Here is a 71589-nt window from a genome sequence, read left to right on the forward strand (position 1 = left end):
TTAGTTGCACAAGATCTGGTATTGTATCCTAGCATATAAAACGATGCACTTGGGGTTCCCCACGTCTAACCCCGCAGCAGACAACCACCCATGAACTCAGCTCGAGACCCACTGCCTGCTCCTCCCCCTTGGCTCAGGCCCCTGGAGGTCACGTGAGCCACCGCGTAGCCCCCTAACACTGAAAGAAGATTCCACCTGGTCCTCCGTCCTACACGTAATCTACCAGGAGAGTGAACTGGAGACTGACACCTGGGAGGGCACCGAAAATCCCCCAGTGCTTTGGGCGCTTTCCTTGTTCAACGCCAGTTGGTGGGTCCTTACGGTTCTCCGGCATCATTCCTCACAAGGTCTCGTTGACAGTCTCATCCTCCTGTATGTCCCCGGCACTTAACGCTGGGAAAGGCCGTGGTAAACCCCCAGCTGTGGGGAAGCAGCCTTTTGTCCAGAGCAGTTACCTTTTAGCGCTGGTGTCTGAGCTGCAGGTGGCACGTGGAGGATTTGAGACTGAAGGACAGACAGGAAACCACCCAGAGAAGAGGCTTCTGTTTGGCCCAATCGGGTCCTGCGGGGGCCCCGGTGGGAGGGTGGACTGTCCCCTCTCGGCGCCCACCAGGTCTGCGAATCTCTGTCCACCCTGTGGGGAGCCAGCTGGGCCTTTCCTCTGGCAGAGGCGTCTCACAGCGGCAGGGGGACTTGGGGACATGCACACTCAGAGGAGCACAGACAGGGGAACTCTCAGGCCTGTCATCCTTCGCACAGGCATGAGACCACCAGGCGCGGGACTGTGACCCTGTTTGACAGTGCCATGTGCTTAAGGAGGGAGTTCTGTACTTTCACAGCTGCAGCAACGGAGAACTGAACAGTCTCTGCAGCCGGTCAGTCCGCAGACACTGCGGGAGATGAATCCCACCCGGGCTCGTCTGGACCAGCTTGGGACACACAGGAGGACAGAGACAGGTAACGAAGGCAATGGGCCTGGACAAACCAGGGCCAGGCCACTGGCGGGGGCCAGCGGGGGTGGAAGTTAGTAACAGGCTCACAGCGCAGTGTTGTACATGCAGGGTTAAAGTTGACGCACAACTGCAGTTCTCCAGAATTATGTTTAACTTAATTGCTCAATAACCTGCCGATATTCTATACCTTAGTATGAATTCAATTCTGTTCACCCCGCTATAGCGTTGCTTTGCAAAGTCACCAGTTCAAAGAAGTTCCTTCCCGTATGTCGGGAGTGAGAGCAGCTGAGTCCTAAGGGCGCAGGGTCGGGAACCAGGTGTCCAGGGGACAACTTCTGAGCCTCTTGGGAGAGATGAGCCCAGAGAATGGTTCTAGGTATGAGAGCACTTTATTACAAGGTGACACTTTGGCGCTGTCGTCCCACGGTATTCTCTGGAAATTTGCTAAACCACGTGGAGCGGGAGGGTGTTCTCTTGCCTAGATTCTGTCAGTCTCAACAGCTGCCTCCCCCGTGTCACTTTCAGATTTCTTCTGGGCTTTGCACAGAGGGTGGAGGGGAAAGGGCCGGTCCTGACCTGCAAAGAGTGGAGACAGGAGAGGTGAGCCGGGAGGGGTGAGTGGTGAGGAGGGAGAAGGGAGCCTGGGAGCGAGAGTGCTGCACTAGCTGGTGACAGGCAGAGGGTGGGAAGTGCGAGGCTGCCACCTTTCTCCTTCCACAGTGTTAGAACCGGTTCCCCGTTCCGCCCCAGGAACAGAATGGCAGAGTCCAAGGCTGCAAAAGGCAAAGGAGTTTATTGGCTGGCTCGAGCCAGGGTCCAAGTCCCAGAGCACCAACGCAGTGGTCTCTTTACGAACTAGGACCCCGCTCAATGGGACATATGCCCTTTTATACTTTTGCTATAGCTTGTTACAAAAGATTGTCCAATATTGATTGCCCAAACCCACACACACACCCCCTGCACAAGCCGTCTACGTGCGATTAGGAACGTTGTCCTGGCTGTTAGGCTGTTTACGTGCTGATCATGCCTCGGCCCCTTTATCAGTAAGTTGTTTGTAGTCACCCCCCCCCAGGGCCTGGGCCTTGTTTACCAAGCATTTGAATAAGCAAGCACCGCTTCTAGTCACCCCCCCAGGGCCTGGGCCTTGTTTATCAAGCATTTGAGTAAGCAAGCACCGCTCACAGAAGTGGAATTTGGCCGTTAGCTATAAGCAAATTATTTTACTTTTCAACACACTTAGTTCAATGAAATAGCATAACACACTTGAAATAGCACAACACACTTGTAGGGGCTGCAAATTATTTCTGCTCTTCAACAGAGACCCACGTTCCAGCTTCTGTGTCTACTGTCGTGGGTGCTCCAGCGTGGAGACGGGTCTGAGGCCAAGCATCTCACAGCACCGCTCTTCCTCCCTGGAGGTGGGGTTCACTCCGAGGGCTGTTTTGCATTGATGTCGTGTTGTGGGGGGAGTACAGTCTCCCATCTCTCTCCCTCTCCTCAATCCTCCCTGTTCCCTGAGACATAAAAAAAATAGAAATTAGGACAATTAATAACCCTACAGGGGCCTCTGAGTGTTCAAGGGAAGGGAAGTGGCACGTCTCTCGCTTTTAGTCAAAAGCTACAAAGGATTAAATTTAGCAAGGAAGGCAAGTCCGAAGCCGAGACAGGTGACAGCATGCTCCGAGGTCAGCTGTTGAGCCTAAGAATACTGAGTCATAGAAATGCCCCCTGTATTTCTGGAGACAAGATTTGATTTCAGAAGTCACATAAGGCTTTGCCTTAAAGAAAAAAGAAATGTGTTAGTTCAAAAGCTGCCTCATCTCAGGACGGCGTCTCCTTGGTCAGTAAAAGCTGCACTTCAAAGAGACAGCTGTAAACTGGGCCTATGGTTCTCACCTGTTTTGAAAGACAAGGCAGGCCTCTTCCTAGAGCCATGGGTTGCCAGAGCTGGCAAGGACCCCCGGAGATGAGAGCTGATCAGAGAGATATGCTAATGCCCAAGCCGGGCCCAGAAGGAGCCATGCGGTTAAAGTAATTAACACAAAGCACAGCTCATGTTGACTTCTGAAATCATCTCTGTCTCCAAGAACACAATCACTGGAGCCAAGATGTCTCTGGTTTTTGCTAAAGTAACAGCCTTATCAGAAAACTTAGAAGTTTGCCCCAAGAAGATTTTACAACTCATTGTTCCCCTAGATAGAGTTAGTCAAAGGATCTGTAGTAGCCTTTTAGAAGACTTTGACCCGAAAGCAAACTGCCTGTTAGTATGTGAATCCCATTGCCCTGGGCAACAGGAGCTTGTATCTACCCTATATAACACCTGTGTGGATTTTCAGTTTTGGATATATTTTTGGCAGGAGGAAATATTCGCAACCGGATACCCTCCTTTATCTATTTTCATAAACCTTTACTTTATAAACTATATCTTTGGCTCTGTGTATTATTACTATTATTTCTGTTTCCTACTATTTTTTCATCCTTTGCGATGACCCCTGCCTGAGAGACCTGATCGGAAGAGAAAACCTCCTTGCTGGGAGCGCAGCTAACTCCCTGCAAACTGGCGTGGTCAACTTAGAGACCTGATCCGAAGAAAGAGATAAAATCTCTTTGCGGGGAGCGGGAGCGTAGCTAACTCCCCGCAGTCAGCCAAGCTGTGACTGCCAAGGAAAGTTCCTGAGGGAAATGAAAACTGCTGCTCCAGCGATCACACAAGTGATGAGACAGTGAAATAGTCTCGCTGACACGGAGAAAGTGTTAGCGGTGGGGACAGAAGATCCAACCGGCCACAGCGTTCCCTTAGGCCAAAGCCTAATCCAGAGCGAGGCCCTAACTCTCTTCAGTTCTGTGAAGGCTGAGAGAGGAGAGGAAGCTGCAGAAGGGAAGTCAGAAGCCAGCAGAGGTTGGTTCCCGAGGTTGAAGGAGAGAAGCCGTCTCCATAACATTAGTAAAACTCACGGGGAAGCAGCCGGTGCTGGTGTAGAAGCTGCGGCAAGTTGTCCAGACGATCTCGCCAAGGTAACTGCCGGCCACGCTCAACGCAGATTTTTAATGTGAATGAAACAGCCTCCTGTCGGGAGCAGGTGCCATCCAGGACTTTCACAGCTGGACGGGAGCAGTCAATGTCCGGCTTCAAAGCCTCACAGGTCAGGTGACTCTTCTGTCAGGGCCAATGCCGCTGGCGACTTTAAGCTGAAGCCGGTGCTATTTACCATTGTGAAAGCCGCAGGGCCCTTAAGACTTAGGCTGACTCGGCTCTGCCTGTGCTCTGTCGGCGAAACAGCAGTGACAGCACATCTGTTTACAGCGTGTTTTAGTGAATATTGTAAGCCCAATGTTGAGATTTACTGCTCAGAAAAAGAGATTCCTTTCAAAATGTCACTGTTCATTGACAATGCAGCCAGTCAGCCGAGAGCCCTCATGGAGATGTACCAGGAAATTGATGTTGTTTTCATGCCAACACAACGTCCGCCCTGCAGCCGGTGGATCAAGGAGTAATTTCGACTTTCAAGTCTTATTATTTAAGAAATATATTCTGTAAGGCCACAGCTGTCATAGGTAGTGATTCCTGTGGTGGATCTGAGCAAAGTTAATTGAAAACCTTCTGGAAAGGATTCACTATTCTAGATGCCATTCATGAGAGAAGATCAAAATACCAACATTAAAAGGAGGTTGGAAAAAGGTGATTCCAACTCTCATGGATGAGTTTGAGGGATTTAAGACTTCAGAGGAGAAAATAACTGCAGATGTGGCAAAAATAGCAGGAGCACTAGGATTAGCAGTGGAGCCTGAAGATGGGACTGCGTTGCTGCGATCTCATGGCCAAACTTGAACGGATGAGGAGCTGCTTCTTACGGGTGAGCAAAGAAAGTGTTTCTTCAGATGGAATCTACTCCTGGTGAAGATGCTGTGAGCACTGTTGAAATGACAACAAAGGATTTAGAATATTACAGAAACTTAGTTGATAAAGCAGCAGGAGAGTTTGAGAGAACTGACTCTAACTTTGAAAGAAGTTCTACTGTTACCCACAGTGTCATATGCTACAGAGAATTTTTTTTTGTGAAAGAAAGAGTTAATGTGGCAAACTTCCTTCCTTTATTGATTAATTGATTGACAGGGTTTTGCCCTGTCACCCAGGCTGGAGAACAGTGGGGTGATCATAGCTCATTGCAGCCTCGAACTCCTGGGCTCAAGCGATCCTCCCAAGTAGCTGAGACTACAGGTGTGCCCCGCCATGCACAGATAATTTTTTTTTTTTATTTTCAGAAGAAGCAAGATCTCACTGTTTTGCTCAGCTGCTCTCAAGCTCCTGGCCTCAAGTGATCCTCCTGCCTTGGCCTACCACAGTGCTAGGTAGGACTGCAGGCATGAGCCACCACACCTGGCCTCATTGTTGTCCTGTTTTAAGAAACTACCACAGCCGTCCGCCCTTCAGGAACCACCACACTGATCAGTCAGCAGCCATCACCGTCAAGACAAGACTCCGCACCAGCAAAAAGATTGCAACTCACTGAAGGCTCAGATGATCACTACCATTTTTTAGCAATTAAGTGGTTTTTAATTAAGGGATTTACGTTTTGTTTTTAGACAGTGCTATTGCACACTTAATAGACTGCAGTCTGGTATAGATACAACTTTTACATACACCGGGAATCAAAAAATTGGTGTGATTTGCTTTATTGCGATGTTTGCTTTCTTGGACGGTGTGGACCAAACCCGCACTATCTCTGAGGTGCCTGTGTGGGGATGTGCTGGAAGGTAGGACTGGCTTCCTGTTTAAACGCAGCTTCCAAAGCTTTTATTTTTATCTTCACACCTTGCTTTACATGTGTCAGAGATCAACTGGACCTGCTGGAGTGACAGCAGGTGTGCTGTTGACCCTGCAGTGAAATGCCTTCCACCTGCTTTCAGGCCCAGAAGATGTGGACTGTCAGGGCCGAGTTCCTGCTGTGAGATGAGCCCTGGGGGGGCTTGAGAGACCCAGCCCTGCCCTAGTTGCCACCACCCAGGCTTTTCACCTCTCTGCCAAAGGGAAGGCAGTCGTTGGAAATGAAGGAGCCTTTCCCAGCACTGTCCTCATGTGGCTTTGAGTTACTGTCTAGTTTTCTTTCATTTTAACTTAAAGAACTTCTGTTAGCATTTCCTATAGGGCCAGTAATGAGCTCCTTCAGTTTTTGTTTATCTGGGAATGTCTTAATTTCTTGCATATTTTTGAAAGACAGTTTTTGGAATATAAAACTCTCAGTTGACAAATTATTTTTCTTTCAGTACTTTAAACTACTTTCCCATTGCTTTATTCTTTTTAAAAATCTTCTTACTGCTTTCTGACATCAAATGTTTCTGATGATTAATCTGCTGATAATCGTATGGGGCGTCTCTTGTGTGTTATGAGTCCCTTCTCTCTTGCTACTTTCAAGATTCTTTTTTTTTTTTTTTTTTGTCTTTTGACAATTTGAGTATAATGTGTATTGGTATGGGTCTCAGACTTTATTCTACTTAGAGTTCAAGTTTCTTAAATTTGTGAATTCATGTGTAGAAGCAAATGTGGGCCATTTTCAACCATTATTTCTTTCAATCATCTGTTTTGCTTTTCTCTCTCCTCCTTCTGGGAATTCCATAACGTGTGTTTTTCTGCTTGATGGTGCCCCACAGGTCTGTTAGGCTCTGCTAACTTTTCTTCCTTCTTTTTTCTTTCTACTCCTCAGATGAGATAATTTCATTTGTTCTTTTTTCAAGTTCACTCATCTTTCTTTTGCTTGCTGAAATCAAATTGCTGTTGAACACCTATAGTGAATTTTTCATTTCAGTTGTTGTACTTTCAGCTCCAAAATTTCTGTTTAGTACTTTCAAAAATTCTGATCTCTTTGTTAATATTGTCATTTTGTTCATATATCATTTTCCTGATCTCCTTTAGTGGTTTTGCTTATGTTTTCCTTTAGTTATTTGAGCACGTTTTAAACTTTTTTGTGTAGTAAGTCTGATGTCTGGGCTTCCTCAGGAATGGTTTCTGTTTAATATTTTTTTACTTGAATGAGCCATGTTTTCCTCTTTGTTTGTATACATTGTGGGGTGTGTGTGTGTGTGTGTGAGAGAGAGAGAGAGAGAGAGAGAGAGAGAGAGAGAGAATTGGGCATCTTACTGTTATAATGTGGTAACTCTGACATTCAGAATCTTTACCTTCTCCAGGGGTTGCTGATTTTTGTAAAAATTGTTGAAGCATGTAGCAGCAGTCCATTTGTTTGAGACTTTTCCAAACTTTTTTTATAAGACTATTCCTTGTCATGTGTAATTGCTGAAGTCTTTGTTCCTTTACTTTGTGTTCAGCTAATGTTTGGACAGAGATTTCCTTGAAGGCCAACGGGTCTCCTGGTCTTTGCAGACTGTCTTTGTGCACTCCTTCAAAATCAGTGAAGCTTGCTCAGAGCCCAGGGATCAGCATGAGGTGAAAGTCTAGGTCCTCTCAGAACTTTGTGAGCACACGTTGTCCCTGAGCATGTAAATTCCCCTGCAGACACAGCTGCTTTTGAATATCCCAATTTCTCAGAGTCTCACTCCAGCTTCCAGTCTGGGCCTCAGGTGGTCTATTGTATGTCCCCACTCATAATCTTTCACCCCAGGCATCGGTGAGTCTGCAGTCATCTTGCAGCTTTCATGAACATTGTCCCCCTGTGTTCCCACCTGTGTGTGTTCTGTGCTATGTGACACAGACTAGTGAGTCAGTCCTTCAGGTATCTCCCAGACAGTATAGAAGGGATGTGCATAATAATTTGCAAGTAATATCTGCTCTGATTCTTTCAGCACCAGGGAAGGAACTGGAAACGAGGCTGGTTGCTGCTGCTTCAAGACTGATACAGCCACCACACTGGGAAGAAGGTGGGACCAGGGTAAGTAAAAACACAACAGAAATTTTCACTTTGAAGATGGCATTTTCTTGATCGGGCATTCACTTGGTTGCTGTAAACCTTTGACTGTTTTCCAGTACTCAGACAAAATTGGTTCAAAAAATTTCTTTTTATTTTTTAATGTTCTGTGGGAAAAGGAAAGCTTAGAGCTTCCTAGTCTGCCATTTTTCTGATGTCTGTCCTTCAGCAAACTCTGTAATCCTGTGTTAGCATGTCCCCGTACCTATTTTGGCTGAAAGCCTCCTCAGACCATTGTGGCATGCGGCAGAGTAAACACAAACCCCCTGGGTGGGCTGCTGTGTGCACGGCAGTGACCCGCGTGGACACGCCAGTGTGGCCGCCACCCAGACGCCATTTTGGTGTTTCTGTGGAGAAGCTGAAGGACGGCAATTGTAAACGGGCCCAGAATCCTTCTGGAGAAAGCCTGCTGTGCAGCCGTACTCCTCCTTTCCTTGAAACTTTACCCAAAACCATTTTGAATTTTCCACAGCTAGTTTACCAGTCTGGTGGATTACTATTTTTTACCCGTTTGTGTGTGTGTGCTTGTGCACACATGTAGGCTAGGGAGGGGGACGGGGGGTGAATAACTCTTCTTCTTTGCCTAAAATGGCAGAGAAATGCCCACCTCGCCCCCACCCCAACCCACCCCTTTCTACCTCCCACACTAAGAATCTCAAGACCTGACCTCATTATTCCTCCTGAGGAGCTCACGGTTTGGTGGGCTCCTTCCAGAACCCTCACAGCCTCCCGCGGAGCAGGTCTTCCCACCCAGCCTCGCTCTCCTGCCGGCCTTGGCTCCCGTGTTCCCTTCCTGGGATCCACCGTCCAGTCAGCAGCAGGGCTGCAGAGACGACAGAGCTTGGTGTCTTTCCGGGTCAACGAAGCTTCCACTGTGACCAGGGACAGTGCCCAGGGCCCTCCTTTTCAAACACGAAATGTAGAGAATCCCGAGAGAGATGCAGCGAAGGAGGGAAAGTCGTCCAGATGGGCTCTGCCCTTCCAGTCATCTGTCCCTTCGGCGCCTGTACACAATGTGGGACCTGTTGACAATGAGCGTCAGATGTAAGAGCTGACGGAAGAACACCCAGACAGGGAGGGGGTGAAAGGAGGAGACTCTTGACAGGGACCTCCTCTTGCCCCCCAGCCTGGCCTTGTGAGACAGGGAGCCCAAGGGCTGTCGGGGTCACATTTAGTGTTGCAGCCTGAAAACCAAAGGAGACACAGAGGTGTGCGAACCATTAGCACCAGGACGAAGACAGCTGAGCCAGGCACAGAGGGCAGCTCTGCGTTGGGGCCACCACCTTCCGGCTGAAGCTGAGGCCCGGCCACCAGGGCGGCTGCTTGCCCGACCCGTCTGTGCCTTCCAGCCCCAGCCCCACAGGGATCCGGGAAGGGAAGGAACCTCCCCAAGGTGTCCAGGACTGGACACTGGACGGTCGGATGGAGGAGGGGAGGAAGGGATGGAGAGAGGAAGGGGAGAGAGAAGGGAGGGAGGGACGGAGGGGCTGGGGCAGGGACAGAGGAAGGGAGAAAAAGAGGTTGTCTCAGCCCCGGCAGGAAGGCCACGCTCACCTTAGGATGAGTGGGGCTAAGGGTGGAGGTGACCATCTAGTGTTGGTTGGCCTCAGCAGGTGAGGGGGTGGCAGGGTTCCCTCCTTTTCCTTCTCTCCGTCCCTCCCTTCTGTCCCTCCCTTCTGTCCCTCCCTTTGATGCTTGGGGCTGAGCACAGGAAGAGAGCGGAGCTCTTGGAAACAGGAAACCTGGAAGATAAACCCCAAAGCTTCCTTTGTCTCCCCTTAATCTGCTTTAGGCTCCCGCTGGCTCCTCCTAATCCAGTGAGTCCTTGCATGAAAGGCGCTTTGGGGTGTTAAACTGCTATTTACCGGCAAGTGGCAGGTGGCAGGTGGGGCAAAGGGCAGGAGGAGCCCCTCTGTGGGAACAAGAGCTAGGAAGCCTTCCTTCCCCCCTGCCCCGTGGCGAGGGCCCCTGACGCCCTGTCGTTAGTGTCTCGGCCGGTGCTTTCCAGACTGCTGGCCATAAACCGCTGGGGGACTGGGAAATCAGTTTAGTGGATTTCAGCCAGCATTGCTGAGCTGTGGGGGTTGGTGCCCCGTGGGAGGGTAGAATAGAAAGTAACAGGAGGCTTTGCAGGTAGCGAAAGGAAGTATTGCTTCCTGAAACTGGCTTTAGATGAGAGAGAGAGAGAACACTTAGCTGCAATAGAAAATGCACTTTTACTGCGGGCCATGAGCAGAGAAGTTTGAAAGTCTCTCTGATGTATCAGATGCTTCCAGAAGAAGAGTCCCCATGGTGTCTGGATCATGAGAAATGATAACTCACAGGGGACTTGGGGACAGGAGTTCTTGGCCGTGTGACAGAGAAGGCAGCGGAGAGGTGGGAGGTGGGAGGGCAGCCTGTAGGACTCAGTGTCCCAGCATCTGCTGCTGCTGTGCCTGCAGCCGGGACCCTCCCCCCAGGGACAGGGACAGGGACAGGGGGAGGAGCAGATGAGGGAACCGAAGGCCCCTGTGACGAGGTCCGGAGGGAGAAGGGCAACAGAAAGGCGGTGCTGGGGGGAACTTTAGTCCCCGCTAGCGTTGACCCTCAGAAGGGAGTTTCGCAGCAGCTCAGCCCAAATGAGCTTTGTAGAGGATGACCTTTCTATTTCGAGTTTTAAAGATTCCGTCTTACTGTTTTGCCTTCCATCTTTTATGTGTACCTTAGGCAAAGAGTAATACAGTGAGCGTTTAGGATTCATATTAACGCCTTCATTTGATTGTTAAAGCTTTTTCCCCACATTTTTTTGGGTTCCGCTTAAACAGTACCACTAGCAAACCCAAGTGGATCAGAAAGTGGGGTGCTTGTGGGAAAAACAAACAGAACGCTGAGGCCCAGACTGAGCTGCGGCGGCGCTGCGGGAGGGGGCTGCTCGGTCCCCGCGCTCAGAGCTAAAGGGACCTCCCAGCGCTTCGCGGGCCGGGCGGGCAGCTCCCAGCGTTGCTGCTGCCTCTGGGGTTACGGGTCATTGTCCAAGGTCCACACTGTCCCTCACACCATGCACGACCCTCGGCATCTCGTGGGGAAAGAGGGCTTTAGCTCCAAGATGGACTTTGGAGTTTAAAAGTAAGAGCAGCGCGAGGTCCCCCAGGGCCACCGCGGAGGCTGCGCAGAACCGGCTCTTTCTGTGCAAGTGAGCAGCGTCCGGGCCGCCCCCGCTTCAGGTGACAGCGACCTCTTCCTCTGCGGCTGGCCGGGGTGGAGGGGGATTACTTGGGACTAGCGTAGCGACATCAAAGGAGAAATGTTTACAGATGTTTGTCTTACGGGGAAGCGAAACCATTCTTTTCGGATGGGGGAGGCGGCGCCCGCTGAGACTGCTGGGTTTTGGCCGCGGCCAGGAGACAGCCAGTCGCTGAGCAGTTACCTGCCTGTCACCACTCACAGCGGTCGGAAGTTATTACAAACCTCCATGCGGTTTGTTTCCCCAGGGTCCCAGGGGACCAGCCGGGGAAGGCAAGGCAGGACTGCGGCAGCGAGCTGTCACCCGCGGCCCGCCCAGCAGGGGTTTGTAGCAGTTGCTTCCCGGTCAGGTGCGGGTGTCCCCTGCCTGCACCTGACATCCAGGGACGCAAGTGAGTCCAGCCTGGATGTTTCTGGGCCGTGTGGCGATGCCTTAGTGTGCTCACATCCACGCTGGCGGCTGCTCCTAGTCCTGGGCCTGTGTCCTGCGACCTTCCTGGGCTTTAACCCCACACGGCACGAAGGAGAGAAAGGCCCAAAGACGCGAGGCCCTGCACGGGCAGGGCCGGGGTGGAGCCGGCCCACAGGCGGGAGGGAAGGACGCTGGCCTCCCTCGCAGCACGTGCCGTGTGGGGCCCGGGAGCTCCTGGGCTGCCCCTGCTGACTCCACAGCCTCCCGGGCCTCTCAGAGCGGCAGCTTTTCCTCCAGGCCCGGGGGGCTCCCTGGAGGGGGGTGGTGCCGCCGCCCTTTCTGGCAACCCTGGGTCTGGACGGCGGGCTCGGTGGAGCCAAGTGTCCCGGGCCACGGCTCCTCCACCAGAGCGGGTTCTGGGGACAGGATCGGGACAGCAGATCCTGGGAGGTCAAAGGAGGATGCTGAGAGGCCCGCAGCCCCGGCGTGGGGCCAGGGCAGGCGAGGGGTGGGAAGGTGGGCTCAAGGCTGAGCCGGGGCACGTTGCCAGGAAGAGTCAGGGGACGCGACGGCAGCGGGAGAAGCCGAGGACTGGAATCTCCTGCCCTGGGGATCGGTGGGCTGCTGCTGCCGGGGCCATCAGAGCGGCAGGAGCAGCGCGGGCAGGACCGGACAGGACGCCCTTCTCCTCCCCGGGGGGCTGGGCGGCGGCAGGAGGGCGGCGGGCTCGCTGGCCGGCCGGGCGGGCCCTGGTCACACTGCTGTCGGCCAGGCTCCCGCCTTGCGCTGCGGGTGCCGTGGGCACGCACTGAGGGGCCCTGTGTTCCAGACGCTTCTAGCCACATCGCCTGCACCAGCTCATGCCCTTCGCACGGCAGCAGTGGAGCAGCACCTGGTTCTGTTTTCACTTGAGAGGTGGGTGAGGAGACGGAGACCCGGAGAAGGCGGGTGACTTGCCCCGGGCCACAGAGAGTCGGAGGAGCCCACGCTCCCTGACTACTGAGTCTGCGGTGACCAGATCCCGCAGGTACGGTGACAAGACCAGACCACGCTAGAGTTGTCAGGGGCCCAAACTGACCAAAAAGGTGAATCAAAAGACAGACGGGCGGGACTCAGCGGCTCACATCTGTAGTCCCAGCTACTCTGGAGGCTGTGGCAGGAGGATCGCTTGAGCAAAGGAGTGTGAGGCTGCTGTGAGCTATGATGGCACCACAGCACCTTAGCCTGGGTGACAGAGTGAGACCCTGTCTCAAAAAAAAAAAAAAAAAGTTAAAAATAAGGTCCGTGGGCTCCTGTAGAAGGAGGAATGAATTCTGAAGAGGAGAACCAGAGGAGGAAGGCTCCCCCCAGAATGTGGGTTAGTCTTCAGCAAAGCCCCATCTGTCACCACGCATCGCTCGAGCGAACCCTCGGGAACCACTAGCTCCTCGGACACTTCTGGTCCTGGGTCACCTCCTGGAGACCCTGTCAGGAGCCCCGAAAATAGAAAGGTGGCCAGCTCAAACAAAGGATGACAACTTCCGGAGAGCAAAAGTTTATTTCTTTCGGCTTCATTCAGTGCTTATAAGGAGAAGAGGTTAGTTTCTGAGAGTCCCACAAATCACTCACTACCACCTCAAAAGATTGATTTTATTTTTAAAAATATGTTCTCTTAACAGAATGTACAAGACAAAAGGCAGCAGCCAACCTGCCGCAGAGAGACCTCACACAACGCAGAGGTTGGGCCCCGCCTCCTCCTGCGAGGCGAAGACTGTCTCGGTCCGGTAGACACGGGCAGTCGCAGGGCATGGCACCTGCAGGGGAGAGACCCTGAGCCAGTGTCAGTCTTAGGTTATTACAGCTGTCCAGAGGTTTACAGTTAAGAAACATTTTTTTTTTAGGAATATAAAAATATTTATTGACCGCTGTTCACCAGTATTTACAATAAACAGTATACAGTTGGATACCATTCTGATTACTACAAGGCTGTTCTTCCTGGCTTCTGCAGAACCAGTAACCCAAATACTGAAAAGATTGAGCCTACATGTAAGAAATGAATTGGGGTAAGAAAAAACATGCAGGTCAATAGTTTAGATTACAAAAAGTTTGTTCACTCATTTATGTCAGCAGGTCTGAAACTGCCAACGTTTCTAACCATCTGAATAAGTTTCCATGGGCCAAGCCTCAGCTATTCCATTAATCATGAACTTTTAGTCAATGCAGCACAGGGATTTCAAGTTTTTGTAAAAGAATTGCTCACTAGGGGAATCTTTAATGTTCATTTAACTAAGTCTTTTTTACTGTATTAGAACACACCAGAATTTGTCTAGTTTCCTCATCTGGGTGGGGAGATTTTTGGTAGCGATAAAGATTTCCTTTTAGGAATTTTGCAAACACAATGTTGCATTTATATGAATATACATGTAGATACGGATTCTAATATGGCTGCCTTTAAATTATCCAATTAATTATGAACCAACTATTTAGTTTGAAATGTTACAGCTTCAGGAAAATTTTCAGTTCTTAGGTTGCTCAGAATGATAGCATCACAGACACATGGGCTTACCCATGATTTTTGTTTCGGTGAATGTTTAAAAATAAAGAGAATCATTTACATATGCATTTTACGTATACACACACAAAAACAAATTTAAAAAACCCAGAATGGTCCTTAGGCATGAGTTAAACACAAGTTCTGACTGAAAAATGGCTATGGAAATTTCCCCTAGCATTTAGAAAAGCTGTTCTCTAATGCAGAGGAAATAATATACCATGGTATCATATGTTCTTTTCTGATAAAGGAAGCAACTACCGAAAGCTTTTGTTTGTTCAAAGTAACCAGTGCTATTGATGCACCCCCCAACAATTCTCTCAATACTACTTTCAAAACAAATGTATCAAACTTGATTTATTAGATGTAGTTATTTCTTCACATTAGTAAATCAAAAACCAAGCCCCAGATTGTGTGTGTATATATAAATATATATAAAAAACAATGCACACAATTATTGAGCTTCATCTTCTGGACAAGAATGCCAAGTTAGTCTCTCTTCATAAAAAGCAATTACAACTTGAGGACACTTCATATTTGCTTCTTTTGCCAGCACCAAATCTGCCTCATCTGAATCTTTCCATTTCATAAGAAACATTAATTCCCCACTGCTATCCGTGGCACCAATTATTCTTTCAGGATCAAGACCTCTGGCAAAGCCTCTTGGTTTGTCAGCACCATCTCTTTTTTTCTTTGATTTGCTATTGTCAGATTCACTGTCAGATAAAGATTTTCTTTTTGTACCATCTTTTTGTGTACCAGCTTTTTGAGAATTAAGAAATGCTTCAGGGAGACTCCCCGTGACACGGGCCTAAGCCGCCGCTACTCGGGCGTCTGGACAGCTCGGACCCTCAGGCCAGGCAGGTGCCGCCCCTCAGAGGGTGGGCCAGGGCCAAGGCGCCCACCCGCGCGGCCCCCCACCGTGGGCCGGAGCCGAGTCGCCGCCCCGCCTGCTGGGGGACGGTGGGCCGGAGCTGCGGGAGCCGGGGGACCCCACGCTGGCTGCGTGCAGGAGAGGAGGGAGGAGAAACTTTGCCCTTTATTGTTTTTAGCCGTTAAATGCAAGGAACTCTGTGTTGGAAGGAAAAATGTCCTTCTTCAATTTCCGTAAGATCTTCAAGTTGGGGAGCGAGAAGAAGAGGCAGTACGAACATGTGAAGAGGGACCTGCTCCCCGAGGAGTTTAGGGAGATTATAGGAGAACTGGATGACGGAGCCTTTGGGAAAGTGTACAAGGCCCAGAATAACGAGACCAGCGTTTTAGCTGCTGCAAAGGTGATTGACACCAAATCTGAAGAACTTGAAGACTAATGGTTGAAATTGATATATTAGCATTTTGTGATCACCCAAATATAGTCAAGCTTCTAGATGCCTTCTATTATGAGAATAATCTTTGGATCCTTATTGAATTTTGTGCAGGTGGAGAAGTAGATGCTGTGATGCTTGAACTTGAGAGACCATTAACTGAGTCCCAAATACAAGTAGTTTGCAAACAGACTTTGGAGGCATTGAACTACTTACATGATAATAAAATCATCCATAGAGATCTAAAGTCTGGCAAAATTCTTTTTGCTTTAGATGGAGATATTAAATTGGCAGATTTTGGAGTATCAGCTAAAAACACGAGGACAATTCAAAGAAGAGATTCCTTTATTGACACACCATATTGGATGGCTCCTGAAGTAGTCATGTGTGACACATCTAAGGACAGATCCTATGACTACAAAGCTGATGTTTGGTCCCTGGGTATTACTTTAATAGAAATGGTTGAGATAGAACCACCTCATGATGAATTAAATCCAATGCGAGTGCTGCTAAAAATAGCAAAATCTGAGCCCCCTACTGAGCACAGCCATCAAAATGGTTCTCAAATTTTAAGGACTTTCTAAAGAAATGCTTGGAAAAGAATGTGGATGCTAGGTGGAATACATCTCAGCTACTGCAGCATCCCTTTGTTACTGTTGGTTCCAATAAACCAATCTGAGAATTGATTGCAGAGGCAAAGGCTGAAGTAACAGAAGTTGAAGATGGTAAAGAGGAAGATGATGATGAGGAAGCAGAAAATTCTCTGCCAATACCTTCAGATAAGCATGCCTCCTCTGATCTTAGTATTGCCACCTCTGAAGAAGACAAACTTTCACAAAATGCTTGTATTTTGGAATCTGTCTCAGAAAAGGCAGAACATAATACTTCTGAAGATAAATTCAACAACAAATTTCTTATTGAAAAATCTACCACTGGTGAACCTGAAAAGGCTATGGATAGAATTAATGAACTTGTTAATGATGCTCATTTAGAAGCTATGGCTGAACTCCATAATAGAACAACAGTAATCAAAGAGAATGGGAGAGAGAAGAGACCTGAGTCTGAAAATCTACCTGATACAAAAAACCAAGAAATTGTGAACACTAATTCAGTCAGTGAAGGAAAAGAGAATAATGCAGTGATAACTTTAGAAACAAACATTGAAGATAATCTAAAATCTGAGGAAGAAAGGGATCAGGAAGAGAAACAGACATTTGAAAATAGGCTTATAAAATCTGAAGAAATTAAAGATACTGTTATTCAAACAATAGATTCAGTTACTCAAGAGACTGGAGAAAAAGAGGCAGATATTCAAGCAATTGATAGTGAAGTTGGCCTTAAAAAGGAAGACAGCCAAGAGAAATTAGGAAAAGATGACAAAACTCAAACAGATGTCATCAACGATACAAGTAATGTGGTAGAAATAAACGAGGGAGTAGATGTTCAGAAGGTTGTTGAAAACAGTGCTGAGGATACTCAGAGTAATGATGGGGAAGAAGTGATTGAAGTAGACCAGAAATTAATAAGCAAGCCTGAGGAGGGTCCTGAGGCTGGTGGTACTAAGGAAGTTTCTATTAAAGAAATAGTTGAAACTAATGAGATAGATCAAAAATCTGTAGAAGATAAAAATAAGGAACAATTAATAAACAGTTCAGAGAACATATTGGAGACCTGTGAAGAACTAGGGACAAATGAGTTTGAAGAAATTACTGAATGAAGTAGCACAGAAAAAACAGAGGTTGGAAATGTAGTGATTGATGCTGACCAAAAGGCTTTAGGAGGTGAAACTCAGGATGTTCATAGAGCCACTACTCAGATAGATACAGAGAAAAAAGAAATGCCATATGAAGTGCCAATTAAAACAGAACTTCAGGTTACTGCAGTTTCACAGCCCAGTGAACCTCAGCCTGTTCTAATACCCAGTATTAATATCAACTCTGGAGATGCAGAAAATGAAGGAGAAATCAGTGCTTTGTCAAGAAATGAAACCATGCTGCTTCCAGAATCTGAGAATCAAAAGGAACATGATGCTGATTCAGGCACTGGTTCTACTGCTGATAACAGCAGCATTGACTTGAATTTATCTGTCTCTAGCTTCCTCAGTAAAACTAAAGACAGTGGATCAATATCTTTACAAGAAACAAGAAGACAAAAGAAAACATTGAAGCAACTTAAAGATCAATATTTCATACAAAGACATCAGCTACTTAAGCGCCATGAGAAGGAAACAGAACAAATGGAGTGTTACAATCAATGACTTATTTGAGGAACTGAAAAACAGGCAGACTCAAGAAAGAACAATATTACCCAAGATTCAACACAGTGAAGCTAAGATTCGAATGGCCATGTTTAAGAAAAGTTTGAGAATTAACTCAACAGCTACGCCAGATCAGGACTGCGACAAAATTAAACAGTTTGCTGCACAAGAAGAAAAGAGGCAGAAAAATGAGAGAATGGCTCAGCATCAGAAACATGAAAATCAAATGCGGGATCTTCAGTTGCAGTGTGAAGCCAATGTCTGAGAACTGCATCAGCTGCAGAATGAAAAATGCCACCTGTTGGTTGAGCACGAGACACAGAAACTAAAGGAGTTAGATGAGGAACACAGCCAAAAATTAAAGGAGTGGAGAGAGAAATTGAGACCTAGGAAAAAGACACTGGAAGAAGAGTTTGCCAGGAAACTCCAGGAACAGGAAGTGTTCTTTAAAAGGACTGGGGAGTCTGAATGCCTTAACCCATCAACACAGAGCCGTATTTCTAAATTCTATCCTATTTCTAGCTTGCATTCCACTGGATCATAACATGGGAAACATTCTGTGCTTGAGTTGGCTTTTTAAATATATCATTCTATTCTCTTCATCTTCTGCCACAGTCTATATCAAATAGCTCACGAAGACAATCACCTGCCTCACCTTCTAGGTGTTTTTTTGGTTTTAGTTTTGGGTTTTTTTTTTTTTTTAAAGCAAAGATGAAGGGAAAACAAACTAAGACAGATGCTGGGCCATGCTGGCAAAATAGCATCTTGCAGTAATTCCCTAAGGTGATTTTGTATATTAATCTTAAAAATTGTATTCTTTAGACACTGTTACCTGAAAAATTATTAAGAGAAATAATGTTTAAAGTTATTTAAAAAAACTGTTATGTCACTAAGTGTTAACAAATGTCTTTTTACCTGTCCTAACTTCTCAGTGATGCCTAAATTCTATAGCTGAAGCTCTGCTGTAGAGGATTGAAATGATTTTCTTTTGGTGAATCAGCTCTCATAAAAAAGCTATGAGTTGCTCAAAATGTTCTATTGATTCAGTGAATAAATATATTTTATCTTTAAATAGGAACAAACTCTTTTAAAAGAGAGAAATTATTTCAGTAATTTGTTGAAAGTAACCTATTTAGGCATGAGCTAACAATTGAGGTTGCTAGTTTTATTAAGATAGTGCCTAAAACACTAAATTTTAATCAAGTCTAAGTTAGGATTTTCTTTTTGATCAACAGAGACATAACATCCTTAGCATTAAACATTATTGTGTTAAAAATCTTGCTCCTGTTACCATTTGATGGGAATTTTCATCCTAAAATATATGTTGTACAAAGTTTGGAAGGCAAAAAAAAATAAAATAAAAATAGCTTTTAGATGTGCAAATTGGAAATGTAAAACACCAAACTAAAAGTAAGATAGATTTAGCCATCTCAGTTTATTTTCTAAAATAATACATGAGTTAAATGACTTCCCTCCTTCTTAGTGAATTCTGTACTTTTAAAACTCTATGAGAAGCTTGCAGGCTCTGAGTTATATTTATAAATATATTTTCTGAAATTAATTTTAAAAGGCATTTGTTCAGAATACTTTTTTTAAAGGATTTAAATATTTAGGCAAATGTCAGGAATGACTTTTCATTGTTTTGAAATGAGGAAACTTACATTTTGGTGTTATTTTGTTTCATATTTAAATTATTTACTTTGAATGGGAAAAGCCTGAAACCTTTATCATGTGGTTGCTGATATGTGTAATTATTAATGAAATGTTCATTCTCAGTCCCTTTTGAGGCTTAGAATTTCAACCATGTGGCAGGTCAAATAGTATTACGAACTGGACTTTGGTGTGTGAGACAGCACACTTGTAAATGATGCTTGTTGCCTGCCATTTACAACCTATTCTCTCTTAAGAGTGCTAGGTACTAAATTGTAGAAGTTTGTTTTTAGTTGTATTACTTTTGAGGCTGGTGAAAAATTTAAATGCAACTTTGTGGGAACACTGACTTATACTAAGAAAATGTAAATGTCTGTAGCACTTTCTTGCAGTTAATTTGAAAACTTTAGATGCTGAACCTTATTTTGTCAGTGGTTTGGATGATTTAAAAATGTATGTGTGATTTTAATTTTGTAATTTTTTTTGACAAGCATAATTTACTTGGACAACTTTGTAGGTAGCCTTAACTTCTGGCCAAGTTTGTTTTTTATATAAATATATATACATATATCATGTATGGTTGTAAATTCATACACTTATCACATGTATGTGTTACTATATACTAAACTCTTTTAATGCTTTAGTCTCAAATGCTGGGTTGAAAAATGTTTTTAAAGCCTCTTGAAATATATACCTTTATAAAGTAATATTCAGGATGATGGAAATTATTTATATTGTTATGATAAAAATGACTGTATTTAATGATTTATTTGAAGAGGGAGTGGGAGGAAGGTTCTCATAACCACTTTCTCCTTTGAAATTTTCAGTTTATTAACTTCTTAAAAATGAATACTTTAGGCAGTAGGTATTTTTTCAGTATCATTGAAATGATACCCTGAGTGGTAAAGTTTGTGGCACCTAATTAATTTGGTCTGAATATTTGATGCTTTCCCTTTCAGTTTGACATTCAGAGTATTGACTCAAGGAGAAAGACTCAGAGTGGTATGGTTGATGCTCTGGGCAAAGTTATTAGCGACTCGCATCTCCCGTAAAACTGCCTTTTGGATTCAGTGTGTGTGCTTGAGTTCTCTTTCAAACATGACCATATTCATATGGGCGCAAGACTATACAATGATACCTATATAGAGGTGAAGGATTCATTTTCATACTTAAAGTTATATAAATCTTTTCAAAAAGTGTTTTGTTATAGAATATAGTGTTTGTACCCATACTGGCCCACCTCTTGTTAGGCCCTATATTCAAATAGATAATACTGATCATTCTTTCTTGCATGAAGTGTAGGTAGGGAGTGGATGAGGGGCACAGACTTTGAAATCTAAGAGTACAGTCAAATTTCTTCCTGATTTGGTTGTTTTGTTGCTGTGGCAGAATGTGCCATGAAATGCATAAAAGAACTTCTCCATATGTGCACCCTAATCAGTCCCGTCTCCTCCTTTTCCTGAGTGCTGTGAGCACACCAGAGCTCCACGCTTCTGTAGGTCCAGCTCCTAGAGCTTGGGGCACCAGTCTGCCTTTCCTAGTCCTGCCAACTATAAGGTATGAATTGCTGAATTAGCTGCTATTTTATGTGGAGTCACATTAAGCTTTTTCTTACCCTTCTCTATGGGGAAGCTATAGGGTGGGTAAGGAGGAAGTTTAGAGTGCTTTTACTTTGCTGAAAATGTTAGAACTTTCCTGTTACAGGACACAGCAAATTGTAATTAAACATAAACCAGAACCAGAGCTACCTCTAAGTAGTATTTCCTCAAGCACAAAGCTCTCAGGCCTATGGGACCCACTTTAACAGAGAGCCTCTGATGTCTTGAGCACCAGTGAGTTTCAGAAGTGACTATTTTTTGTACTCTTCTAGTTTCCTCGTATACACACTTTTTCCCATTCCACACTGTGCTTAAATGACAGACTTCTGAGAAGCCAAATTCTGTCAAAGTATTAGCTAGAGATGTTAATTAAAGGCAAACCTAGACTGAAGTGGAAGAAGAGTGTTCCAGTTCTAACAGTCTTTTGAATAAATAAATAAATTCTTTTCTGGGAAATGACTTTTTTTATAGGAAATGGGATGATATTTTAAATGCTTTTCTTAAGTTGAAGGCACAAGAGTTAATGCCTCTATTGTTGCTATTCTGTGGCTGATGTGCTTTTGATAAAGCTTTAAAATTTCTGCTACTAAGCCTAGGATAGAGTGTTTTACCAGTTTTAAATGTTGGCTGCAGCTTTTTGTTGATCCTTCTCTGATTTGCAGTGTAATGAGTTCATAAGCTAAATTTTCAGAAAGAATTTTGTTTCAAATTATGCTTCTTGTCTATCTGAGAGCAACATGTCTTTTCAATCATGAGATTGACACACAAAAAATAAAGTTATTTCTTAATCTAAAAAAAAAAAAAGAAAGAAAGAAATGCTTCAATTAACTCTGGACAATCTAAATTTTCTTCAGGTTCCCAAGTGTTGTCAGCATCTGTAAATCCCTTCCACTTCAGGAAATACTCCACTTTCCCATTTACTACACGTCGATCCAATACTTTTTCCACCACAAATTCTTCAGGCTCTGCCTCTTCAACCTTTTTACTCTTCCCATTCTGTTTCTTTCCCATTTTTTGCAATGCAGTTTTATTGGAGGCCATTTTTTTTTTTTTTTTTTTTGAGACAGTCTCACTCTGTTGCCTGGGCTAGAGTGCCGTGGTGTCAGCCTCGCTCACAGCAACCTCAGACTCCCGGGCTTAAGCGATCCTCCTGCCTCAGCCTCCCGAGTAGCTGGGACTACAGGCATGCACCACCATGCCCGGCTAATTTTTTCTATATATATTTTTAGTTGGCCAGATAATTGCTTTCTATTTTTAGTAGAGACAGGGGCTCGCTCTTGCTCAGGCTGGTCTCGAACTCCTGACCTCGAGCGATCCTCCCGCCTCGGCCTCCCAGAGTGCCGGGATTACAGGCGTGAGCCCCCGCGCCCGGCCTGGAGCCGTTTGTTACTGCAGACTTGAAGAGCTATTATTCACCGCCTCCAAGCGGCTCCGGGTCGCGGTCTACGGCGACTCTCAGAAACATCTTTGCATAGACGAGCTCAGCTGGGTGGGGACGCGCTGGTCCTCATTCTGCAGGCGAGGTGAGTGGCTGGCCGAGGCTCCAGTGACTCGTCAACCCTCCCTGGGAGCAGGCCCGACCGCGTGGTTCCTGGGTTCGTGTCCATCACCGACTTTTCCGCTCAAGCGCTGGCGTCTCAGACAAGGCGAAGCCACCGGGGATGGGGGTAGGGAGACCGGCTGTGAAAGCGTCTCCACCCGGCTGACTTGTGTGTCGGCAGTCTGCAGGGACACACGGTTTGGACAGCCGTGTGACAGCCTTCGCACCAAAGGGGTCCAGCCTTCACTGAGTGTGCGCACGTTCTCATTCACCCCTGAGAAAACCCGTTAAATATGTTCTAAATCCCCATCTACAGACGTGGAAATGGCAGTTTTGCGACTTCAGTAACCTGCCCAAGGTCACACCAGTGGGACGCTGTGGAGTCCCAGTTTAAGCCCGTTGTCTGGTGTGGGGTCTGTGTCCCTCCCACTGCCTCCCTCGAGTCCCCTCTCCTCCTGCCGTGTGTGCCTGCTGTCTGCAGGGCCACATGCTGCTTATCTGGAACCAGGAGAAGAGCTGTTGTCTTCCCAGGGACCTGACAGTGGATGACGTCCCCCAGGACAAGGAAGTCCAGGTAGACAAGGGAGCGACATGGGTGGGAATAGAGGCAGTGGCCCCTGGCCCCTGGCGCTGAGGAGACTGGAGGAGCTGTGTCCACAGGAGGCTGCTGGCCTCCTGCTGCAGGGCTGTCCCGCGCTGCTGCCTTCTGGGCCTGGCGATGGTCTAAACCTGCCACGGCCACTCCAGAGGGAGGCTGAGGTGGGAGGATCGCTTGCACCCAGGAGCTTGAGTCCAGCCTGGGCAATGTAGTGAGACCCCGTCTCTATGTACATCATGATCTTCCTGTCCCTGGTTGCAAACTCCTGGCAGGCGAGTGCTGCTCCTCTTTCTTTCCGAGCTCATTTCCGAACCCGCCTCTGCTCTCTCCAAATGAGAAAGAGGAGAACGCTTCTCCGCACCTACGTGCCCACAATGGAGCACACTTATCGCCCCCCGGGGCCGCCCCTCGGTTGAGGGTGGAGGGAGAAGCTCCCCCGGAGACACAGGGGACTCTGCTCCAGACAGGCTTCCCTGCTCAGGAGACTGTTGACAGTGTTGACGACAGCACTGTTCCTGCCAGCCAGGACACACTTCCTGCCTCCCTCTGCTCGCCATGTATTATGCACCTCCTGTATACCAGGGCCTGTTACAGGCCTTGAAGATACAAAGACAAATTTTAAAATGCTTCTGCCTGAAAGAGCCATGGCTTCTAGTAGATTCCCTGTCGTAGGTCTTAGCTACGGCTGTGTTGCATGGAGTAAAATGCGTTTTTCATAATCTGTGTTTTCTCAGGCCACACCAAAGGAGGCTAAAAATAGGGCTACTCTGACAGCAGCGAAGAACATTTTTCTGGTCCTCATCTCCACCTGCTGTTGTTAGAACTTCAACCCCTGGGCGTCCTCCGGGGGGATCTCCTGTGGACTGTGGATGAACACCTTTCTTTCTTTCTCTTTCTTTCTTTCTTTCTTTCTTTCTTTCTTTCTTTCTTTCTTTCTTTCTTTCTTTCTTTCTTTCTTTCTTTCTTTCTTTCTTTCTTTCTTTCTTTCTTTCTTTCTTTCTTTTCTTTCTTTCTTTCTTGTCACAAAAAGAATTTTAATAGTAGCTAATAAGGACAATTACCTCTTAGTACTCATCAAAAACATGGCTTTCCCGCTCAGATTACAACCAGACAGAATTAACATCTCACTGCGTCAGTTGTTCCTGCATGTTAATTATCAATACAGAGGAAAGTGAAACAGGGTACAATATATAAAAAATAACATATATGTGTACACGTATATACACAAAAACATATACACATATGTATACATAGTTCACATTTCCCAGTCAAGTGTTCAGAAAAACTAAAATAAAACAAATACAAATATAACTTATTTGGTCTTGGAGAGGTATACATTCTACACATACATGCATGCATATATATATATACATATATATATGTATATACCTTCATATATATATGTATATAATGCCTACATGCATGTTAGCACACTGGTATACACACGTAAGCATGTCTACTCGCTTGTCTATCACATGCTACACCAGCTCGATTTTTCAGATGGTCATTCAAGTTTCACCTTTGTTCTGGGCTGTCTCTGATTTGTTTTCTGTCAACTGCCAAGCTGTGTTCTATCAACACTTTACGGAGTGGGCCACGCCAACAGGAAGGCCGGGATCAATATGCAGGCTGCGGTCTGGGTGCTGTCGCCTGCCCAGCAGTGTGGCCTGGCGTGGGCAGGGAGTGCAGGACATGTCCTCCCTCATCCGTAGGAGGGCAGCCCGAACAGCTCGGGCCAGAAGTCCTGCAGGGAATCCAGCACCGGCGTGGCCTTTGCCGTCAGGTCGCGGCTCAGGGGTCCGTCTGGAACCGTGATTGCCTGCATCCCGGCTGCCAGGGCCGCCTGCAGCCCGTTGGGAGCATCTTCAAAGACAAGGCCCTGCTCCACGGGAGGAGGCGGGGACAACGTCTTGGCACAAGCCAGGAATATGTCGGGCTCCAGCTTCCCGCTCTTCACTCCCGGGTCGTCTCCCAAAAAGAGGTGACGAAACAAACCAAAGAATTCCTTGTTCCTGCTTGTCTTCATCTCGAGTGACGCAGACCCGGAGCTGGCGGCGGCGGCAGAGGGTATGTTGTGTTTTCGCAGGTGGCGGACGAGTTTTCAGCCCCTGGCATGAGCGGGGCCGTGGGGACAGCTCCTTTAACGTCGCTTGGCTTTCGTCCCGCGGCTCCTCCTTGGACGCGGGGGGTCAAGACGTCTGTGACGATCTGCGCGGCCTCCGGCGCCTTCTTACCCCTGGCCAGGGACTGCACGTCCCAGGTGTGATTCTTCCCGGACCGGCCAAATGTTTCTCGAAACACCACTGAACACAGCCGTTCCGTACCCAGAAGAAGGCCGTCCGTGTCACAGAGGAGGCAGGTGACGGGGCGCAGCATGGTGCCGCCTTCTCGGTCTAAACACCGTCCTTTAGTCGCCGCCCGGAGCTGGCCTTCGCCGCCCCCGACCCCGGGGTCTTGTTCCGACCTGGGTTCATACAGGCGCAGGGCCCGAGAGGAGGAGGACTCAGGTGCCTGGTGGAGCCTCCACTTGTCGCCAGCCACCAGGGCCAGCACCTGCCAGAAAGGGCCCGGGAGCGCCACGCTGGCCCTTCCTAGATTGGCTGTTTGACCCCAGAAGGCTCTGAGCCCTCCGAGAGTCGCGGGCCACCGGCAGTGCTGCTGAGGCGACATGGTGCAGGCAGCAGAGGCGACAAGAGTAGACGGGAAGGCAACTTCCAAACTGCAGTGGCGCAGAGGAAGTTCTCCAAGGGCGGGTCTGAAAGTCCCACGTGAGTATTTGCTGCGTGTCGGGGACGCGCCGGACCCCACATGCCCCTGTGACGTCTCAGCTCCCGGCAGCGACACAAAGGCTCTCAGGAGCCCCGCGGTGACCCCAAAACGTAACACTCGTGCGGACACACCCCTGTTTAAAATCAGCATTTTTCTGAAGTTTTTTATTGGACTGAGGGCTCCTTTTCTCACTTAAAACCTCTTCTTCCCATAGCACTGGGGCCTGGGGAACAAAACCTAGTGCTGGTGCCCCGGCCCTGGGTGACACGCAGGAGGGTGGCGGGTGGGGGGGGTGCTCTTCACTTCTTCTGCCTCCCAGGGGGTCTGTAACCCTGGAACCCGGGACACCCCGGTCCCCTCTCCCCTGCTGGCTCGGGTGGCACATCCCACATCCAAAGCAGTGGTAGCTGTGGACTGACGTGGGACACCTTTTCTACACGCTGTCAGCTGAGCCAACTGGGTGGGGGGACACACGTTGGGGAAAGAATCACGGTTGGGGAATCAGCAGACAGGGCCGGCACTGCCGACTATCGATCATCGGCGGGATTCTGGGGGATGCTGAAGTCCCCGCAAGCCTCAGTTTCCATCTGTGAAATGGGGACAACACACACTGGACAGGCTGTGCCAGGATGAAATGAGATAACGTGGGAGAAAACCCGAGACTTGTATCAACGTGCTGGAAGGATCCAGAAATTTCTAGCCTAACACACACCCTCAGCACAACACACACACCACACATCACACTCACCACACACTCATACACCACACATCAAACACACAACACAGCACACTCATCACACTCATACACCACACATTGCACACACCACAGACCACACTCATCACACACATTCCACACGCCACACAGCACACTCATCACACACATTCTCACACCACACACCACACTCATCACACACAAACATACACCACACATCACACACCACATACCACACTCATCACACACACCACAGATCACACTCATACACACTCATATACCACACAATATAGATACCACACACCACATGCATCACACACCACACTCATACACATGCATACACCACACATCACACACTCATACACCTCACATTACACACACCACACACCACACTCATCATAGACAAATACACCACACATTACACACAGCACACACCAGTCATCACACACACTTATGCACCACACATCACACACACCACACTTAAGACTCATACACACTCATACACCACAGATTACACACACCACACACTACACTCATCACACACACCACACCTCACACTCATCACACACACTATATACCACACATTACACACACCACACAGCACACTCTTCACACACCCTCATACACAACACATTACACACACTCCACATCACACTCATACACACACACACCCATACACCACACATTACACACACGACACACACACTCATCACACACTCATACACCACACATCACACACCATAGTCATGACACACACTCATACACCACACATCACACACACTGCACGCCACACTCATACACACACCACACGGGCTCTCGCTCATGCACGTGCTCCGAGCCGTCCCTGTGTGTCACTTGCCAGCACACCGTGAGTTGGGAGCATTTTCAAAGTCCAAGACAGGCCTGGTGGCGGCACAGGGGCGGGCTGAGGGGCTGTCCCCCACCCCCGTGGGAAGGTCCGTGGGCTCTGAAGCCCCCCCCCACGGAGGGAACTCGGGTCACCGGTGTGTGCGTTGGAGCCGGTGGCCCTTGTCCCCGCCGGGCCTTGGTCACGGACAAGAGCAGCTGAGTGAGGCGGCGGCGCCTGTGCGGACTCCCGGCCCTGCGCCCCGCATGCCGCGGCCTGCCACCTGGTCCCGTGCGGGGACAGGGACCTCCCGCTCCCCCAGGCTGGCAGCACCCAGCTGCCTATTCCTAGAGGATGGTCTTTCGTCTGGAAGATGCATCACTTGTGGAAGGAGAGGCCGGTACACTCTGTGTCACGGAGAAGCAGGGACAGAAAGCAAAGGCTGCTGTCGCCCCGCCCCCTTGTCTCCCTCAGCTGTGCTGCCAGCAGCCTGGGACACGCGATGATCCCAGCGTCACCGAGGCTGTCTCTTTCCTTAATGCCACAGGTACGTTTCACACTTTTAAAAGAGAAGCCATGTCACTGTGATGGCCCCGGCGCCTCCCGTGCGAGCTCCCGTAATGCTGTGCTCGGGCCGCAAACCCCTGCCGGGGAGAGTGTCCCTCATGGTGACGCCCGGGAGGCCACGGAAGGCTCCGGTGCGAGTCCCCGCAGCACGGGGGTCCGACGCGGTTAGAAGGCAAAGTGCCCCCGGAGAGGACGTAGCACTGGAAACACCTGGTGACACGAGGCCGCGGGGCCGCTGGAGGCCGAGAGCGGGCCCAGCTGACACTCGGGGACGCGTCCCCGCTGCGTGAGATGCGTCCGTGCCAGACTGCGGGACGTGCGTTGCGGGGACCGCGGGCTCCGTGCCAGGTTCATCCGCAGCTCCAGCAAAGCCCAGGGAAAGAGACGGGGGCAGAGGAAGGACTCGGGCCTCCTCCTGCCCGACTAACGACACTGCAGCCGGAGCGGCTCCCGAGAGTCCAGCGGGAGCTCTGCGACCTCAGGAGGCCGGCAGGTACTCGTTGCTGGACAGACCCCTCTGCTGGTCTTATTGCAGACACACACGGTGCCTGCCCTCGCCGGCCAGCCCCCAGTGTGGCCCCGTCAGAAAACACAGGACAGTAAACCCAGACGGATGGTCTGTCGGGGAGCGACGCTGTCGTCCCTTTGGTCGTTCTCCTGCCAGCTGTGCCCTTCATTGAAACTGGGCACAGACTGAGTGGCCTCCGCCAGGCCGCCGGGCACAGGGACCGGAGGCTACTGCTTTCCTTCCTGCCCTCCTCCTGCCCAAGGTGGGGCGGACAAAGGGAAACCCTGCTTGGTGTGGGCCGATCGGTCACCAGTTTCACACCAGCCTGGCTGGCCCGGGTGAAATTTCACAGTTAGCAGACGCGCTTCTGGTCATTCGTCAGGACCTCAGTGTGCTCTTGCAACGGACACCCCCAATTTCCAGATGCTCCGCTGTAGGGGAGTCACACGACGGCTGGGAGGCAGGAAAGGTGAGGCTGGTCCGTCCAGGTTCAAGTGTGTTAACACGTGAAAAATGAAGAAGGCCAGGGGTTTAGACACCCAGCCAGGAGAAGAGCACTGACTGCAGCAAAAGGTGACTCCATGGGCTGAGTTATGTCCCCTAAAAATCACATGCTGCCTTCCTAACTGTCGCGCCGCACTCGCCTGCAAGGACGATGCAACAAACTGGAGTTCTTCCAACAGCAGTTTAATGAAGCATCTAGTCTAGTTACATGGCGAGAGACCCCGAACAGGAAGGACAGTGGGCTTATATACCATTGCAGGTAGTCGTGGCGGGAAGTGATTGGTAGAGGGCCCTGACAAGGCTCCCAGCAATGATTCTATTGGCTATGTGCTCACCCGTAATCAGAGACCGCTCCCAACAGCTCCCCCTTTTGTTTTGCAACACAAGCTTTGGGGACTCCAACCTCAAGGTCCGGATCCAGGGGGTGGAGTCCCTGAAGCAGGTGCAAAGGCCACCGTCTCCCGTGCAATGAGCAGAGACTCTGGGAGGTGCAACGGCTGGTAAGGGGGTGACACGCCACAATCTGGTGCAATGGGGAAACCCCTCAGAGTGCATGGGCCATGTCACGCTGTGCGAGAGGGGAGGCGGTCTTGACCTTTGGAGTGTAACATTTGTAGCCAGATGCCAGGGGATTGACCACACTCGAGGGCGGCTAGGGCTTGGGTAACCACCACTCGGTCCCTGCAGCGCTGTGCACGAACGCGCAGGAACCCCCAGATCACGAAACCTGCTCCCAGGATCCCCATGAACCCTAGGGACCCCAGGCCAGCCCAGTCCCGAAGTCCTCGGACTATTGACTGAAATGTAGGAAAGAGACCATTGGTCACTGTCAAGTCCAGGCGTGTGGAGTTAATGTGGGTGATCTCCAATTGCTATCAAACGGTACCGCGGTAATGCATAGTCCTGTGAAACGCCATTCGCAGCCCAGCTGTGCCAGCTGCCATAAGGCATCTATTTGCTCCTGGACCAAGTCCACACGTTGGTTCAGTATCATGATACCACCCTTCAGATGTGCGTTGACGGCGGATTGTGTGTCCAGAGCTGTAGCCACAGATGCCGATAGGTTGTTCAGCATCTGTGCTGTCTGAACAGAGCCTACCGCTGCAGCCGTAGCGGCTGCCAGTGCGGCAGTCACTGCCAATGTGGAAATTACAGCTGCAGTAACACCAAAATCTCTTCGTTGTCGGAAAAGGGTCAAGAAGCTAGGAGCCTCCACCGGCCAAGGAATATGCCGAGGCATACGGGCAACAATTGCCATGGACTGGCTGGAGGCATTCCAGCAACGGGCATAGGAGCAGTTTGCCGTGGAGCAATTGAGAACACCAGGACCAGAGGAAGTAGCAGTGATCCAGATAAAAGGGGGCCAGAGGCAAACAGGTGTGGAGGGGAAAGACAGATTACGCTGCTGAATAGCGTGGACCGACGTCTCAAATGTTGAGGAGGAGTTCCATGTAAGATTGGCAAGGCCCAAAGAGGCATTAGTAGCGAACAGCCGGGGGAAGATCTGGGCATCATGGGTCACCGGCATCGGTCTCAGGAACACCGACAGGATGGCCCAGCGCCGGTCCGTCGTCACCGATGCGGCCAGCAGCAGAAAGGTCAGGAGCAGCAGCATCCCCGGCAGCGGACGCCCCATCATCTGCATCCTCCACATCCGCCAACCGCTGCACTCGCCGCGTTAAGCGTGCCGGGACCCACACTGGATCAGGAGTGTCCTGCGGGAAAACACAGACAGCTCCCCTGGACCGGCTCACAACCGGATCCGGGCCTTTCCATTTGTTAAGCAGGACATCCTTCCACAAGACCTGCTCTGATAAAGGGGAACCGGGGTTGGCTTGGCGGTCCGCAGCAGAGCGCCCCTGATCATCCAGCAAAAGAAAATTTAAAGTGAACAAGGTGAGAGAGAGCACAGGCTTAGGGGTACGTAAGCCCAAAGGGCTCATCCCCGTCTCCCCCTTTTGTTTTTTGAGATAGGCCTTTAAGGTGCCATGGGCACGCTCTATGATACCCTGGGCCCGGGGGTTGTAGGGAAGGCCCGTGCGGTACCAGCCCAATCACTGGGGGTCATGGCATGCGCACTTAGCCGTTCCAGTAGGCCACGGGTGTAAGTGGCATTGCACCCATAAGCCTTGACAGCTTCAACCAAAGCTTTTAGTTGCTTGTAATCTAGGTGTTCGTGAAAGCGATGTTGATTAGCGTCCTCAAAGACGGGGAAAGCAAACTCCCTCTGTATCTTCTTTCTAGCTCGGGGAGGCACAAACGAGGATCCGCCCTCCATATTTAGAGGGGTGGGTCCCGCAACGGGAAAAGGAGGGGCAGTAGCCTACGGGGGCGGGCGATTACGCTCCGCCTCATATCTAGCCGCCGCCTCCTCCAGCTCCGCCTTCTCCTGCGGAGACAGCCCCTCCTCCGCCTCGCGAGAACGCGAACGGGAAGAAGAGCGAGACGATGAAGAAGAACAGGAAGAAGAAGGACGAGAGGAAGAAGAGGAAGAAGAGGAAGAAGAGGAAGCCGACATGTGGAGGGAGGCCATTTTGAGAGCCACCTCCTCCATGTCCCTTTCAGGCGGCGGGCATCCCCACCGTTCCTGTTTACCCGCGGACTTACGTTTCCTTTCTGGCCTTTTCCTCGGCCGCCCCGGCCGAGCCGGACCCACTTTGCCTCTCTCAGACATACTATCTTGATAATCACTGAGTACTTGCTGACCTTCCCGGACCGGACCGCTGCAACGGTCGTCCTCTAAAGAGGAGCGCACCAGTGCCCACACAGGGAGAACACACTCCCAAAGGGGACCAGACTCTCGGGCACGGCGAAGGTCCTGCTCTAGCTTATCCCAACTCGGAATCGTTAAAGACCCCGAGTGGAGAAACCATGGGGCCACCCGGTCCACGTCCTGCACAAAATGGCGCAGGACACGGTCAGGGATACGAAGCTCCCGGGCGGCCAGAAGACCCCGCAGGGCCCGCAACAGGTGACAACTAGGAGAGTTCCCCATGGGGTAGGTCACAAGCACCCGGTGCCGGCATCAGAAGAGGGCAGGGGTCCAAAATAAAGCCGCCCCAGCTGCTGTGGTTCTGAACTCACCTCCAAAGAGGTCGTCTCCGCCGGTGCGAGAAGTTCCCGGGTTTCGGCACCACTTGTCGCGCCGCACTCGCCTGCAAGGACGACGCAACAAACTGGAGTTCTTCCAACAGCAGTTTAATGAGGCATCTAGTCTAGTTACATGGCGAGAGACCCCGAACAGGAAGGACAGTGGGCTTATATACCATTGCAGGTAGTCGTGGCGGGAAGTGATTGGTAGAGGGCCCTGACAAGGCTCCCAGCAATGATTCTATTGGCTATGTGCTCACCCGTAATCAGAGACCGCTCCCAACACCTAACCCCACAGGAATGTGAATGTATTTGGAGATAGTGTCTTTAAAGAGGTAATTAAGTTGAAATGAGGACATCAAGGTGGGCTAACCCAATCTGACTGGTGTCCCTATAAAAAGAGATTGGGACACAGACACACATAGAGAGACCAGGTGAGGATGCAGAGAGAAGACGGCGTCTGCAAGCCCAGGAGAGAGGCCCCAGAGGAACCCAACCCTGCTGGCACCTTGGTCTCACACTTCCAGCCTCCAGAGTCATGAGAAAATAAATGTTTGTTGTTTAAGGCCCCCAGTCTGTGGTACTTCACCATGGCAGCCCCGGCAGACTAGCACAGAGACCCTAGTATTTCTCGGGGAACATTGTCCTTTGTAGCGGGGGACGCGTCATGACTTACAGCAGGTGCTCACGCCTGGTGGCTCTTGGCATCCTCACCGCAGCCCTGAAGGGCAGGTCAGGAATTATTACAGGGCTTCAGCCCCTTATCCAAAACCACTGGGGACAAATGTACTTGGATTCCAGAATTCCTCAGATTTCGGGAAGATCATACATGCATGTACCATGCGTTACCTAACACACTGAGTGCGTCTGCCAGGGCACCCACAGTTAAACACATGGCCACTTCTGAAATGAAACAGAACCACATGTGTGTGGAGATATCTACAGATACGTATTTGCACTAAAAAGGATACATAAAGCATACATGTAACCTCATATTTGTTCAGGTCAGATTGTGCCACCAAATGAGTTAGTGTCAAGTGGATAAAGACTTGTTTGTGTTGGGGGATTTTGGAAATACACACAGGGTGTTACAGACTTGCCTAATTCTCCCACCCTCACCTTCCGAATTCAACTTTCAAAGAAGAAGAAACCAAGACTCAGGGGAAAAGCCCCTCATTAGGGATCACCTGGCTCACGGAAGCCCAGCTGGGCTCTTAACTTCTGCCTCCTAACTCCGAGGTCCGGTTCTTTCGATGTGAACCCAGAGGGCCTCCCTGCAGGGCTCGCCCACCGGCAGCTCCTTGCAAACGCCCCCTCCCACCTGCTCCGCCCTCCCCCTCCATCCTGGCTCTGCAGCCTTTCCGGCTCCACCCGGGCACTTGGCGGCCGTTCATAGACATCATCTTCCAGGCTCCCTTCCCTGACCTCTCAGAGTCTCATAGTTTCAGGACTGGAAATGACTTTGAAGATCATTTCTGGAAGAGTAGCCTGCTAACTTTTTTAAAGAATCAAATGTTTTATTTTTCCACTGTAATCACACATCTCAGATTATCAGACAGGTACAAGCAGAGCTGCTCCTGCGAGCCTGGGCTCCTCCTCCCCTAACCAGCCAGAGAGACCCGAGGGGCCTGGGCAGAGCTCTGCGGATCCTCGAAATACAGTCTGACACCCTCTGGTGTGGCAGGACGCTGTTATACTACGGGACAGAAAAAAATGAGATCCACCAGGGGACAAAGGCAGCCAAAGTTTACAAGATGCTCACTAGTTATTGCCAATCTCATTGCACAGAGTCACAAACTGAGGCCCCAAAAGGACTGGGAAAAACCAAGTGCAGACAGACTGCGGCCGGCAGCAGCACAGCAGTTAGCCTGCCTTGCAGACCTACGTTCCTGGCATTCCATGCCCCTTCATATGCTAAACGAAAGAGCAAGGTGTACTGTTTGGAAAGCTGCCCAAAGGTGTCCGGGGCTGATGAGACTTGTGCTCGGGAATTCTTAGCAGCAGTGGTTTGTGTAACATGAACCCCGAACTCCAATGCCTACCCTAGGCCGCAAATGTTCATAATAATTCGGTGACTTCTGAGTTAACTGAACGTAAAGAAACCCCAAAATATGTTACGTAAGAGAGATTTTTGTTTCTCTGCTCTAGAATCTGCCAAATGGAACTTGTTCAAACTTCCTGTATTAAAAAAAGAATCCCTTCTAGACTAAGATCCAAAATGCAGGAGTTCAATCCAAAAAGGATAAATTTTAAAAGGTCATGATCCTGGGAACTACTGGATTATAGTGAGAATTGAAGTTTTCATGGCACGAAAAAAAATCTAAGAATAGTATATATTTTGGAGACGTTTCACCAAAAAACTTTGACCATCTCTTTGAGTTTTCCAAAAGCGTCCCCTATCTTTTCCTTTGCTGTCTGGATTCCATTATGAGGGTCACCTCTGTGTTTGAGGACAGCTCCAGGGACTTCAAAATTTGGTCAGCTACTGTCTGAAAGTGAGATAATGACTATAAAATTGTCCTTCCACATTCATCGCCCCTCGCTCTCGATGACAGAATCCCTGGGCATTAGCAGGGCTCCCGTCTGCTTGTGTAGACATGACATTTCTCAGCCTCCCTGACCATAGTGTGGCCATCGAGTGAAGCCTGGGAGAAGGATGCAGGTAGAAGGGACCCTGGGCAAGTCCTGAGGCCCATTATTAGAAGGACGGCACCTGCCCCTCAGTGACCCCTGCTTTATGTGACTGAGAACAGCCCCCCAGGCCTCTGCAAAGGAACTGGGTCCTGGATGACACCCTGCAGCAGCATGACCCAGCTCTGGACCACACATTTTCAGGCCTCTGTGTTATAGCAACTCTGCCACTAACTGACATGAGAAATGACATGTGGGTGTGATGACTGCCAGCAACAGTGTCCAAGGCATTTTTCCAGAGAGACAGTTGGGCCTGTAATGGCCACACAGGGTCCCAGATGCCCAGTGGCGAGCCCTATACCCCTCTGTCCCTTGTTGACCTGGGAATGGGCCACCTCCTGCCTGGGGCTGACGGGGTGAGGCTGCAGGCACGAAGTCCCTGGCCTGACAGTCACAGGCCCACAGGTGTTGCTGGGCGGGGCTGCACCCAGACAGGAGGACAGGAGGGCCTGGGCAGTGCTGCAGACAGACCTGGCCTGTGCCTGGCATACTGGGGCTGTCCAGTCAGGACTGGTTAAAATGTCCTCTTGACATAGCGCCCCCCCCTTGCTGTCAACAGGCACTGCCAGCTTGTCCCATCCAGACCCACACCTGCTTTCTGCCCCAGCCTGCCCCAACCTCCTCTGTCTTTCCATCTCAGTGAGTGGCACCTCCCCACTATTGCCGAGAGGGGTTCCTGGCATCTTGCCCTGCCAGCTCCCCCTCTCTGGGGGCATCGGAACCATCAGCACCTCCCCTGCAGCTGCCAACAAGGCTCCTGGTTGCCCTCCGTGCCTGCAGTGTGTTCTGCAAACACAGCAGGGCGAGCCTCTGTGAGTGTAGGTGACATCGCACAGCCTTCCTGCCTGCGCCCCCCGGCTCCCCACTGCTCTGCAGCCAGACCCCAGCTGCCCGGCACAGCCCCGGGGCCTTGCGTCCCTCCCGGACTGCGGTCCTTCCTGCCCCGGGCGCCTGTGCTCCTGCAGCCTGCAGGGCTCCCGTCTGTCCTCGACATTCTCATCGCTTCCTGACCCCCATGAGGGAGTGTCCCCCACCCCACCCCCGCCACCGCGTGCTTGCCTTTTTATTCTTCGCGGCCATTACCATCCAATGCGGAAGTGATCATTGTTACGGTGTTAGTTGATCATCAGCCTCCCTGACAAGAACGAAAGCCCCTAGGTCTGCCCGGCTGGCACCAGTGGGCTCTTAACAAACACTTCTCGAAGGAATGAAGTGAGGTGAGTTGAGCTGGACAGGTTCTATCTTCCGAAGTCACCGCAGTAGAAATTCCCACCATTTAGAGACTAACAACTCCAGCCCAGTGGGCTGAGGCAGGTGACAGTGAACTTCAGCAGAGACCCGTGAGCTCCCCGTGCTCATGCGCCGGCCTCACCACGAGCCGAGTGACCCACTGAGGTCACCAAGCTCTCCCTCCCCTCCCGCCAGCCGAGCGTCCCTCCAGTGGGTGGCCGTGGGACTGCAAGGGACCTTTGTGAACAGAGAAAGGAAGAGGCAAGGTAAAGGACGAGCACTAGCCCAGCAATCAGACTGTTTTGTTTGTTTACCTCTGTTTTCTGGTGATTTTATAGTGACCATGTATTTCTTTTATAATGTTTTAAAAAGGAAAAATATGATCATTGTAAAAGAAATTATCATTCTGGTGGATTAATACCATCAGAAGATAGAGAAAGAGAGAGAGAGAGAAATGGTAATAACAATTTTCCTCTAAAATTTCCTAGAAATAGACTGGAACCACGTACAATAATCCCTCCCCCAGTGTGGGGCTCAGCAGCCTATAACCTACAGCCCCCCGCCCGTTTGTATAAATAAAGTTTCATCAGAACACAGCCGTGATCCCCGATGCCTTCCAACTGTGCAGCGTTAGAGTTGAGTTGGGACAAAGACCGTGTGGCCTGCACAGCCGAACACAGCTACTGCCTGGCCTCTTCCAGACAAAGCTTCTGCCTCCTGCCCGGGACAGAGCTCCCTGCGCTCCCCTTTCCCGGGCTCCTTCCGCAAGCCCAGCACAGGCAGCTGCGGCTGCTTCTGTGTCCTCCGCCCGCATCTGGTGTCTCTGTCTCTCTGCTGAAGATCAGAAACTAGATTCATCTTTATATTTCCACAGGGCCCGGCACAGTTTTGGCCATGGAGCATGAGCAAGTTGTGGAAATATTTCAGTTCTGCTTGAGTGAGGAAGTCGGAGTGGATCCAGTCTTCAGCAGCCCGTGTGGCTGCGCAGCCAGGGCTGCTCCCCCGGGCAGCCTCCTTTGCCGCGTCACCGCCTGGCGACAGCGGCGCCCTGTCTCTGACGGCTCTTGGCCACACTGGATGGCGTGAGGCTGCCCCTCCTCAGCACCGCCCGCCCGGACTCCGGACGGGCACAGCAAGGCCTCTTCAGAGCCAGGAACAGGAAGCAGTAAATGCCCGATCGAGGACAAGCTGAGGGAGGGGTGGACAGTCTAGATTTGGTAAGTCTGAGGTGCAGAATTTCATTTTTCAAAAAAGGCCATTTTGTTCCTTCCACACAAAAGCTCCCGGACTCATGCTCATGAAGCATCGCTAAGCCAGCACCACGCTGGGCGTGACATGAAAAGTGTGCATCCGTCTGTGGTTTGCAGCCAACACCAGCGGCACAGGCGTCCTGGTCCCGCACAGTCAATCTGCCCGGTCCCGCCTCTACTATGAATCCGCGTTTTAGCGACCGTCGTCCTTGCGAGCGAGGGCGAACGGCAGGGAGCGGCTCCGCAGGCCCTTTGCTTTCAGAGGCCCCGGTGCTAGGCTGGCGCCACTTCTCAGGGAGGCTGTGATCGCGGCGACAGGCCCCATGACCCCTCCCCCGGGAAGGTGAGCTCTAGAAGGTCAGAGTGCGCGCGCGCGTGGGGGGCCCTGTGGGGGCGTGGCTGGGAGACCCCGAATTTTTTGAGAAGAGAAGAAAGGACTGAGGCTGCCTGTGAACTCCCCCCACTGTGCCGCCCACCCTGGAGAAACGGCCACTGGACTCACGACCGCTGTCCCGCCCGAGCTGGGTGGCAACGGGACAGAGCGTCCCTTTTCCCAGTGAGAGGCGACCAGTTCACATTCAGATCCTTTCCTGGAGAGCTAATGGCCCTCTCAGGTTAAAGACTCAAGGCGAATGAACTCATCTGGTCACGACTCTGTGGGGGACACCTGGTGGGGGGGGTCTCATCGCTGTAGCTTAATTAAAGACCCCCAGGCGCCGGGTCAGCTGGTGGCCCTGCAGGCTTGACTAATTGTAATATTTTTCTCATTAAATTTCTGGAAGGAGACAAGCTTGGTCCCTTACAATCCCTCAATCCCCCAAATAATCAGGCGGCGTGTGGCACACTCTCCACACGGCCGGGTCCCGGGGAGCCGCCGCCTGGCGACAGCGGACGGCTGACTGTCGCGGGGACTCTCGGTTCTCGCCCCGCTGGACTGCGGGTGTTGCGGAGACGGCGGCACAGCGAGGGCGACCCGCTCCGCCCCTGGGGAGTCCTCCTTCTTCCCTGACTCACGCGACAAGCAGGGACAGTGAGAGCCACACGCCTCCCTCCGTGCTTCCGCCCTTCACGTCCGGAAGCCGATTCCCCGCAGGCGCCGGCCGAGTCACGCCCGGCGGGTCCCGGGTCTGCGCTGTCACAGGGCGGCTCTGGAGCGGCCACGCGGGCCGCCCGGGCGGAGCCGCGGCACACAAGGACGCTGGCTCTGGCCGGGCAGGTCCGCGCTTCCGCCCTGGGGAGTGGCTGTCACGTCTGCACAGCCCCCTGGATGCTGGGCCTGTTAACCTGCACTCTCCTCACATTTGCCACCTGGCATGCCCATCACTTGTCACACGCTGTGCGATGGTTTTAGAAACATTTCCTTTTAATTTTTATGGCAAACCCAATGAGGTAGACAGTTTTACTCCAGTTTTACAAACGGGAGAGCTATGGCTCCGAGGTGAAGCAGCACGCCCAAGTTCAACAGCTGCCCAGTGCAAGAGCTGAGTTTGCGGCTCTGTGACCCTCAAAGCCCTGCCATCCGCAGAGCAAAGTCAGAGCTCTCTGCATGTCCCTTGAGCTGCTGACCTGAGCTCCCCTGGGGGCACCGGCCGCCTGTACTTCCCCACTGTCGTGGGCTAAATTGTGTCCCCCTCCCCAAAATTTGTGTGTTGTAGCCCTAACTCTCAGTACCTCGGGATGTGATCTGTATTTGGAGACAGGGTCTTTGAGGAGGTGATGAAGTCAAAATGAGGCCTTGGTGATGGGCCCTAATCCGGTGTGCCTGGTGTCCCTATAAGAGGCGCTGAGGACACAGACACACACAGAGGGATGACAGCTGTAAGCCAAAGAGAGAGGCCTCAGATGAAACCAACCTGCAGGCACCTGGATCCCAGGCTGCCGGCCTCCAGGACTGGGAGACAACGTGTCTCTGCGTGCGACTCGTCCAGTCTGCGGTTCTTTGCTGTGACAGCCCCAGCGGCCCGAGACGCCTCTCCCCGTGTGCTGCCCGGGCCTTTGCTCAGACCCCGGCCCCACGCCTGGGGTGCTCTTTCCACTGTCTCTGCTCGGTCGGCCTTTGCCAGTCTTTTAAGATTCACTTCATGAGTCATTTCCTCTAAGAATCCTCTGGATTGGGCTAAGAATTCCTCTTCTGGTCACCTGTACCCCCTTTTGCGTGGTGCTATCTTAGCAGATAGCAAATCATGTTTAGTTGTGTATCTGTCTCTCTGATTGGAGAGCAGGGACCAACTTATACACCATTGTGCTCCCAGCAGCTGGCGCAGGCCCTGGCACGTGGTAGATGACAAATAGATGTTGGTGGCACCATATGCTGAGTGCTGAGTCCCCATCAGAGCACATGTTGGAACCTGTTTCCCATATTCTTTCTTTCCTAGGCTTGTGCACAGAAGCCTCTCCCACCCCCTGGCAGGATCTGTGGGGGCCACATTTCCTTCTTTCACTCCTCTCCACTCAGCCTCAGAGTCACCTTTGCTCCCACGCCTCAGCAGAGCACGAGGGGCCTGAACCCAGCAGGGGAGCCTGGTTCCACTCTCACCTGGCGGAGCTGTGAGCGTCTCTTTGTCTTGAGACTTCCAAAGTCCCCCTGGTCCCCTGGCCCCTCCTTGGTGCTCTTAAATCCTGGAGGCCAGTGAGATCTTATAGAGGCTGGGCTCACCTGTCCTCAGGGCCTGGAGTGGCAGGTGCGTTGACACAGGAGACAGGCCCTCCACTCCCCACCCCCTGCCTCCGCAGCGCAGCTCTGCTTCATGAGTGGAGCAGGTCACTCCAAGGTGAAGTCCTGGCTAAATCCGATCCTGTAAAACAGCAGATGAAGAAAAAGTGGCTTTGATTTGGATTGAACATGTATTACATCCAATGTATTTTTTTTTTTTTTTTTTTTGCAGCACTGGTAGCATTTTGCTATCTTGATAATTTTTTGCTTATGCTAACCTTAAACTGAATTACATTTCCAGAGTCCATGTCAGCTAGTGTGTGCTTGTAGGCACGTGGGGGTGTGGTGAGCCCCCACCCCTTGATCAGTGTGGACGTCTCCCAGCCTGTGAGGGTAGTTTCTCTGAGCTGGCACTTCCTCCCCTTTAAAATGGGGATAATGTCTACACTGCAGGGCTGTTTTGAGAAGTGGAGATTTTGTGAGAGCTGTTCTAGTGATAGCTCTCCCTGACAACTACTCATATTAACAGTACTGCTCTTTCTTCTCAACTTAATTTTCATAGCCTGGGGCAAACATCTACCTCTTTAGTATTCTCTTTACTATCTATTGCTGCTGTTGTTGTTTTTAACTAACTCCATGAGAAAGGGAGACAAGAGATGTCATGTTTGGGAATAAAACAAAAACAGCTTAAGGAAATCAGAAAGGAAGTAACTACGCCATTGCCTGTGTTATGCGTTGCCTGGAGGACAGCAAGCGTGTCTCGTGAGCGCCAACTACCCCCGCTGGGTCCTCGCACCGGCTGTCTTCCCGCAGCACCTGACCTGGGAAAGGCAAGCCTTCACTGTGCCCTTCCTTGGTGCTTTCTGTCTTGCCTATAATGGGCATATGTCATTGCTGTTTGTTGCCTTGCTTGGAGCCACTGGCACAACACACCTTGTGCACGGTGTTTAATTTACCAATTTACTGAAACAGGAGGGCCTGTGAGGAGCTGCCTCCTGCTGGGGGCACACACCCGAACAGAGACAGGTGCAAACCTCACTGCCCTGCCCGAAAGCACCCGACAATCCAGTCAATGAGGATAGTTAGTATGAACAGTGCTAGATGAGTGGCATGGAGACATTGAGTGCTCCGTGAGGACAAGGGAGCGATGGCCTGGTGGGGGCAGGGGAGAGAAGCCATCCGTGAGACAGGGAGTCCAGAGGGAGAGCAGGCAGGGCTAGGGGAGAGCTGGGTCACCCCGGGGGGTGCCTGCTGTCGCCTTCTCCAGATGCACCACCTACTTCTCCCCCGCAGCCCCCAGAGAAGGAGTGGCTTGCTCCCCTGGCCATGGAGGCTGCCTTGCCTGGCTACCCCCTGCAGAGCGAGCAAAGCCCCCTTTCCCAGGGTTGGGACGGCCTCAGGACACATTCAGAACCCACCTGATCCTGATCTCAGGGCAGATGGGCCCTCATCCCTAACAGGAACTCACGCAAGACCCCTGTCCACCAAGACAAAGGTGGACAGATGCTTTTAGCAGGCAGGATGGCTTGGGGGGTGGTTCTTCCTCAGCTACTTTTTAATGGTGACGGTGATAACAAAATCAATATAGTATGATTATTATATAACATCAGTGCATTTGAGCAGATCAAGTACATCCGAATCAATGCGCTCATTATACAACTTACAATATGCAGTCTGAGGGACAATGCACCACACAGCGTACAACACGAACGACTCCATGTACAGCTCGACACAGTCAGGCATCGGGCAATGATGGGGTTATGTTCTGAGAAGTGCTTTTTTTTTAGGTGATTTCATTGCTGTGCAAACATTACAGAGTTACTTACACAAACCCAGATGGTGCAGCCTACTCCAAACCTAGTCTACATGGACAGCTTATTGCTCCCGGGCTGCAAAGCTGCACAGCATGTGACTGTACTGAACACTGTAGGCCACTGTAACACAATGGTAAGTATTTGTGCATCTAAACATATCTAAACTTAGAAAAGATATGGTGAAAATACAGCACTAAAGATGAAAAATGGACACTTGTGTAGGGCACTGACCATGAATGGAGCTCCCGAGACTAGAAATCGCTCTGGTTGAGCCAGTGAGTGAGTGTTGGGTGAAGGGGAGGCCTAGGACGTTCCTAGTGTTTATAAAGTCTGTAGACTTTATGGAAACACTGCACACTTAGGCTACACTAAATTTATAAAAAAACAATTTATTTTTTCAATAATATATTAACATTAGCTTACTGTAACATTTTTATTTTGTTTTAATTTTTTTAACTTTTGACTGTTTTGTAATAGTACTTAGTTTAAAACACACATTGTACAGCTATACAAAGAGTTTCTTTCTTTACATCCTTATGCTATAAGCTTTTTTATTTTTAACTTTTTTTTTTTTACTTTTTAAACTTTTTGTTTAAAAACTAAGACACAAACACACAGTAGGCCTACACAGGGCCAGGATCATCGATATCACTGCCGTCCACTCCACACCTCGTCCCTCCGGAAGGTCTTCAGGGCCGACAGCAGGCCTGAGGCTGCCGCCCTGTGGCAGCAATGCCTTCTGGATGCTTCCTGGAGGACCTGCCCGGGGCTGTGTTACATTTACTTTTTTTATGTAATTAAAATGAGCATACTCTAAAAAAAAAATAAAAGTTTAATAAATATACAAACCAGTAACCTAGTTGTTTATTTTTATCAAGTGTCGCACACCGACCGTATTGCATGCGCTTTGCTTTCATAGCCCTGGCAATGTTGGACTAATGTGTCACGCTCCACCGCCACTGCGTCACTAGGCCACAGAAATCATTCATCTCCGTTTTGACCTTGGGGACCACTGTCATATGTGTGGTCTGCCTTGACAGAATGTTTTCACGCGGTGCGGGACTGTGTAGCTGGACACCAGCTGGAGGGCCGATGCGCAGTGCATGTTATGTACAATATAATGATCCGTGTGTGAATATTCACTCCTCCTACATGCAGCCCAAATAAGAAACACTCCACAAACGCCAAAGCCGAGGGCTGGAGAAGGCCAAGACGCGCCGTGGGTCACAGCGTGGAGCGACACAGCGTGGAGCGACACAGCGTCACCCTCGGCTCGCAAACGCGCTCCCGCCACGGCGTCTTCCTGGCCGCCTCCAGCCTCTTCTCCGGGCTCAGCCCGACCTCCTCTGCCGAATGGCCCGGGCCACCCTTCGTCCCCTGCTCCGGCTGATCCAGGTTCCTCCCCACCCCAGGTCCCCCAGCCGCAGCTCCCGGCTCGGGAGAAACCCCTGCCGCAGAGCTCAGAGCCGCACACGGCCGCCCGGTTCTCAGCCGGTTCCCCGTGCGGCTCCGCAGCCTCCTCGCACTGCTCCTCGGCCCTTAGTCCATCAGGAAATCGGTGCAGTGAGCTGTGGTCAGCGTTTAAGGAAAGAAAAAGAAGAGAATAGAACAAAATAGGATGCATCGCACATATTGATAGTATGGATCGGCCTGTTTTGTATAACTTTTGTTTCCTCCGTGTGTCTCTGTGTGTGAATGTGTGTTTCTGTGTGTGTGAGTGTGTTTGTGTCTGTGTGAGTCTGTGTGTGTTTGTGTCTCCGTGTGTGACTGTGTGTGTGTGTGTGCTGGATCACCATGAAAAATGTATTTTTTACATTTTACTGTGGATTATGATCAAAAAAGTTGCAAGCCCTGAGTTAGAGAGCTGGCATTTTCCTGCTCATTCTGTTGCCCTCGGTGCCTACAAAGTGGCTGGCCCCAGGGAATGGGGACCGGATCAATACCTGAGTTAACAGTCCAGGAAGGAGCTCAAGCCAGAGCTCGGGGGTGTGGCTGCCGGTCCCTCCCGACTCCTGCTCCAACACTCCCAGTCCGCGCCGCCCCCAAGCCTGCAACCCGTCTCCCCACACACGACTGCCCCCCCACCCCCACCCCCTGCAGGAAGGGGCCCAGCCGGGTTGACCTCATTAGAGCACTGACACCGCGAGCGGGGTGGTGCAAAAGCGAAATCCTTCCATTCGGGCATTTACTGAAGACCCAAACTCCACTGCGTGCCTCAGTGCGTGGCGTGCTGTGGGGCAGAGTGGTGCCCGGTACCTGTCCCTACACTAAGCACCAGCACCCCTCGCCCCGCCCCACCCCTTAGCTCCTGCGCAGTGCGGGGAAGAGCATCCTGGAACCTGCCCTGCGCAGCTACCTGCAGACACACACCTGCGCCCCCTTTCCTTCCCTGGCCAGGTGTCCGCCTCCCCGGGCTCAGTGCGGGCCGAACAGGCTGGTGTTCCACGGCGGCGGCGAGGCTGGAAGGTGACCCCCGCTGTTTCCTGCCCGGAAATGCAGGCTGCCCTGGCAGCGGCCACGTCTCAGCTGGCTCTGGGGGGCGGCCAGAGGCCTTGTGCGGCCTGCGCCCTCGCTGCCCTTCCGGAAGGTCTGCGGGGTCCTCCCTCTGGAGGGAGCGCTCCCTCCTGCTGCCGTCTGCCCCACTGCCGCTCTGTGTTCACTCCAGGGACTGGGACTTTGGGAACAGCCAGGCTCAAACATTTGGCCTGAGCTTAGGCCCTCGGCAGACTCACCCCTGACACGCTGCGTCAGCAAACCAGGGCGGAGCACGAGTGACCACGGCCCAGGGGAGGCCAAGCAGCCGGGAAGAGAGTGAGCAGAGGGGAAGGCTGGCCGCTGGCAGGGACACTTTCCCAGGATCCCTCTAAGAGCTTCCTTCACGTGGGGAAGGGGTGGAGGACATGGAGATTTGACAGCCAGCTACTTAACAAGAGATGAAAGGAAGCTTTGGGGACACAGGTTGTCCGGTGACAGAAAGCAGAAAGCAGGGCAGGGCCACCAACATTCCTCTTAGTTCCTGAGGGTAGGGGACTACTTTCCATTTGCACTTAGCATGTAGGCTGTGTAGTGGCAGGGGTCTCACTCTACTGCCCAGGCTGGTCTTGAACTCCTGGCCTCAGGTGATCCTCCCACCCTGCCTCTCAAAATGCTGGGATTGCAAGAGTGAGCCACTGTGCCCGGCTAGGAAGCAGAACTGCTAAGTGCTCCATTGATTCCAGAAAGCAGAATTATGTTTCCAAGAGTAAAGCCATTAAGATGTAAATTTAAAACAAACAAAAACGCTAAATGTCCCAAGAGGCTATAGTCACCCTGTTTATCAGGGACCTTTGAGCTGCAGATCACTGGTAAAAGCCAGGAGGAGGGACGGAAGAAACAAAGGACTGTCTTCCTGCCCCTGAGGAATCGACCTGCTAAGACAGAGACAGGTAAAATGCACGTAAAAGACAATATGTAACCGTGTACATTAGAAAACACAAACTCCTCTGGGATGAATGATATCCCAAGTCTGGGGGTTATGGGATTTGAACATCGTAGACCAGGTGACTCGGGAGAGCTTTGTGGGGTACTGAGTCCATCCCTGCCCCTACAGGCAGCGATGGTCAGGAAAGGCACGCCCTCCAGCGTGGCTGTGGGGTGGGCGTCCCATGGCGGCAGCCTGTTTGCAGCCTCTGGAGCAGAGAGAGAAAGGGAGAGGCACGGACGAGCCACGCGGAAGGACTCACTCGTGCTGTTCCCGTGACACCCTTCATGTGTCCTTGCATTTAACTGGCCTGCATTGCCTGTTCTACCGCGGTCCCGGGCATTCATTCACGCTGAGAACTCCGGTGAATTCTGACAATCGGGAACCAAGCAATGGCACAATCAGAGTAGCCTAGGACAAAGAGGTTTTTGGGACAACATACAGGAAAGTGTATAGGATAACAGAGGCTGAAGTCCATAAAGTAACAAGATTTAGCAGACTTTTATTTAGGAAAAAAAATGATACAAAACTTGTAAAATTTTGGCCTCATTGTTTTGTGATCTTTTAAATTAGCCTAAAATGTTTGAAGTGTGAAAAATAGAGAGAAGACAGGCACCGCGGCACAAGGCGACAGTCCCAGCTACTCCGGAGGCCGAGGTGGGAGGATCACTTGATCCTTGAGGCCAGCCTGGGATACTCCATTTCTAAAAGAGTAAACAAATCAAAAACAGAGGGGATGAGGTAGCCATTCACTAATAGTAGTTTATTAAAGGCATTATTTTTCCACCAAATTCACTAAGGCCTGGACACCAAAACCTGGGCACCGTACAGTTCAAAACAAGTGACATTACCCAGAATAGCCATAGGTCCAACAAGCTGTCCAGCCACCTACCAGTTTCACCTACAGTCCTTGGACCAAGCTAAAACAAAGTGAAACAGAGACAGTAGCTCCTGGCTGGTGGAAGAGCCCACTCTCATGTCTGGAGCCTGGCTTCCAGCCTTCAGAATAGCTCCATGGCCCACATTTCATGGCACTTGCCTTAAATGCATGGGCCACACTCCCTAAAGCTCCTACCGCCTGGCTGCTCACAGCCTTCCTCCACCACAGGCCTGAGTCCCATCTGGGCTGCCCAGCAGAGCCTGTCCTGAGCTCTCCACATGCATAAACATTAGCACCGTGAGGAATCAGTGGCCACCACACCCAGGCCAACCCACAGGACCAGTTCCTGCTCCCATGGGGTGTCCCCTGGGCCTGCCCACATCATATGGCAGTCTCTCGTCTACCTTTGTGGGGTATCTCCTCAAACACTCTCAGGCAAAGCAGCTGCCTCTCTCCCCGTCTGAGCTGCTATGTTTTGAAACACATTGGCCAAGAGACAATATACTTAAAAAAGTCTCGCAGGACTCTGTGAGCTTGCAAACTGCAAGGAAATAAAACAATATTTTAACAGGCTGTCCAGCCAACAGGGATCCTGGGAGTCTTATATCAGGACTCCATGACTAATCCTGTCAAAACTAACACAGGCTACAACAATATTTAGCCAGGAACACTGCTGAAAGCTGCCACTGTGTGGTCCTCCGTGTAACGATTTCTCAGGTTTTTATGCTGGGCAGAGGTTTGGGGAGGAGATGGCATTTCAGAGACTGTTTTACCTTCCGTGGAACAGTTCCTGATGCACACCAAGAAAAGTCCCATTACTAGTCCAGAAGCCAGGCTGCACCTTTGCATGGGTCTTTCAGGCACTCACTTTAGAAAAGGCAAACCAAAGCTTCCCCAAAGAACACGTTACTTTGTTCTTACAGCCTTGGCGGTGGCAACTTCTACGTCGTGTGCCAAGATTCTGAGCCTTCCCCCTAAGCCTGGGAAGGAAGGCAGGTGGGGAGCAGCCATGGCTCCCCCCAGGAAGAAGTGAATAAAGTCCTTTCTGAGCTCCCAGGGCTGCTGCCAGCTCTCCAAATTCCACGGAGAGTGGGAACAGCGTTGGCCAGGAGACAAAGGCCGTCAGACGTAAACTCTGCCCACGGCAGCCTCAGCCCTCCTTTGCACTGTTTCTGTTCTCTGCTTCATGTCTTTTCATACACAAACACATACATGTGTACACACATGCTCATACAAGCACATGTGTGTACACATATGCTCATGCAAGCATATCCTTGTGCACACATGCTCAAGCTAACACACACCCATGCACACTTGCACACACATGCTCATGCAATTATGCCACAGGCACCTGTGTTCTTTATTTCACATCTTCTCATACTCTGAACACATGCACGTGCACACGTATGTGTACACACATGCTCACACAGGCGTGCACACATCCCCTGCAGAGGCAAAATAGCAGAGATGGATGTGAGTGCACAGAGCTGAGAGAGGAGGAGCAGAGAGTTTGGTCGTGTCTACAAAGGCGTCTGCCCAGGCAGCCCGAGTCGGGGATCTGGGTCAGGTCACGTTGGGATCCCAGCTCCACCACGGGCCAGCTCCGTGTTGCTGGGTTAGTAACTTAATCTGAGGCCCAGATTAAGAGGTTTTTTTTCTTTTTTTCTAAAATGAAGATGACACCATCTACTCACAGGACTTTTTTCCCCAGAGGATTAAATGAAATGATAAATGTTAAAGCTCTTCGTAAATTTCAGTGTCATAAGGAGTCATATGGAGCTGACAAAAAGGAACAATGTGCATCTCTAAATGCAGCTATGGGAACATCCTCACATACTTAGAACCAAAGGTAAAAAGTTGATGAAAAATGTACAGAGAACAGAACACTGTCTAGCGCCCAGCATGTCCCAGGCTGTTTGCGTGTTCTGGCCGACGCCTGTACGTCACCTGGTGAGTGATGACACAGCTCCGCAGGTCTGGAACCCCGGACTGATTAGAAGTGACTGTCATTTAGACAAGGATACAGGGCCATAAAACAAACAACAACATCTTGTCTTTATTTAAAATTCTGGTATTCTGTTCATCAAGACTTTTGCATGGAAATAACTTTTATTTTTTAAATATTGCATTAAACTATCACTTATCTTGATTACTGAGTTCTTTGGTGTCCCCTTAAATTTTGCACGGCAGCCAAGCACTTCCCTTGCCTCCCTCGGCTGCAGCCCTGGTGAACTGTAAATGAACGTCACTCGTCATTGCCATGTTTCATTTCAGCAGATTTTCTGTGCAGCCGAGTCACTCTGTCTGTTTTCCCTGTCTGCCCAATCTATAAAATAATAAAACTGTTGCAAAGAGTATAAAAGAAGCAAGAAAGTTGGCCCTTGGTGTCAAGGACCTTACAATCTGGTTGGGAAGCCAACCTGGCCTGCTTCAAGCTACTGAGCTACACAAGACAGTGTGATAAAAACTGTTTTTATAAATTTTATAGGATTTCAGACTACGAGGAAGACTTGTGGGAGCCATGATCTCATAGGTTCATTAAAGTGAATCTTGAGTGAAGTGCAGATCCGGATTAGCATGAAAAATGGAGAGAAACATCACACAGCTGAGATGCTGGGAGCCTCTCTCCTCTGTCTTTGGGTCAGATTCCAGCTCTCGTTAATTAACATAGTAACCCTGGATGCACAAAGCTGTGGTGGTCAGAGCTCTCTCTAGAAAACGGTTCAAGCCCCCCCACACCAGTTGCTCCCCAAATCTCGTAACAGCTGGCAATATTTTTTGATCATTTTGGCCATTTCAGCACCAGAACTTAAAATGGATCTTAATAATGGGTTTGGGATTTTGGGGCTTTGCTGTTGTTGTTGTTGTTTTGTTTTTTGGCCACAATTTAAAAAGAATGGTGAAGGAGAAAGCTAGAGAGTTGTCTAGGTCATCAAAAACAAGGACAGTCTGAGAAATTGTCACAGCTGAAAGGGGCCTAAGCAGACATGACAGCTAAATGTAATGTAATGTCTGGATGGGACACTGGGACATAACAAGGACATGAGGTGGAAGCTAAGGAAACCTGGAGCTAGATGCCAGTTAATAGTAATGCCCGAGTCCGGGTTCGTTCCTACTCCAGTGATGTGAGCTCTGACAGGGCAAACTGAAAGGCATATGGGGGCCTCTGTCCTGTCTGTGGAACTTTTCTATAAATCTAGAACTATTCAAAATATGAAGTTTATTGAAATTATAAAAAAAAGGTTCTTAGTGGCACAGTAAGGTTAGAATCCGGCAGAGGGATAAAAATGAGTCCTGAAGATATCAAAAGGTAATGCAATCGGGGCTAAAACCTCTCTTCCAAATCCCCCCAGAGGGGTGTGCACGGGGGTAGTGTGGGGAGGCCTCTGAGCTGGAGTGAAACGTCTGGAGGAGTCCAGGGCCCAGGATTCTGTCACCCAACAGAACCTCAGGTCGTTAACCGCAGCCTGGGTGCTCCCAGCTGAAAATGCCTCCTATGAAACGCCCCAGGCCAAAGCACAAGGCATCAGAAACCGAGTTCCCATGTCCCCCAGCAAGGACCTGAGGCCCCCCAGGGCTGGATTGGCTTCCTCGGGGACTCTGGGATCCTCCCGCTTGTCCTCTGGGCCTCCTCCCGGACGGCCAGGACCAGGGCCACCTGAGAAGCTGCGACCCAGGACACACTTGTTCACTTATCCATGGCAGTCTGGACTCAGTTTACCCTCTTGCCTCCTTGGCCCAATCCGGAAGTAGAGGAGCATAGTGCTGATAAGTCTCAAAATTGAATTAAAATGAGAAGTAACTGAAGTAACAACACAGCTCAGGGCACATGGCAGTTCCACAGAGGCACAGTCCCTAGTCCAGCCTCTGGGGCCCACTGTGTGTCTGTAAGTTTCTCCGTTCGGAAAACCCTAACAAGGCAGCGGCCTTCACGTGCCGGGGTGAAAACACAGAGTGTCTTACTGGAAGGAGGATCACTGGAACCCAGGAGTTCGAGGCTGCAGGGAGCTATGATTGCACCACTGCACTCCAGCCTGGGTGACAGAACGAGACCCTGTCTTTAAAAAAAAGTAAAAACTAAAATAAATAAAAATTTGTAACAAGTGGTCCCATAAGGTGGAGCCAGCCTGGAAAAGAGAAGGCTGCGGAGGGAATGTCTTCAGTCCACAAGGGACCCTCCCCGCAGTGCTTCTCACCAGAAGCACAACCCGTGCGTTGACGTGCACACACACACACACACACACACACACGCACGCACACACACGCACACACGCACACACACGCACACACATGCACACACACGCACACATGCACATGCACACACACACGCACACACACACGAACACACACATGCACACACACGCACACACACGCACACATGCACACGCACACACACACACGCACGCACACACGTGTGCACGCCCCTGCTCACTGCGGGCTCAGTGTGCATGAGCCGCCCGTGCTGGCCATGCAGAGAGAGGCCGGCCAGCCCGGGGCCTCCCCTCCTCCGCCCTGTGGGGGTGCTGCCCACGTGCACGGCCCACAGGCTGCACCTCCAGAGCCCCCCGCTGCTCACCAGGTCTTTGCCTTCCCGTTTCTCGGAACCGGAAGGGAGTGCAGAGCTCTTCAGCTGCAGTCTGTGCTGCTTTCTCCCATCTGACTGGGGGCTCCCTGAGCACCCCGTGCCCAGCAGTGCTCGCTGGGAAGCAGTCAGGGACTCTGGGCAGGAGCGCAGAAGCCCGCCGTGCAGGGAGGCTGCCTGTGGGTGACCCCTGCAAACAGGCCCACCTGATGCCACAACAGTGGGATGGGGACAAACCACTCAACTCAGCCAAAAGCCTGGCCAGTGGCCACCCCCGTCTGCTGGTCAGGACACGGGCAGCCGGAGGAAATATTCTCAGACTGGGCACTTTAGGAGCCAGCATGTTGGTCAAGACCCACAGAACCAACCCAGTGGGCCCTGTCCTGCTGCCCTCGGCCCTGCATTGTCACGTTGGGGACACACTGGTATTAGGGCCTCACTGTCCGCATTTTCCCTCAGCACCGCGCCTCTCACCAGCTTCAGTTCTGTCTTCCCCAGCTCTAACTGAAGCTTTTCCTCTCTCGCTGCCAGCAACGTCTTTCATCTGCCTGTCTTCCTGCTTCTGAAGCCACCAAATAGTGAATTTATCCTGTGCAATGTATGAGGGTCCCTTGTGGACTGAAGACATCCCCTCTGCTGCCTTCTCCACTCCAGCCTGCCTCCACCTTATAGGACCACTTTTTAAAAATTTTTATTTATTTATTTTTTACTTGTTTTAGAGACAGGGTTTCATTCTGTCACCCAGGCTGGAGTGCAGTGGTGCAATCATAGCTCCCTGCAGCCTCGAACTCTTCCCAAGTAGCTGGGATGACAGGTGTCAGCCACCACGCCCAGCTCTGTGACCACTTTGTTTACCTGCTCTGAATGGTTTGATTTATCAACATCCCTTAAAATTAAGAACTCTGCTCTTAGAGCACAGTTTGGAGTTTAGAATAGGAGTAATGCCAAGATAATTGATCTATCCCATTGCTATAGTTTGGACATTTGTCCCCTCCAAATTGCATGTTGAAATTTGATCCCCAATGTTGAGGTGGGGCCTGATAGGAGACGTTTGATTCACAAGGGCAGATACTTCCAGAATAGATTAATGCCCTTCCTCGAGGGTGAGTGAGTTCCTCAGAGAGCTGGTTGTTAAAAAGAGGCTGACACCTCCCTGCCCTCTCCCTTTGTCTCTCACCCTGTGATCTCTGCACACGCCACTCTCCTTCGCCTTCCGCCAGGGAGCAGCCTGAGGCCCTCACAGATGCTGGCTCAATGCTTCATGTATACCCTGCAGAAACAGGAGCCAAATACCCCTCTTTTTAAAAAAAAAAATATTTTTAGGTATTCCTTTATAGCAACACAAATGAACTAAGACACCCATTCTGACTTTTCCTTTTTTTTTTTTTTGAGAAAGAGTCTTGTTTGTCATCACAGCTAGAGTGCAGTGGCATTATCATAGCTTACTCCAATCTCAGATTCCTGAGCTCAAGTAAACCTCCTGTCTCAGCCTCCCAAGTAGTTGGGACTACAGGTGTCTGCCACCACATCCAGCTAATTTTATTTTAGTAGAGATAAGTTCTCTCTCTTGCTCAGGTTGGTCTTGAACTCCTGAGCTCAAGTGATCCTCCTGCCTCAGTCTCCCTGTGCTAGGATTACAGGTGTGAGCCATCGTGCCTGGCCACTTTTCCTTTTTTAATGCTACTTGATAATGATTTCCTTAGAAATTTCAAATCAATGATTTTTCTAATTCTATCATTCCTTCTACATTTATTGCCTGGCATTTTCTGTAAAGCCGAGCTTTCCTTTATCAGCTGAAGTTATTTGGCTACCATGAAATATATTTCCTATTGGAAGGGTAAGATTAATAATTATTATTCTTTAATGAATTTCAAATAAGTTGATTATTGCAAAATAGTGAAAATGGAGGACTTTTTTCTTTGCTCTCTTTCAATTATTATTATGAATTCATAGATTTTTTTCCATTTTAGAGATTAAAGACATAAAACTAAGACGTAGTTTCCTTTTCTTAATGTTATGCAGCTAATAAGTGGCAGAGCTGGGACTAGGACCCAGGCCAGTCTAATACCAAGGCCAATCTCCTAACCATGATACTTTACTGCTTCCCTATGGCCCACACTTTTTTTTTAGGTTTTCAAATACTGAGTTTGAAAGTACAAATTCTTGCAGTTCACTTGGTTAATACTAGACCCAAGGCTTGTGGGATTATAACAAAATATCTAATATTCATGTCATCAGAGTTTTGGAAAGAAAGAAGAAAGAGGGCAGGACTGAAAAAATACTCAGAAAAATAATGGCTGCAAAATTCCCAAATTTGGCAGGAGACATAAACCTAAAGATTCAAGAAGCTGAATAAACTCCAAGTAGGATAAAAACAATGAAATCTACACCAAGACACACTGTAATTAAATTTCTGAAAACTAAAGATTATACGTAAAACAAATGACAACAAATTTCTAATTGGAAACCAAGGAGGTCAAAAAGAAGTGGCACAATATTTTTCAAATGGTGAAAGAAAATCAGAATAAAGAATATCCAGCAAAAAAAAAAAATCCCTAACCAAACAAACACCCATCAAGATTAAAGAAAAAATCAAGACACTGTCAGAGGAAGGAAAACTAATAGAATTTCTCACCAGCAGACCTACCCTAAAAGAATGGCCAAAGGTTGTTCTCTAAATATAAAGAAAACAATAAAAGAAGAATCTTTGGAACATCAGGAAGGATGAAAGAACACAGTAAGCAAAAATGTAGATTTTCTTCCCCTCTTGAGTTTTCTGAATAATGTTTGACAATTGAAACAAAAAGTATAGCACTGTTTGATGTGACTCTCAATGTATGTATAGAAATATTTAAGATAATTATATGACAAAGAGCCGGGGAAAGAATGTAAAGGGAGGTAAGGTATTTATGCTTCACTCAAGCTGGCAAAATGATGACGCCAACAGACTATGATAAGTCATATATATGTAAATGTAATACCTAGAGAAACCATTAAGAGCTAGACAAAGAAATACACTCAAAAACACTATAGATACATCACAATGAAATTCTAAAAAATGTTCCAGTAACCTACAAGAAGGCAGGAAAGAGAAAACAGAGAAAACAGAAGCAGAGAGAACAGACAGAAGACAAAAAATAAAATGACAGACTTAAGCCCTAACATATCAATAATTACTTTAAACAAAAATGACCTAAAGTTACACTAATTAAAAGACAGAGATTGACAAATTGGATTAGAAAACATGACCCAAATATAGGTTTCCTACAAGACATTCCCTTCTAATGTAGTGATATAGGAAGGTTAAAAGTAAAGGAATGAAAATGTATCATATAAATATTGACCAAAGGAAAGCAGGGCTGGCTATATTAATATCAGACAAAATAGACTACAGAGCAAAGATGATTACCAGAGACAGAAGGGGAAATTATATAATGTTAAAAAGGTAAGTCTGCCAAGAAGACATACCAACCTATATAAATGCACCAAACAATGGAGCTGCAAAATACAGGAAGCAAAACCTAACAGAACTGAGAAGAGAAATAGACAAATACACAATTACAATTGAAAACTTCAACATCCCTCTCTCAAAAATCGACAGAAAAACTTGACATAAAATTAGCAAGGCTCTAGGAGAATTCAACAGGATCTAACTGACATTTATAGAACACTGCACTTGTGGTGGCTAACATTAGATGTCAATGTGACTAGATTCAGGGATGCCCAGATGGCTGGGGAAGCGTTGTTGCGGGGTGTGTCTGGGAAGGTGTTTGGGGGGAGACTGGCATGCGAGTCAGTGGACTGAGGGAGGAAGCCTGCCCTGGGTGTGGGTGGCACCATCCCACCGGCCGGGGCTGGGACAAAGCAGGAGGAAGGGAGACAGATATTCAGCTTCCTCTTGCCTCCTCTTGCTCTCTTTCCCAGAGCCAGATGCTTTTTCTCTTCCTGCCTTTGGACATCAGACTGCAGGTTCCTTGGCTTTTGGACTTTGACACTCACACCACAGCCTCCCTGTGGTCTCCCAGGGACTCTCCTGCTTTCAGCCTCAGCCTCAGACTGGGGGCTGCACTGGCAGCTTCCCTGGTTCTGGGGCTTTGGGGCTTGGACTGAGCCAGGCTACCAGCTTCTCTGGGAGCCACACTATCAGCTTCTTTCATCTGCCAGCTTGCAGATGGCCTGTTGTGGGACTTCGCCTTGGTAATCATGTGAGCCAATTTCCCCTAGAAATTTCCTTTCATATCTATATATTATTTCTTCTGTTCTTCTGGAAAACCTCGACTCTCCAGCAGCATCAGAATGCACATTCTCCTCAAGTACCCATGGAACATACACCAATATGGACTGTATCCTGAGCCATAAAACAAGCCTCAGTCAACTTAAAAGAATTGAAATAACACAGAGCATGTTTTCTTACCACAATGAAATCAAACTAACAATCAATAATGGAAAGATAACAAGGAAATCTCCAAGCACTTGAAAACTAAACAACACACTCCTAAATAATCCACAGTTCAAAGAGGAAGTCTCAAGCAATTTTTTTAAAAGTGCATTGAACTGAGTGAACAATAAAATACACCAAAATTTGTGGGGCACAGCTACAGCAGTGCTGAGAGGGCAAATTCACAGCACTAAATGTGCACATTAGAAAAAAAGGAAAGTCTCAAATCAATAATCGAAGTTCCCACCTTAAAAACCTAGAAAAAGAGTAGCAAAATACACCCAAAGCCAGCATGAGAAGGGAAATAATAGAAATAATAATGGAAATTAGTGAAACTAAAACAGAATAGTAATGGGGAAAATAAATGGAACAAAGAGCTGGTTCTTTGAAAAGATCAATAAAATTGGCAAACCTCTAGCAAGACCAACAAGGAAAAAAGAGAGAGGATGCAAATTACCAATATTAGGAATAAAACAAGGTATATCACTATAGACCTCAAAGATACCAACAAGATAGGGGAATACTAAGAACAACTCTACACATATAAATTTGACAACTTGAGGAAATGGACCAATTCCTCAAAAAATACAAACTACCACAACTCATCCAATATAAAATATATAATTTGAATGACCCTATTACTATTAGGGAAATTGAATTTATAGTTCAAAACATCCCAAACCAAAAAATATCTCTGCACAGATTATTTCACTGGAAATTCTACTAAAGGTTTATAGAAAATTAACACCAATTCTCCACAGTTTGTTCCAGAAAATAGAAGAGGAGAGAGCACTTTCTAATTCATTTTATGAAGCTAATATTATCCTGGTTTCAAAAGACAAAGAAAGTACAAAAAAAAGGAAACTACATACCAACATCATTCATCAATATAGAAGCAAACATCCTCAACAAAATATTAGAAAATAGAATTGAGCAATATATTAAAAAAAACATATATACACCATGACCAAGTGGGCTTTACTCTAGGAATGCAGGGATATTTCCATATTTGAAAATCAGTCAATATTAACATAAACATATGAACTGGCTAAGAAGAAAATCACAGGATGTATAATAAAAATTTTGCCTGGTCTTTGTCCCTGGTTCCTGGGAGGCAGCATCTATCCTCAGTGATAAGAATGTCTTTGTTATTAATTGTGGGTCCATGCCTGAGTGTATGCTAATGAGGTAACCCATAGTGAGCCCCTGGATAGTATCAGGATGGGGGCTGGCCATGCCAGAAAGACAAACCACTTGGTTAGAGGGTTGGAGCTTTGAGATATGTGATATCCAGCCCAACCTCCCAATGTCCAGGGAGGGAAGGGAAGCTGGAGGTTGATTTCGGTCACATGGCAAGTAATTCCATCAGTCATGCCCATATAATGAAACATGGACACCAAAGCTTGGATGAACTTCTTGGTTAGTGAACATATTGATTCCCTGGGTTGAGGACACAGAAGCTCTGTGCTAAGAACCCTCCCAGACCTTGCCTTCATTGGCTAGTCCTAATATGTATCTTTTATAATGAAATTTTAATCGTAAGTATAGCACGTTCTTGAGTTCTTTGAGTTGTTCTAGTGACTTATCAAACCTGAGGGAGTAGTGGGGACCCCAAAATTTATAGTCAATTGGTCAGAAGTATGGGTGGTTTGGGAAACCCAGAACTTGTGGCTGGCATATGAAGTGAGGACAGTCTTATTGGGGACTGTGCCGTAAACCTATGACGTTTACACTAACTCTAGGAAGTGTCAGAAATGCATTGTAATATTGCACATGATCATATCAATTGATGCTGAAAAAGCATTTGACAAAATTTAACGCCTTTTCATGATACTCTTTGAAAAACAGAAGTAGAGAGAACTTCCTCAACTTGATAAAAAGCATCTACAAAAAACGAAAAAAACAAAATAAAAATGCTATAGTTAACATAATACCTAATGGTGAAAGATTGAATGCTTTTCCTTTAAGACTGGGACTAAAGCCAAGATGTACATTTCCACTAACCATATTTAATATTGTGTTAGAAATTCTAGCCAGAGCAGTAAGTCAAGCAAAAGGTATACAATTAAAAAAAGGGAGAAATAAAATAATACCTATTTGTAGGTAATATAGTTGTTTATGTAGAAAATTTGAATGACTCTACATACATACACACAAAAGAACAACTCCTAGAATAAGTGATTTCAGCAAAATTGCAGGATACAAGATACATACAAAAATTAATTGTATTTTTACATAGTAGTAATGAACACATAAACACTTAAAATTAAATATATAATACCATTTACAATGACTCCAAAAATGAAATCTTAGGTGTAAATGTAACAAAATATGTACACGACTTGTATACTAAAAACTAAACAATGCTGATGAAAGTAATCAAAGTTGATCTACATAAATGGAGAGACATACCATGCTCATGGATTAAAAGCCTAAACACAATAAAGATGTCAGTTCTCCACAAATTGATATACAGGTTTAACATGATTCCTATCAAGATCCCAACCAAATGTTTTGTAGGTTTAGACAAGATTATTCTAAAATTTATATGGAAATGGGAAGGAACTGAAATAGCTAAAACAATTTTCAAGGTGAATAAAGTGGTAGAAATCAGTCTATCTGATTTCACAACTGTGAGGTATGGTCAGGGGTGTAGCTCAGTGATAGAGTATGCACCTCTGATGTCAGAGGGGTAGACACATACATCAATGGAACAGAATGGAGAACTCAGATATAGACCCACAGGAAAATATGCTTAATTGGTTTTGACAATGGTGGAAAAGTGATTCAATGAAGGAAAGATAGCTTTCTCAACAAATGGTGCTGGAACAATTGGACATTGTAGGCAAATAAATGAACCTCAACTAAATTCTCACACCTTATACAAAAATTAACTTAAAGTTAAGTATAACTTAAGTTTAACACATTGACTGCCATGTGAGTTGTATTTAACTCAGGCTCATTTTGAGCCCCGGGGCCTCATGAAGCAAAACCCTGCAGCTGGTTCATGCAAATCTTACTTGTTGATATTCTTATTGTTACAATCAATATTGACAGTTTAATTCTAAAAATGTGGATTACATTGGATGTAAGTCATGCACAGAAAACAATAAAAATTAGAGGGATCCTTTTGTTTTAATAAAACACGACAGCCCCGGGGGGGGAAATTTTTTTCTAGTGTGGCCGTCATTGTGTTAAAACATGAAACTATAAAACTTTGAGGAAAACAACTAGGAAAACTCTGAAATCTGGGGCTACACAAAGAGTTCCTAGACGTGACACTGAAAGCACAGTCAACAAAAGAAAACATGGATAAACTGGACTTATGCTCTGAAAAAAACCTTGTCATGACAAAAAGACAAGCTATGGAGTAGGAGACAATATTGGCGAAGCACACATATATAGCAAAGGCCTAGAATCTGGAGTAAAAAAACTCTCAAAACTCAATAGTAAAAACAAACAATCCAGTGAGAAAATAGGGAAAAGATGTAAAGAGCAGCCATGTTGAGGTCACCTGGCCAGGTTTGCCCTACGGGCTGTGAGCAGAGCTGACACGTCTCTTGCAGTCAGAGGAGGTAGGAGTAGCAGTGTGGGTTCTCATGTTTCCCCTCTTCCCCTTCCTGGAAACCACGTACTGAGATGACAGAGTAGAGTGGCCTGGATCCCCGATTCACTACAAGAAGAGATGCTCTGGTGAGTTGCCCAATTTAACACTGGGCATCACGTGAGTGAGAGATAAGGTCATAGCGTTAGGGGGCTGCAATTTCTAGAGTCATTTGTTACCAAAACCATAACCCATTCTATTGCACGCAATGCATAAACTATTATATGATAGAACAATTTAATAAACATTTCTATATCATTGGGCAATTACGTGATTTTCAGTTTTTTGCAATTATTTATAATTAATGATGTTGAAACGACTCTTCATTTATGCTACACATTTAGTGCGGGTGTTCCTTTGGAGAAACACATTGCTGCATCTACCACAAAGCAGGAATGGAGATTATTTCTTTAGAAGATTCCTAAAAGCAGTATTACTGGGGAAAGGGAATAAAGGTTTTTATTATTTTGCATATCAGTGCCTTTCATAGCATCTGATACACAGAATTTGGTCATCATAACTTTGTTCAATGGATTCTTTCTAATATTTGTCACCACCACACTTGCCAACTGGGACTATTACTGTGTTTTTGGCAAAGTTAGTGAGCATAAAGTGATTTTGTTCCTGATATTTTCATTTGCATGGCCTTGGTTAGAAGTGAGGTTGAGTGTTTCTTTATATGTTTGTTTGCTAATTGTTATTCTGACTTTATGAATTTCCAGAAGAGAAGGTTCATAGTTGAAGAGCAAAGCAGTAGGTTGGCCTGATGACATTGCTTCTCTTTGTTGGCTTCTCCCAAGTAGCCCCCACTCCTACTGAAAGGGAAAAGCAGAGAACCACTTTCTCTAACTATGATTCCTGACCTGGAATGAAGCCAGCTCTTTCAGCTGAGGTCAGTTAGCTTTAGGTAACCCTTTCAGCTGAGAGTCTCAAATGTTCTCTCATTGTGTTCATCTGAATGTTTAATTAACTGCAGTGATGATTAATTAATAGACACCATTCCTGCCATCTGGAACAAGCTCCCTCTACCTCCTGGCCTTCTCACTTCTCCACTTCAGTCACAATCTCTGTGAATGCATTTGTCTTCTTTCTCATCTGAACATCTTATTTTTCTTCTTCTTTCCTTTTTAATGTTTAATCCTTGAGACAACTCAAGGTAGGCAAGCTGCTGCCCAGGAGGAGCCTAGGACAATTCAAGTGGATTCTCTGCATCAATGCTACCAAGTATTGTTGCCTCACAGCATGGGCCAATACTTGTTGCCAAGTCCCCAAAGTCACACATTTCCTCCTGCTGTCTACGAAGCCACAGGAAAGTGTTCACCTGCAGGCGTGAAGGTCTGCACAGGACCAGCGAGGCTCTTCTGGCCTCAGCGGCTGTCTGCCTTCCCAGCCCTTCCAAACACCGCGTTCCTGTCTGGCCAAAGCTGCCGGTCGCAGCCTGGACCTGACCTTGCATCACCATGTGCCTTTGTATAAGCTGGTCCCTCTGCCTATAACCATCCTGGAGATTTTGTTCCCAGCATCCATCAAGGTGCAGAGTGAGGGCTTTCCTGCCCCCCCCCCAGGGCCCAGAGCTCCTCACTCCCTTCCTCGCTTCCTGCAGGATATGCTACCACTGTGGCATCTTCCTCAAGGCATGGCTCTCTCTTCCTCCAGATTACAAGTCATCGAGAACTTGTCTTCTCTCTCTTTTTGTTCCTAGCATCTACCATAGTGCAGAGTGAAAACATAGCAGGTTTTTGTTCAATGCATGGCACTAAGTCAAACCAGTTAGAAAATTTTTTTGCTTCCAACTTCTGACTGGGCCCTAAGAAGTCATCAAAAACAAAACTGGAGGGACACTTTTGAAGCCAAATCATCTAGAAAAGCATCAGAAAGCAAGGGCCAAGTTATAAATGCTTCAACTTGGGGCTCAGTGTCAGCATTCTTGCACATTCTTGCAAAGCTTGAGTAACTTTCCAAAACCTGAGGAAATTCTTATGCATGTATAGCGTGCAATACATGCTTGGTCTTTTCAGTTAAAATATATGTGTTGGTAAGGCTTTAATACTCTGTAGTATTTCCCTAAGATTCATTTGGCTGATATTGTTGTTTTAGCTCTGTCACAGTTGGAAGCATCTTGACGTGACCTATGCTGGGGGCGAGGCTTACTGAGGGTCCCTGTGCTGCCTGTTTGAATAGGACAGTTATAAAATGCTACTCTTTTTAGCTGATTAACTGCTTAGACTCCTGGTTAGACTGAAGAGGGACTGGAGTAAGGGAAAAAGAAAGAAGAGAGAAATTTAGCCCCTTTGCAGGAAGCACAGATCTACTTAGAAACAGACGTGAGGGTAAGATTAATAGGGGCAAATTACCACTCACAATCTCACCCAGAAGACCAGGGCCTTAACGTCCTTGGCTGCAGTTTCAAAATCTCCTCTGTACAAATGGAAAGCTTCGGGCGACGATGATGATGATACTGCCCTTAAGTGGCCCGCGCCCCAGCAGGAGACTGCAGAGAACATGGTGTCTCTCAGCCCAAACGAGGGGACTGAGTGGCACTCGCTGTCTCATCCCCCGTCACCTTTCAACAGCCTCAGTCATGAGCAGTGAGACTTCCCACGAGCCTTTTGCCAGAAACGGGGTGCGTTACGTTTCAGGCGATTCAGGTCAATCTGATGGACTGTTAACTCAATGGTTTTGTTTAAAGATGAGTGGGGATGAGTGAGTAATGCCCTTCATCCAGAAAGTTCTCAGAACACAGACTGCAGAGGGCATTTAGAGCGGCCACTGCCTCGTGCGAGAATCCGCTCCGCTGGAGACTGCTGTCGTCGCGGACTCTGGGCTCTGACGTTCCCGACGGTCACGCTGATGAGACGATGTATTGAAAGAAACATGGAGCTTGAGATGAGGAAACTTTACAAAAGTAACAAAAATTTTAAGAGTTCACTGGCAACAGGATGTCCAATTAGCAAAGGTAATTTTAAGTGGCACTTCGTGTAAGAATAGAGTCAAATAATAGAACAGCACTGAGCAAATGTGGGAGAATCTGAGCATTGGATGGACTAGAACATTCGATGAGCTGACTGTGTCACTGCTCAAATCTCAGGCATTTGAATACTGAATAAAAAATACAACAAGAGAATCCCAGATTATCTCTGTCCTAAATAAATCAATCACCTATCAAGTTGTTATAGAGTGGTAGGGTGGGGATTTTTTCTTTATTTTCCAAACTTCCTGATATGTTGTTTTACTATTTTGCTAATAATAATAATAATAATAAACAGACAAATTAACCTAGAATAGAGTAACATAAATAATACATGCTTTTAAACAATGGCTTATGAAAATAAAAAGAAGAAAGTATTCAGTGTTTCATTAAATGGCATTAAACTTCTTGATGCTCTGCAAGCTCCCTCACTCTGGTGCTGACCCCAGGCAAACTGAACAGAATATACCTTAAATTGTGTGATTCCATGCCATGTAAATATTATCAACATTCCTGAGTGTGGTCTGATTGTTAAAATGTAATCATTCATGCATACGTAATTGCTTTCAAAACTCTACTTTTTTATGTGTCTTAGTCTGAGGCTGAATAATTATTATTTAAAGATATTCCCTCTTTTTATTTTTTTTATTGTGGTAAAATGTACATGCCAAAGGTATCATTGTCAGCATTTCTAAGTGTGCAATTCAGAGGCATTAAGTATATTCACGTTGTCATATGAACATCATCGCCATCCATCTCCACAACGCTTATCTTCCCAGACTGAACTTCTGTCCCCATGAAACAGTAACTCCCTGTTCTCCCTCCCCAGTCCCCTAGCGACCACCATTGCATTTTCTGTGTCTGTGAGTTTGACTTCCCTGCGCATCTCATTTACGTGGAATCATACAGTGTTTGTCTTTTCTGTGACTGACTTGTTTCACTTAACAGAACGCCCTCAAGGTTCATCCATGTTGCAACACGTGTCAGAATTTCCTTCCTTTCTAGACAGAATAATATTTTGCTGTGTGAATATATCATATTTTGTTTATCCATCTGTCGACTGATGGGCATTTGGGTTGCTTCTCCCTCTTGGCTCTTGTGCGTGGCCAATACACAGCCCACGCTGCTGTGATGGGTGCACAGATACCTGTTTAGCTCCCTGCTGTGAATTCTTTTGGACATACACCCGGATGTGGCATGGCTGGGCCATTTGCTAATCCTGTGTCTACATTTTTGAAGGGCTGCCATATTGTTTTCCATGGCAGCTGCACCCCTGTGCGCCCCCCAGTGGCAGCAGGGCTCGAGGGTTCCAGTTTCTCCACATCCATGCCAGCGCTTGTTACGTTCTCCATTGTCTTCTCCAAGAACACTGAACGACGCACTGAATCCTGCCCTGCCCGGCACCATGTCAGAGGGCACCTGACTCTCCTCCGGGGAGGCCCAGCCTTGTGCCACTGAGGCCCAGCCTTGTGCCCATCCTTCCTGTCTGTCCTCGGCAGGACCGATCTGGATATGCGGAGAAAGGAGGGCCCAGAAGGCTGATGGGAAAGGCCTGCTGAAGAATCCGTCTGTGATTCCGCTTCCCCTGAAAGTGGGAAAACACTCCCACAGCTGCCAGTGGGGCCACCTCACCCTCCTCTGTCGGGGCCCTGGGGTGTCCACAAGCTCCCAGGCTCCACTGCCCTGGGGAGGAGATGCCCCCTCCTGCCGAGTTTCAGCCCCACCTGCGCCACCGCGTGTGACCACAAACACTTGCTGTAAACCTCCTCTCTCACCCGGAATCCCCAGGGACCCTCAGACCTTACCTGGCCTGACCTGGGCCCCTTGCAGCTACCCACCCAGAGGCGTGGGTAAACGCCTGCCCAGGAAGGACAAGGGTGACAGCTGGGGTTCTGCTGCTGACTCAGGTCAATGACTTTCCTCTCTAGTGTGACAGGAAGCAGAGTTGTATGTTACCATCTTTCACCCATGGAGCTGACAGCAGCTTCTCCATTCATCTCCAACACGCTTTTCTGAGGCTCAGAAGTTAGAGGTACCCCTGGCTGTGATTTACAGAGGATCTAGAGAGAGGGGGGAGGTTTGGGGCCAAAAGTCTCTTAACAAAGCAGGGAAAAAAAGCAGGAAAGACAAGAAGTGGTTCACTTCACTTTCTGTTTTCAGCTCAGAGAGCCCAGCTGCTCTCTTTGTTTTAAGCAGGACCTGAGACAGGGGACAGCCCAGCAGAGTAAACCAAAGCAAGTAAGGACTCTGCAGTGCCATCCTCCTCCTGGCATGCCCTGACTCCATGGAGGACAACTGCCCAGGGCTGGGAGAAAAGAAGAAAAAAGGATGAAGCCATTCTTTCCACATAAGTGGATGAGGAGAAGACCAAGGACTGTGGTCTGAATGTGTACCTTCCTCCAAAAGTCGTATGTCGAATCCTCACCCTCCAAGTGGTGGTATTAGGAGGTGGGGCCTTTGAGAGGGGATTAGGTCATGAGGGTGGGGCTCTCATAAATGGGATTAGTGCCCTTATAGAAGAGGCCCTGGGGAACTCACTCACTCCTTCTAGCATGTGAGCTCACAGCAAGAAAACACCATCTATGAACTAAGAAACTGGGCCTGAACAGACACTGAATGTGCCAGCACTTTGATCTTGGACTTCCCAGCCTCCAGCGCTGTGAGCGATAAATGTATGTTGTTTATAAGCCACCCAGTCTATAGTTTTTGTTATCGCTAGTAAGCCTATGTGCCAAGGACCATATCAAAACATATAAAATATGTATATTATCTCTTTCAATTTCCACAAGAATAATATATTTCTTTGAGAAACAGATAATACTATCTCCATTGTATAGATGAGAAAACTGAGGTTTAAATAGATGAAGTGATTCAGCCAAGGTCATGGAACAGCTCTGTTCTCCCACAGTTATGCACTGATATTAAGCATTTATTAGGAGCTTCTGTATGCAGAGGTGGTGTGGTGGCTGTGGTCACTGACAGCCACCTTGTCCTTTCATGGCTGTTCCTAATAAAGCCCACAGGGATCAATAAAATATTATTTTACTATCCTTTCTTATGCAGAGATGTATTAGAGTTTTCCAGAGATATGAAACCAACAGGGTATACATGAACATACAGAGCTTTATTTTAAAAAATTGGCTCCCGCTTGTGGGGCTGGTCAGTTTGGATCTGCAGGGCAGGGCAGGCTAGAGATTCCAGCAGTGGTTGACGTTGCAGTCTTATGCCCAAAGGCATTCTGGAGGCAGAATTCCTGCGTCTGTGGAGGACCTCAGTCTTTGCTCCTAAGACCTTCAACTGATTGGCTGAGGCCTACACACACTAAGAGGGTGTCTGCTTTTCTCACAGTCTCCTGATTTAAATATTAATATCATCTCATCAGTACCCTCACAAGCAACATCTAGGTGGGTGTTTGACCAAATATTCGGGTACCGTGGCCCAGCAAAGTTGACGCATAGAATTACCCACCACCGAAGGCTGAAGTTGAAACAGAACCAGCCATCTGGGGAGCTCTAAGTGGAAAGAGAGCACTTTGGCGAGACCTGAACCCCACCTGCAGCTCTCTCTATGGTCCGGCTGAGCCCTGGCACCACCTCGTCACCTACGTGAGAGAAACCTTGGCACAAATCAAGCTGTCTCTCCCTCCAGCTGGCGTGTACAGCTGGGGCCAGGAGCTCTCACAGGTCAGCCAGTAACTTTGTGATTTGAGGAACCACATCTGGCTCAGACTTACCTTGTCTACCGATCAGCAAACCACTTCAGAATCCGTGGGCACAATCATGCCATGTTTTCTTAGTTTCTAGTGAGGCAGCAGCTGGTTTCCTTTGAATGAATTAGTAAGTGACAATGTGAAATTTGATGAATAGAAGGAGCTGGAGAGAAAAAAGAAAAAAAAACTTGAGCTATTCTAGGATAGGATTCCAAGGGAACTGCCACCAGTTAAATGGTGATACCTGATCCTAGTCCAGTTATGAATAACGGAGACAACCAGAGTTATTAACTGACTAGTTCATTTCCTACTTGTCAATTGGCTAGAAACTGTGGGAGTCTTCTGTCCACTTCTTAGAAACTGTCCAATTCAGGAGACATCCTTGTCTAGAAAAGGCTCACGTTATCTTTTGTTAGGTTAGCTATGCATAATAGAAAGCTAAAAGTACTAGTGACTTTAACACACAGTGATATATTCTGCCATGCAGAATTCTGGACAAGGGAGCCCAAAGCTGGTACAGTGGTTTCATGAACTCATCAGCTACTTTCTTTCCCATCATCCTCAGCACTTAACTTCCATCTTCCGCATTCCTGCAAGGTCCAAGGTGGCTGCTGGGGCTCCTGCCATCAAACGCACCTTTGCAAAAATAAAATATAAGAGGGAGACTCCGATGGGAGTCTTCTCTAAATTGCTGCTCCCCTTTGAAGAAGGCTTCCTAGAAGTCCTTCTCAACAACTTTCACTTATACGGGGTTGGCCAGAACTTAGTCACATGTCTACAACTAGCTGGGAGGCAGGCTGGGTATATTGCCACCTGAGTGATGCGGGAGTTGTGGCATGGATATTGGGGAGCAGGTTGCAGTCTTGGTTGTACTTTTCTTCATCCTCTCTGACCCAACCCATCCTGTCTCCTGGGCCCACTGTACTAACTTACATTTCCACAACTTGAACCATCCTGTTAGTGAAATATTAAGGGTGAAATTACGATGCCAGAGATTTGCTTCAAAATAAACAGCTGAGGCTGGTTGTAGCTGACGAGTGCACAGAAGCCACAAGAATCATGATCCACGTGTATCATGGGGCCTTATCTTACTTCTCCCTATTCTGTATATGTTTCAAATTTTCCATAATAAGGAGTTTTTTCCAAATCACACACCTGCCAAGTTTTCTTGCTTTTATTCAGGCTCCACAACACTCTAAACTCCTACACTACATAGAACCAAGTTCCCATCTGTTTTTGCTCCCTTTTTACCATAGATATTTGTGCAGTGAATGAAGGGATGCTTTTTCTTCTTCCTGGAAGTCCTTCTCTGCCTTCTTGCCCTGCTGAAATTCCTCATCCTCTAAGGCCAGGTGCAAACATTGCTTCATCTGTGCAGTCCTATCCCATGGCCCTCCTTCCTCTTTGCTGGCCTAGCATGTTCTTATATGTTGCTATGGCATTTGTCACATGGATTGTCATCGTTAAGTCATTTGCTCATCATTGATAGTCATTGATCATCATCGGATTGCCATCGTTAAATCCGTTAGCTACTGTCTCTCTCCCCAGAAAGCCTGTGAATGCCTGGGGGGGTGAACCCCACTTCGCAGCCACGTCTGTGCCTCCTCCGCGTGCACAGTACCCAGCACACACAGACATCCGTGCATAAACGCCTTCTTTAAAACCGGCTTGAAAGCAAAATCTCAGGTTTAATTGGGCTTTAAGATCGCTTTATCCCATTGGCAGACACAACCTATGTGTATTAACAGTGAAATTCAGAATTACAGTGCCAGGCCCAGAGGTCTGGCTGGTTTAGTTATAGACAATGAAACGGCACCGGAAGGAAAGGGAAAGGCCGGGCGCGGTGGGTCACGCCTGTAATCCTAGCACTTGGGAAGCCGAGGCAGGCGCATCATTTGAGCTCAGGAGTTCGAGACCAGCCTCAGCAAGAGCGAGACCCCGTCTCTACTAAAAATAGAAATAAATTAGCTGAACAACTAAAAATATATAGAAAAAATTAGCCAGGCATGGTGGCACATGCCTGTAGTCCCAGCTACTGGAGAGGCTGAGGCAGTAGGATCCCTTGAGCCCAGGAGTTGGAGGTTGCTGTGAGCTAGGCTGATGCCATGGCACTCACTCTAGCCCGGGCAGCAGAGTGAGACTCTGTCTCAAAAAACAAAAGGAAAGGGAAGCGGCGAGTGAGAGAGACTTAAAGGGGCATCTTCTCATGTGACAAGTGGAGACCTAAAGCATGGCAGTTCAGAGTCCTAGGGAAATCTGTGGCAGACCCCAAGTGTCTGCGGGGAAGGCTCCTGGCTCACTGGGACAGGCAGAGGAAGAGGAAGAGGAAGAGGAAGAGGAGACGGTAGCCCGGCATCCAGCTTCTGGCTCGGTGCCTTCCCCCCTCCTTCCTCCCTCCACCCAATACCGGGAAAACTGACCTCTTCAGTGGGTCTGGCTCATCTGTGGTCAAGACAGTGGGGGCTCAGGGGGACCCGGTGGGACTTGAACATCCACAGTGGGCACTGAGGTGAAGGATGGGAAGGGGGATGAGAAGGAGGAGAGGTCACCATGGCCTTGCACCTGTCTGGGTAGGACTTTACCCCAGAGAGGAAGGGCGTCACTGAAGGGCGTTAAGCAGGAAAGTGACAACACAGCGGATGTCTACCTGAACCTACTGCAAAGAAGCAGGGGTGGGGTGTCGGGGGTGGCTCTGACTCATCTCGGAATGATTTTAACACAGGATAAACGTGGATCTTAATCAGAGCAAACAGGACTTAGAAAAATCCCACGTGACACCAGGGCCGAAGGGGTTTTAACACACGGGGCAGCTGCTGACCCCTGGTTGTGACTGACCGGGGTCCTGGGTGACCCGGAGATCACACACCTGACGGCTCAGCTCCGCCCTTGCTCTGCCAGGTGCCTGCCGCTCACCTCAGCCATGAACCTCTCCAGAGAACGGGCGATAGGAAATCTGCAATCTTTGTCCCCAAGCTTCCCGTGGTATCTGGAATATAGTAAGGCTGCAACATGAAATAAAGCCATCTCCCCCAGCTCCTTTCCCTGTGGACAGACAGCCACTCGGAGCTTGTGGACCCTGGGGACTCTGAGCCACACGCGCCTACAGGCTCACCGCTCCCTCTGCGTCTTGTCTCCAGGACTGTGGCCCGACAGGGCTTTTCCACATGCAGCTTCTCCATGTCCAGATCCTGCCCCGCAGCACCCCCGGCATCTCCTCTCCACACCGTCGTCAGCGGGCGCTTTGAAGTAAAAATCGCTTGAAATCATCAACTGACTTCCATCTTAGGAAATAACCAAAAATGTGGACAGAAATGACTACAGAACAGTGTTAGATCCAATATTCAATGTCAAATTTTGTGCTTTATGGTTCTGAGATATAAACCCCCAGCTCAAGAATATTTCTAGTACCTAGCTAACTTGTGTGAATATTGCTGGGCGTAGGGACAGAGAAGGAAAGACTACCTAAGAGTTAACATGCTTTGGCAGCAAGTAACAGAAAGTTTGTCTCAATAGGGCTTAAGCGATAAAGGATTTTGTTGGCTCACGGAAGTGAAGATGCAGAAGTTTGGGCTTTGCGATTCTCGCACTCTGTCCTCCTCCTTTGGAGACCTTTATTCTTACAGATGCAGGGAGCTGCCAACTGAGACAATAGTCATGACAAGTGGGAGAGAAAGTCTCTTATCTAACTGTGAAATTAAACTCCCCTCTTCATTCTGATTGGAATCATTTAGTATATGCACTTGTCCCTGAACTAGGAACTGTCACCAGGGAAATGCCACACACTGATTGGCTTAAACCTGAGTTCCTAAAATAATTCCTAGCAGAGGAATGGAATTATCTGACTAGCTTAGGCTGGATCTGGAGTCAATTCCCAAAACCACATTGTTCCTGCTCTAAAGAGGAATGAGGAGACAGATGTTCACACACAAAGAGAACTGCGGAGACGCATCAAGTCCCTCACTTGGATCAAAGTAGTGTGAAAGATTAAAAAATATTCACAAGACAAAAAGTTGAAACTGACATTTCAGTAGAAGTGAGAAGTCCAAGCCAGAAATCCTGAGGAGGTCCCTGAATTTCCCATAGGATGTAGGAAGAGAAGTTTGGAGTTGGTTTTATCAAAGTCACAAAGAGCAGGACAGAACGACCCAGCTTTATCTGGGTAACACACATAGAATAAGTAACAATGCCTAACAATAAGTAGGCGAGGGGGCGGATAGTGAGGAGGGGGTATAATTGCACAAAAGCAAATGCTGGGGTGAAAATACTGAAATATAATAGTCTCTGCCATTGGATAAGGGAACTGTGATTGTTTTTGTCCTTTCTAGTTTTCCAGTTTTTCCAATATTCTTATAATGAGAATATATTAATTTTACGATTAGAAAGTATTAAAATAAATGGTTGTTAATGGTGGTTTCCAGAGGTAACTTACTCTGAGACGTGCCATTCCCATGACCTATTCTTTACTCGCCAGCCACAAAAACCAAATGCACAGTAATAAATTTTCTGATATTTGTTATGCACTGAATTGTTAAGCTCTTGGGAGGCCTGGCAAGATAAAAGTCCCTAGTTAAGTACTCAAGGGCTGACACATCACGTGTTGAAACTGTGGTATATTTGTGGTTGAAGGCTATGCTTATGTTAAAAAGTTAATTGTTACTGAGTCAATAAGAGATAACTCTGGCTCCAGCAGAGAAACTGATTAAACTGGGAAGCCTCAGGAGAGCGCCCGCTGCAAGGAGAAGCACATTCTTGTCTCTAGGTGACTTTCCAGGAGCAGCAGGGTGAGTCCCTGGGAGGCAAGAATTCTGTGCAGTGACCATCACATGCACACACAGCGGCATAATAAAATCTTTTCTTGATACAGATAAAAACCAACAAACTCTCATGGCACAAACTCACTTTAATCAGCTTCATTATTTTCTCTGTTTTGTACTATTTGATCATCTTCATTTCTCTTCTCTCCTTTCTTTTTTAATTTCTTTTCCACATTAACAGGGTTTGGATTAGCAAGGATTTCACTCACTGAACTGCCCGTGTGTCAGGAAGTGAGAGGTTTTGTATCCTCCTGGAAACCCTTTATTTGCGAGGGACTTGGCCTGCCACGCTCTTAGGCACCAGAGCTGCCTCTTCTTTCCTCGTCTCTGCGCGGACGCTGCTGACGGGCCGCTGGCCAGGAGGACATGGGCTCGCCCAGGTCGGGCCTCCAGACTCATGCCCAGCCCAGTGGTCTCAAGACATAACTTTCTTTATTGGAGTTTGGTGAGAACTATGAATTTCTTAACCTCGTATTGAATTTGGTTAAAATAAAAAATCCTAAGCCGGTAAAGGTCAACCAACAGTGAAGAGAATTTTGATTATCTTAAAATTATAGAGAAGAGACAGTAGAGATTTCTTGGTTTCAGCTCCTGGTGAGGATGAAAAAATTCAAAGCCAGAGAAATTAAACTCATCCTCTAAATGTACACAGCGCGTCCTGGCAAAGGCAGGGTGAGGATTCAGGGTTCCTGGGACCCTGGTGATACCAGGCAGTCCTCTCGGCTCTGCGCCATGCAGCCCCTCCTGGTGGCATTGCCAACACATGCTGCCCTAGAGCAACCACCCTTGCTGAAACCCCAGATGTGGGCATATCACAAATTGTATGCAAGAGAAAAGGAAATGTCTCAAAAGTATGGACAGACAGTGCATGTCAGAAAAACAATGAAAGTCAAAATCAGAGAGTGTGTTATGGGATCCTGGGGCACAACTACCCAGGAAAATGCCTTTGGGGAGGGAGAGGGACAGAGTGGGGAAAGAAATCACATTCTGGGAACCCATTCTACTGCTTTGGGAAATGGCTCAGAGTAGTTGCAAACGCCACCTCTGATTGGGCCGTGGCCTCATGATCTCATGGTCTAGCCACCTGCAGCGCAGGGCCGGGCGAGGCGCGATGGCAGGTGGTGCACACCTGACGGGGGTTTACAGGGTCTGGTGGCCAGTGGCAGGGGGTCGCAAGGAGGGGGTCCTAGGCAAGGGATGGGGGAGCTGATGGAGAGCTGCCGTCTCGGTAATAGCAGGACGCTGCTATTTGCTAAAAGCCCCTGAACACTATCCTCCACCCTCTCCCTTGAAGAGTTTGCAATCTGTAGAGGAAACAAGGCAGGGATATATACTTTTTCACTAAAAGAGAATTACGGTTTTTTTTTTTTTTTAAACCACACTAACAGTTAAAAAAAGAAAAAAAAACTCAAACAATTAAGTTGAAACTCACTGGTTGGTCTAGAAAGGTAAATAGCTCCTTGTGCTCCTGAGAAACTCTTTGAGTTTAGGTTTTTTTCTTTTTGTTTCTTTAACTCT

At 48.4% G+C, this 71589-nt stretch overlaps 1 protein-coding gene, 1 long non-coding RNA gene and 1 pseudogene across 3 annotated transcripts; 1 reads left to right on the top strand and 2 right to left on the bottom strand.

The window, feature by feature from the left end:
• Positions 1-14451: 14451 nt before the first annotated feature.
• Positions 14452-21884, bottom strand: LOC123631957 (chromobox protein homolog 3-like). The gene is made up of 2 exons (XM_045542098.1): positions 21673-21884; positions 14452-14828 (listed from the first exon to the last, which is right to left on the bottom strand). Exons 1-2 carry the CDS (start codon positions 21882-21884, stop codon positions 14489-14491), a joined length of 552 nt encoding a protein of 183 aa, XP_045398054.1. The 3' UTR covers positions 14452-14488.
• Positions 21885-24683: 2799 nt separating this feature from the next.
• LOC123632045 lies at positions 24684-25651 on the bottom strand (annotated as a pseudogene).
• Positions 25652-36857: 11206 nt separating this feature from the next.
• LOC123631958 lies at positions 36858-42312 on the top strand. 2 transcript variants are annotated; one of them, XR_006733267.1, is made up of 3 exons: positions 36858-37116; positions 41590-41749; positions 42221-42312. It is a non-coding gene; the product is annotated as an uncharacterized LOC123631958 (long non-coding RNA). The 2 variants fall into 2 exon arrangements; XR_006733266.1 differs by lacking the exons at positions 41590-41749; positions 42221-42312 and adding an exon at positions 37412-37935.
• Positions 42313-71589: the final 29277 nt, after the last annotated feature.

This window comes from Lemur catta, chromosome 2 (genome assembly GCF_020740605.2).
Source record: "Lemur catta isolate mLemCat1 chromosome 2, mLemCat1.pri, whole genome shotgun sequence".
Classification (NCBI taxonomy): domain Eukaryota; kingdom Metazoa; phylum Chordata; class Mammalia; order Primates; family Lemuridae; genus Lemur; species Lemur catta.

Excerpts from the sequence above, each read along its gene's own strand:
- LOC123631957 (XM_045542098.1), bottom strand. The coding sequence starts at position 21,884 with ATGGCCTCCAATAAAACTGCATTGCAAAAAATGGGAAAGAAACAGAAT. Across the intron at positions 14,829-21,672 it reads GAAAATTTAGATTGTCCAGA|TCTCCCTGAAGCATTTCTTA; the intron begins GTTAATTGAAGC and ends TGTCACGGGGAG.